This window comes from Gasterosteus aculeatus, chromosome 16 (assembly GCF_964276395.1).
Source record: "Gasterosteus aculeatus chromosome 16, fGasAcu3.hap1.1, whole genome shotgun sequence".
NCBI lineage: Eukaryota > Metazoa > Chordata > Actinopteri > Perciformes > Gasterosteidae > Gasterosteus > Gasterosteus aculeatus.
Window position 1 is genome coordinate 9091287 of NC_135704.1, and position 64049 is coordinate 9155335.

Genomic DNA, 64049 nt, shown 5'->3' on the forward strand with positions numbered 1-64049 from the left:
ATTGTACATTTTTCCTGTGTTTAAAACTGGTTGAATGTGTAGCCGGTTTCCCTGATACGAACCTAAATATTATTGGCTTTCCGTAACACATAAATTCCACTCTCCATTTAAAAATGTTGTCCAGACTCAGTAAAAGATTTGTTGGGAAATAAATGAGAGCTCAGAGAAACGCCAGGTGGTTGGTTGATGACCTTGATTGGTGATTGACAGCATGTGTTGAGTCTTGTGGTGTATAAAAGAGCATATTGACTGTTGGTCCACACTGATCTGCTCTCCCCTTCAACACACCAACTATCTGTGAAGCTCAGCAGCAAACAGTGGGATTCAGAATGGGTGAGTTATGAATTATGTTTGTGTAGGTATTTATTGTGTTTGTCATTTACTGAGCAATACTAGGCATTGTGTAGTGCATTTTACATGTTACATTATTAGGTTTTAGTGTGTTCATTCCATTCTCTACGTTTTGGTTTCGCAGCAAAGAAGGTGTTGATCGTGTATGCCCACCAGAGCTCTGCATCCTTCAACTCTGCTGCCAAAGACGCTGCTAAGGAAGTTTTAGCAGCTCAGGGCTGCACGGTGGAAGTATCCGACCTGTACGCCATGAAGTTTAAAGCCACTGCTACTGCTGAGGACATCACTGGTACATCAGTTACTCCATGGCATCAAAAGGTTTGGCATTTTCATTGCATCTCAGAATTGAATGAAATGCTTTGTCTGTGCAGGAGACGTGAAGAATGCTGCTCACTTCCGTTATGCTGAGGAGACCAAGCTGGCATGGGAGGAAGGAAAGCTGTGTGCAGACATCACTGAGGAACAACGCAAACTCACTGAGGCTGACCTCATCATCTTTCAGGTATATTGGTGACTAGTGTGCTCGTGAAGCCGCTCCATACTAACACCCAGCCTACTCCTCAGTTCCCCATGTACTGGTTCACTGTTCCTGCAATCATGAAGGGCTGGATGGACCGGGTGCTCACACTGGGCTACGCCTACTCTGAAGAGCGGAGATACAGCCAGGGGATCTTCAAGGTGACTGCTCCACTCAAAGGACCTGCCTTGCTAGGTTTAAGCCAATATAGTTCTTCTGATTTTGTTTCTTTCTGTGCAGGACAAGAAAGCCATGCTGTCCTTCACCACTGGGTCTCATGAGTCAATGTTTAGTGCAGATGGTGTTAATGGAGACATGAATGTGACACTGTGGCCACTACAGGTACTGCATCAGAATATTCCTTCAACTGAGCCTACATGATTAAGGGTTAAGCTGTTTAACTTGACTCTTCTCCCCTTCCAGAATGGCATCCTGCACTACTGTGGCTTCCAGGTTCTGGCCCCTCAGATCTTCTGGGCTCCCTCTAGTCTTCCCTCTGAGGCACGCGGCACCTTGTTGGAGGGATGGCGTACACGACTGCAGGGCGTCCTGTCAGAGAAGCCGCTTTCCTTCACTCCCTTGGACTGCTTTGATGGGGAGAAGGGTTTCCAGCTGAAGCAGGAGTTCCAGGAGAAAAATGCCAGCAAGGAGTACGGTCTGACTGTTGGGATCCACCTGGGAAAAGCTCTGCCACCCAACAGCCAGATGAAAGCTGGAGTGTGATGACATGAGGCTGCTGTATTTTATTGTGACTTAAAAATAAAGGCTGACCTAAATTCTATTGCATGAGTCTTGTAGGTTAACCAGGTTATGGCCATATATTAAGGGCTGTATTTACTTAAATATTATTTAATTGCATGAGTCTTTCAACATTTAGTTGTCACATGCTCTTGGATAATTCCCTTTTGTCTATGTAAGAGGTTCACAAAAACTTGACTAGTCATGTAAATATTCCATGCTGACTGTCTAGTTTTGGTTTCTACTTCATCTTTATATTACGCTATGGAAGAAAGTTGCTATTATGCCAACTGATCATGCTTTCTGTGGTTTTTGAGGACCTTGATGCAGACTACCTTTGCCTTGACTGAGGCCAGCGTAATTGACTGGCTATGACGAGTGGGACCTTTACAAATGAGATTTCAGTTCAGTGTGCAACATTTTTTTTAATGCTCAAATAGCTACACAAAGGCCAAATTGAAAGTTCATATTCTGCTTCATGGAACCTGCTGTGATTGGAAGTTTAGAATATGACAAGGCTGGTTACTTTCATGAAACAAGGGACTGTATGGTACCCTAAACGTCTGCTGTATGCAACCTAAATGAGTCCTGTTGCAGAACCAAAGAGTCAAATCAGCCTTGAATGGTTTGCTTGAAATGGCACATTAAACACACCAATTAGTCTGCAAATCAAATTAATGCCAAGTGTAGGATCCTGCTGGCTAAAGGAGCTACAGCCTCAAACATTGGCAAAGGAGAAGCTTTGAGGCTTTGCTCCCTGATGCCTATCAGGTTTTGGCAAGTGGGTCGTCGTGGCGCAGGGGTTAGAGAAGGTGTGCTGGGAAGCAGAAGGTTGTTGGTTCGATTCCAGGCTGCCCCATGTTCCACGTCGAAGTGTCCCTTAGCAAGACATCTAACCCCTAATTGCTCCCCAGGCAAAAATGTGAATAATGTAAGTCGCAACTGGGTTGTTAGTTGGCACAGGTTGGATGAAAGTCAAGCCTAGTTTATGCTTCTGCGTTTTCAGAGCGACGCAGAGGCAAGCCCCCCTTGAGTGTCCCTTGGGTCGCACAAAGTTGGAGGAAAATACAGGACAAATGCGTCCGCAATGAAAAGCAACAGTGGTGATGTACGGCGCAATAAAGTCTGAAATTAAAACACGTTACTCCGCCTGTTCTTCTGGCGGTGAATTGCTCTGCAACACACGCAGAACCATGAATTGAAACTAGTGCGTCGACGCAGACAAGTTAAGGCGTTGAGCAATAAACTCATTGTTGTTCTACTATGCAGGAATTCAAGGGGTCAAAAACGGGGGTAAATCTTCAATGCCATTTGTACAGATTATATTTAGGGCACAGGATGGTTTATAAAAATGTATTGTAAAAGTGTCAGACTCATGCAATAGAGAGCAATATAATAGTTTATTTCAGTTAATAAAAATACAGCAGCCTTCACACTCCGGCTTTCATCTGGCTGTTGGGTGGCAGAGCTTTTCCCAGGTGGATCCCAACAGTCAGACCGTACTCCTTGCTGGCATTCTTCTCCTGGAACTCCGGCTTCAGCTGGAAACCCTTCTCCCCGTCAAAGCAGTCCAAGGGAGTGAAGGAAAGCGGCTTCTCTGCCAGGACGCCCTGCAGTCGTGTACGCCATCCCTCCAACAAGGTGCCGCGTGCCTCAGAGGGAAGACGAGAGGGAGCCCAGAAGATCTGAGGGGCCAGAACCTGGAAGCCACAGTAGTGCAGGATGCCATTCTGGAAGGGGAGAAGAGTCAAGTTAAACAGCTTAACCCTTAATCATGTAGGCTCAGTTGAAGGAACATTCTGATGCAGTACCTGTAGTGGCCACAGTGTCACATTCATGTCTCCATTAACACCATCTGCACTAAACATGGACTCATGAGACCCAGTGGTGAAGGACAGCATGGCTTTCTTGTCCTGTGCAGAAAAACAAATTCAGAAGAACAATATTGGCTTAAACCTAGCAAGGCAGGTCCTTTGAGTGGAGCAGTCACCTTGAAGATCCCCTGGCTGTATCTCCTCTCTTCAGAGTAAGCGTAGCCCAGTGTGAGCACCCGGTCCATCCATCCCTTCATGATTGCAGGAACAGTGAACCAGTACATGGGGAACTGAGGAGTAGGCTGGGTGTTAGTATGGAGCATGGAGAGGCTTCGCGAGCACACTAGTCACCAATATACCTGAAAGATGAGGAGGTCAGCCTCAGTGAGTTTGCGTTGTTCCTCAATGATGTCTGCACACAGCTTTCCTTCCTCCCATGCCAGCTTGGTCTCCTCAGCATAACGGAAGTGAGCAGCATTCTTCACGTCTCCTGCACAGACAAAGCATTTCATTCAATTCTGAGATGCAATGAAAATGCCAAACCTTTTGATGCCAGGGAGTAACTGATGTACCAGTGATGTCCTCAGCAGTAGCAGTGGCTTTAAACTTCATGGCGTACAGGTCGGATACTTCCACCGTGCAGCCCTGAGCTGCTAAAACTTCCTTAGCAGCGTCTTTGGCAGCAGAGTTGAAGGATGCAGAGCTCTGGTGGGCATACACGATCAACACCTTCTTTGCTGCTAAACCAAGAAGTAGAGATTGGAATGAACACACTAAAACCTAATAATGTAACATGTAAAATGCACTACACAATGCCTAGTATTACTCAGTAAATGACAAACACAATAAATATCTATACAAACATAATTCATAACTCACCCATTCTGAATCCCACTGTTTGCTGCTGAGCTTCACAGATAGTTGGTGTGTTGAAGGGGAGAGCAGATCAGTGTGGACCAACAGTCAATATGCTCTTTTATACACCACAAGACTCGACACATGCTGTCAATCACCAATCAAGGTCATCAACCAACCACCTGGCGTTTCTCTGAGCTCTCATTTATTTACCAACAAATCTTTTACTGAGTCTGGACAACATTTTTAAATGGAGAGTGGAATTTATGTGTTACGGAAAGCCAATAATATTTAGGTTCATATCAGTGAAACCGGCTGCACATTTAACCAGTTTTAAACACAGAAAAACGTACAATAACACTCGTAGACAGGCACCTTCTACTTTACTGCAATGTGTTTTTATCCCTTTTCAGCCACTGAGGAACATACAAAGTGTATGTTTGTCAATGCCTTTGTATTTGTGTGTTTTTGTGTATTTGTTTGTTTGACACAGTGACAGTGTGGACATTTCAGAGCGTTCCTTTCTCTCTTTATTTGTGTACAAGATGTTTATAAATGATCTGCCATCCTGATGTTTCCAAACTACATGATGCAGATGTGGTTCAGCGATGCTCTCAGTCTACTGTTTGTGGTTCCCTGTTCTGTTATCAATGTTACTGAACCTCTTGAGAAAACCCATTTAGGGAATGAACCGACAAACATCTGTATAATATAACCATGATTAGTTAACACCAAGCTGCATCATTTTGACTTTTATCTTCAGATTAATAACTTGTTTTTTTTGTTTATGGATCACACTTCAAGCAACATATGAAATAGAAATGTATAATTTAATATTTCACATTATAGAGGAAAGAAAAACATTTGGCGTTGAGAGAAAAATCTCCAAAGGAAAGAAAGCTTCCCTTCCTCTTCTCACAATACTAAAAATATATAGCAAAACATAAATCATTTTTGAATTTTTGATCATGGTAAATAAATCAGTTCAAAGAACATACGAGTATTGTAGTCACGTTTGTTTTCACATGACATTAAGTGGTGACAACATGCAATTCTTTTGCCATTTCTGACACCGTACAGGTGGAACATCATCCTCACAGCACTAGGATAATTTATTCAAATAATTTAGTAATGGTTAGCCCTTAAATATGTCCCCAGGAGTTAAGCAGATCAACAAAAATACCCGCCTGAGCCAAAGTACATGTACAAGTATAAACTCAACCACAGTATCAGACTTTTCACATTTGTAGTAAAAAGCACTAGACAGGCGTTAAAATCATTGTCCATTTGTCTTGCCTATGAAACATGAGCTGTTCGAAAGTAAAGTCTTCATACCATCACCCTCCTCTTAACCAGGTTACCCCTTCAGCACTGAAATTATTAAAGTACTGCAAAGGGGAAAAGAAATATGGCATATGTAGTTATTTAGCAAAGCCATCAATCTACAATTGATAAGGGTGAGAAACTCATTGTTTGAACCTTTAGAAGGAAACTACGGTTCAAACAAGGCTAATCTGCGCTTATCAAAATAGGAATGAAAGCTGAAACTGAAGGATCAACATTATAAACCTCAATGTGTAAATGTTAAACACAGCCCTCCACATACGGTCACAACCTGATTAACCCACAAGACTCGTGCAATATAATTTAAGTCAGCCTTTATTTAATAAAATAAAGCAGCCTTCATGTCGTCACACTCCAGCTTTCATCTGGCTGTTGGGTGGCAGAGCTTTTCCCAGGTGGATCCCAACAGTCAGACCGTACTCCTTGCTGGCATTCTTCTCCTGGAACTCCGGCTTCAGCTGGAAACCCTTCTCCCCGTCAAAGCAGTCCAAGGGAGTGAAGGAAAGCGGCTTCTCTGACAGGACGCCCTGCAGTCGTGTACGCCATCCCTCCAACAAGGTGCTGCGTGCCTCAGAGGGAAGACGAGAGGGAGCCCAGAAGATCTGAGGGGCAAGAACCTGGAAGCCACAGTAGTGCAGGATGCCATTCTGGAAGGGGAGAAGAGTCAAGTTAAACAGCTTAACCCTTAATCATGTAGGCTCAGTTGAAGTAATATTCCGATGCAGTACCTGTAGTGGCCACAGTGTCACATTCATGTCTCCATTAACACCATCTGCACTAAACATGGACTCATGAGACCCAGTGGTGAAGGACAGCATGGCTTTCTTGTCCTGTGCAGAAAGAAACAAAATCAGAAGAACGAACTATATTGGCTTAATCCTAGCAAGGCAGGTCCTTTGAGTGGGGCAGTCACCTTGAAGATCCCCTGGCTGTATCTCCTCTCTTCAGAGTAAGCGTAGCCCAGTGTGAGCACCCGGTCCATCCAGCCCTTCATGATTGCAGGAACAGTGAACCAGTACATGGGGAACTGAGGAGTAGGCTGGGTGTTAGTATGGAGCATGGAGAGGCTTCACGAGCACACTAGTCACCAATATACCTGAAAGATGATGAGGTCAGCCTCAGTGAGTTTGCGTTGTTCCTCAGTGATGTCTGCACACAGCTTTCCTTCCTCCCATGCCAGCTTGGTCTCCTCAGCATAACGGAAGTGAGCAGCATTCTTCACGTCTCCTGCACAGACAAAGCAATTAGATGAATTCTGAAATTCTTTGAAAATGCTAAACCTTTTGATGCCAGGGAGTAACTGATGTACCAGTGATGTCCTCAGCAGTAGCAGTGGCTTTAAACTTCATGGCATACAGGTCGGATACTTCCACCGTGCAGCCCTGAGCTGCTAAAACTTCCTTAGCAGCGTCTTTGGCAGCAGAGGTGAAGGATGCAGAGCTCTGGTGGGCATACACGATCAACACCTTCTTTGCTGCTAAACCAAGAAGTAGAGATTGGGAATGAACACACTAAAACCTAACAATATAACATGTAAAATGCACTACACAATGCCTAGTATTACTCAGTAAATGACAAACACAATAAATACCTATACAAACATAATTCATAACTCACCCATTCTGAATCCCACTGTTTGCTGCTGAGCTTCACAGATAGTTGGTGTGTTGAAGGGGAGAGCAGATCAGTGTGGACCAACAGTCAATATGCTCTTTTATACACCACAAGACTCGACATGCTGTCAATCACCAATCAAGGTCATCAACCAACCACCTGGCGTTTCTCTGAGCTCTCATTTATTTACCAACAAATCTCTTACTGAGTCTGGACAACATTTTTAAATGGAGAGTGGAATTTATGTGTTACGGAAAGCCAATAATATTTAGGTTCGTATCAGTGAAACCGGCTGCACATTTAACCAGTTTTAAACACAGGAAAAACGTACAATAACACTCGTAGACAGGCACCTTCTACTTTACTGCAATGTGTTTTTATCCCATTTCAGCCACTGAGGAACAGACAAAGTGTATGTTTGTCAATGCCTTTGTATTTGTGTGTTTTTGTGTACTTGTTTGTTTGACACAGTGACAGTGTGGACATTTCAGAGCGTTCCCGTCTCTTTATTTGTGTACAAGATGTGTAAAAATTATCTGCCATCCTGATGTTTCCAAACCACATGATGCAGATGTAGTTCAGCGATGCTCTCAGTCTACTGTTTGTGGTTCCCAGCTCTGTTATCCTCAATGTTACTGAACCTCTTGAGAAAACGCATTTAGGGAATGAACCGACAAACATCTGTATAATATAACCATGATTTGTTACCAATCTGCAGTATTTTTCTAACTTTTATCTTCAGATTAATAGTTGTGGGTATTTTTTTGTTTAATGACACTTCAAGCAACATATGAAATTGAAATGTAGAATTTTTAATATTTCCCATTAAAGAGGGAAGAAAAACATTTGGCCTCGAGAGAAAAATCTCTACTGAAAAGACAGCTATTTTCCCTTTTCTCACAATACCAAAAATAAAAATATATAGGAAAACATAATTAATCATTTTGGATCATGGTAAATTAATCAGTTCAAAGAACGAGTATTGTAATAACGTTGGTTTTCACATGGCATTAAGTCGGGACAACACGCAATTCTTTTGCCATTTCTGACACCTTACAGGTGGAACATCATTCTCACAGCCCTAGGATAATTTATTCAAATAATTTAGTAATGGTTAGCCCTTAAATGTGTCCCCAGGAGTCAAGCAGATCAACAAAAATACCCCGCTTGAGCCAAAGTACACGTACAAGTAGAAACTCAACCACAGACTTTACACATTTGTAATAAAAAGCACTAGACAGGCTTTAAAATCGTTGTCCATTTGTCTTGCCTATGAAACATGAGCGGTTCTCATGTAAAGTCTTGATACCATCACCCTCTTAACCAGGTTGTTCCATCAGCACTGGAATTATTAAAGTACTGCAAAAGAGGGAGGAAATATGGCATATGTAGTTAAATATTTTGCAGAGCCATCAATTTACAATTGAAGTGAGAAATGTTTGAACCTTTAGAAGGAAACTACGGTTCAAACAAGGCTAATCTGCACAAATAGGAACGAAAGCTGAAACTTAAGGCTCGAGGTTCAACATCATTGGTGTTCTTAAATATGTAATAAAATTTCATTGTCAATACTGGCCAAGAAAACATGTCCATTAACATTTACCGTTCAGGGTAAAAGCGTCAAGATAGAATCCTGCCATCTAATGACTTTGTACTTCTTTAAACCTCAATGTGTAAAGGTTAAATACAGCCCTTCATATATGGTCACAACCTGATTAACCCACAAGACTCATGCAACATAATTTAGGTCAGCATTTATTTTTAGTCACACAATAAAATACAGCAGCCTTAATGTCGTCACACTCCGGCTTTCATCTGGCTGTTGGGTGGCAGAGCTTTTCCCAGGTGGATCCCAACAGTCAGACCGTACTCCTTGCTGGCATTCTTCTCCTGGAACTCCGGCTTCAGCTGGAAACCCTTCTCCCCGTCAAAGCAGTCCAAGGGAGTGAAGGAAAGCGGCTTCTCTGCCAGGACGCCCTGCAGTCGTGTACGCCATCCCTCCAACAAGGTGCTGCGTGCCTCAGAGGGAAGACGAGAGGGAGCCCAGAAGATCTGAGGGGCCAGAACCTGGAAGCCACAGTAGTGCAGGATGCCATTCTGGAAGGGGAGAAGAGTCAAGTTAAACAGCTCAAACCTTAATCATGTAGGCTCAGTTGAAGTAATATTCCGATGCAGTACCTGTAGTGGCCACAGTGTCACATTCATGTCTCCATTAACACCATCTGCACTAAACATGGACTCATGAGACCCAGTGGTGAAGGACAGCATGGCTTTCTTGTCCTGTGCAGAAAGGAACAATCAGAAGAACTATATTGGCTTAAACCTAGCAAGGCAGGTCCTTTGAGTGGGGCAGTCACCTTGAAGATCCCCTGGCTGTATCTCCTCTCTTCAGAGTAGGCGTAGCCCAGTGTGAGCACCCGGTCCATCCATCCCTTCATGATTGCAGGAACAGTGAACCAGTACATGGGGAACTGAGGAGTAGGCTGGGTGTTAGTATGGAGCATGGAGAGGCTTCACGAGCACACTAGTCACCAATATACCTGAAAGATGATGAGGTCAGCCTCAGTGAGTTTGCGTTGTTCCTCAGTGATGTCTGCACACAGCTTTCCTTCCTCCCATGCCAGCTTGGTCTCCTCAGCATAATGGAAGTGAGCAGCATTCGTCACGTCTCCTGCACAGACAAAGCATTTCATTCAATTCTGAGATGCAATGAAAATGCCAAACCTTTTGATGCCAGGGAGTAACTGATGTACCAGTGATGTCCTCAGCAGTAGCAGTGGCTTTAAACTTCATGGCGTACAGGTCGGATACTTCCACCGTGCAGCCCTGAGCTGCTAAAACTTCCTTAGCAGCGTCTTTGGCAGCAGAGTTGAAGGATGCAGAGCTCTGGTGGGCATACACGATCAACACCTTCTTTGCTGCTAAACCAAGAAGTAGATTGGAAAATAACATTAAAAAAGTACTAATGTAACATTGCTCAGTGTATGACAATCACAATGATATCCTTAACAAACATAATTTAAACTCACCCATTCTGAATACAACTGTCCACTGCTGAGCTTCACAGATAGTTGGTGTGTTGAAGGAGAGAGCAGATCAGTGTGAAGCAACAGTCAATATGCTGTTTTATACACCACAGGACTTACTTACACATGCTGTCAATCAGCAATCAAGGACATCATCTAATCACCAGGCGCCTCTCGCAGAAAACCAGACAATAATACTCGTAGACATACATATTCAATAAACAACGTGTTTGTTCCCACTTCATCCTACCCAGGAAGAGACTTTGAGCAGAGCTTCTTCAATGTCTATTTATTTCTGTGTTGCCACCGAAACTATGTGAATCTTTCAGAGCGTCCATGTCTTTGTGTGTGTGCACAAAATGTTTTCACCACATTCTGAAATGTTAAGAGTTCATGTCATTTTGTACCTGGGGCCTCAATTGCTTTTCTTAATGTCACTTCTCTAGTTGTTACTGAGCGTCCAGCTGCTTTCTCTCTGTTTTGACTGAAAGGGATCATGTGTTTGTTTTCATGTTGTCATGCATTGAGCAACATGATTCCTTACTTAGCTGTCACAACATTGAATCAAGTATTTATTCATTTATAGTTTTAAAATCCCTGCTACATGTGTCAGGTTTTTTGTGTTGACTCATGAAGGTTTGACAGAAGAACCGTAGCCTACTTTTAGGAGCTTCTTTGCACAAAACCACAAATATACATCTCTGGGCTCCACAGGGACTAAGACAAAGGTCCATCCACATAGAGGCATTTAGCCTCTTTGTAACTATGATGAATGCTGGAAAATCATTTGAATGTAGCCTCCAGTGCAATAATATAGCCACATACTAGAAAGTACAGTTAGTCTCTTTTATATATATGGCAAAACTTTAACAGCATGCTGATATTTATTCTACATTATTTTACAGTAAATTGCACCTGAGAATACACAAATACAACTAACATGAAAATAAAGATCTGATTGTTTGAAGACTGTGACAATCAATATAGTCTCCATATATTTTAATCTGTAAAGCCTACCTAGAAGACCCCGGCCTCTCTTATAGAGACATAGTGGTTGAATCTGATTGGATAAAAGCTTTTTAAAACAAGCTGATCTGGAAGCAGCTGTGCAGAGCTGAAAAAAGAGGAAGACAGGAGCTGTGCAAAGATAAAAATAAGCTAATGGTAAATACATGTAGCGTATTTATAAAAACCATGAAATGATTAAATAGAAACAGCTTTGTCATTCTGTGTGCCAGCGGAGAAACCTTAGCTGGCGCTGACTGCTCGCAACTGAACTTTCTTTGCCCGATGGAAAATCAAACCAAACAAACCTCTGTTTGACTAAGAAATCAGACAACTCCCGTAACATGAGCAAGGTTTCTAGTTTGTCTTTTCATTGCAAAAGAAATGTGCTTTTCATTTCAACATTAAGGCAGTTGGAATTGGTCATGCTGTGGAATAAATGCAAATGGAGCTGGAAGTGGATCAAAAGTTTTACTGTATAAAGTTTGTAAACTTGTGGCATGTTGCCAGCAGGTCAGTTTGTCCAGTGCTGCATACACACTTTTAGTGGAGCACCATAAGTCTCACCATTTGACAGCTGACCATGGAAAGTGTAGCCTGTAAGAGCACACTAGAGTTGGACATAAGTTACTCCTGTACACTACCACAAGCATGTAAAACAAGCTGCCATTATATTAACAGAAGACCATTGGATAGAGAATGCAACAATACAGTACTTTGCACTAAAATAAGCACAAGCGAAAACGCTGGATATTCAAATATCGAAATTGGGGATTAAATAGTCTACTGCATTTCTCCATGTCACCACGCCAAACCACCCTAACTAATATTTTAGTAAAAGTTGGCGGAGCTGGTTCCCATTTAAAAATAAAAAATAAAGTCCTTGCTCATTTGGCTTTAACTTTTATGAACAATAAACCCAGCCTCTTATTTACTCACTTTAAACCCATAGAATAGAAGACTCAACAATAGAAGTCATTAATAGTTTAGCCTTTATTTCAGTCATTCAATAAAATACAGCAGCCTCATGTCGTCACACTCCAGCTTTCATCTGGCTGTTGGGTGGCAGAGCTTTTCCCAGGTGGATCCCAACAGTCAGACCGTACTCCTTGCTGGCATTCTTCTCCTGGAACTCCGGCTTCAGCTGGAAACCCTTCTCCCCGTCAAAGCAGTCCAAGGGAGTGAAGGAAAGTGGCTTCTCTGACAGGACGCCCTGCAGTCGTGTACGCCATCCCTCCAACAAGGTGCTGCGTGCCTCAGAGGGAAGACGAGAGGGAGCCCAGAAGATCTGAGGGGCCAGAACCTGGAAGCCACAGTAGTGCAGGATGCCATTCTGGAAGGGGAGAAGAGTCAAGTTAAACAGCTTAACCCTTAATCATGTAGGCTCAGTTGAAGGAACATTCTGATGCAGTACCTGTAGTGGCCACAGTGTCACATTCATGTCTCCATTAACACCATCTGCACTAAACATGGACTCATGAGACCCAGTGGTGAAGGACAGCATGGCTTTCTTGTCCTGTGCAGAAGGAAACAAAATCTGAAGAACAAACCATATTGGCCTAAACCTAGCAAGGAAAGTCATTTGAGTGGAGCAGTCACCTTGAAGATCCCCTGGCTGTATCTCCTCTCTTCAGAGTAAGCGTAGCCCAGTGTGAGCACCCGGTCCATCCAGCCCTTCATGATTGCAGGAACAGTGAACCAGTACATGGGGAACTGAGGAGTAGGCTGGGTGTTAGTATGGAGCATGGAGAGGCTTCACGAGCACACTAGTGACCAATATACCTGAAAGATGATGAGGTCAGCCTCAGTGAGTTTGCGTTGTTCCTCAGTGATGTCTGCACACAGCTTTCCTTCCTCCCATGCCAGCTTGGTCTCCTCAGCATAACGGAAGTGAGCAGCATTCTTCACGTCTCCTGCACAGACAAAGCATTTCATTCAATTCTGAGATGCAATGAAAATGCCAAACCTTTTGATGCCAGGGAGTAACTGATGTACCAGTGATGTCCTCAGCAGTAGCAGTGGCTTTAAACTTCATGGCGTACAGGTCGGATACTTCCACCGTGCAGCCCTGAGCTGCTAAAACTTCCTTAGCAGCGTCTTTGGCAGCAGAGTTGAAGGATGCAGAGCTCTGGTGGGCATACACGATCAACACCTTCTTTGCTGCTAAACCAAGAAGTAGATTGGAATGAACAGACAAAAAAATATAATGTTTTAACATGTAAAATGCACTACACAATGCCTAGTATTACTCAGTAAATGACAAACACAATAAATACCTACACAAACATAATTCATAACTCACCCATTCTGAATCCCACTGTTTGCTGCTGGGCTTCACAGATAGTTGGTGTGTTGAAGGGGAGAGCAGATCAGTGTGGACCAACAGTCAATATGCTCTTTTATACACCACAAGACTCGACACATGCTGTCAATCACCAATCAAGGTCATCAACCAACCACCTGGCGTTTCTCTGATCTCTCATTAATTTACCAACAAATCTCTTACTGAGTCTGGACAACATTTTTAAATGGAGAGTGGAATTTATGTGTTACGAAAAGCCAATAATATTTAGGTTCGTATCAGGGAAACTGGCTGCACATTTAACCAGTTTTAAACACAGAAAAACGTACAATAACACTCGTAGACAGGCACCTTCTACTTTACTGCAATGTGTTTTTATCCCATTTCAGCCACTGAGGAACAGACAAAGTGTATGTTTGTCAATGCCTTTGTATTTGTGTGTTTTTGTGTATTTGTTTGTTTGACACAGTGACAGTGTGGACATTTCAGAGCGTTCCTTTCTCTCTTTATTTGTGTACAAGATGTTTATGAATTATCTGCCATCCTGATGTTTCCAAACCACATGATGCAGATGTGGTTCAGCGATGCTCTCAGTCTACTGTTTGTGGTTCCCAGCTCTGTTATCCTCAATGTTACTGAACCTCTTGAGAAAACGCATTTAGGGAATGAACAGACAAACATCTGTATATTATAACCATGATTAGTTAACACCAAGCTGCAGTATTTTCTTAACTTTTGTCTTCAGATTAATAGTTGTGGGTATTTCTTTGTTTAATGACACTTCAAGCAACATATGATGAAATTGAAATGTATGATTTTTAATATTTACCATTAAAGAGGGAAGAAAAACATTTGGCCTCGAGAGAAAAATCTCCAGTGAAAAGACAGCTTCCTTTCCTCTTCTGACAATACTAAAAATATAAAAATAAAAATATATAGAACATAATTGATCATTTTTGATCATGGTAAATTAATCAGTTCAAAGAACGAGTATTGTAGTAACGTTTGTTTTGACATGGCATTAACAGTGGGGATAACGCGCAATTCTGGTGCCATTTCTGACACCTTACAGGTGGAACATCATTCTCACAGCGCTAGGACAATTTATTAAACTAATTTAGTAATGGTTAGCCCTTAAATGTGTCCCCAGGAGTTAAGCAGATCAACAAAAATACCCACCTGAGCCAAAGTACACGTACAAGTAGAAACTCAACCACAATCAGATTTTACACATTTTTAATACAAAGCACTTCAGGCTTTAAAATAGTTGTCCATTTGTCTTTCCTATTAAACATGAGCAGTTCTCATGTAAAGTCTTGATACCATCCCCCTCTTAACCAGGTCATTCCATCACTGGAATTGAGGACTGCAAAGGAGAAATATGGCATATGTAGTTAATATTTTGCAGAGCCATCAATTTACAATTGAAGTGAGAAATGTTGTTTGAACCTTTAGAAACTACGGTTCAAACAAGGCTAATCTGCACAAATCGGAACGAAAGCTGAAACTTAAGGCTCGAGGTTCAACATCATTGGTGTTCTTAAATATGTAATGAAATGTCATTGTCAATACTGGCCAAGAAAATATGTCCATCAACATTTACTGTTCGTAGTAAAAGTCAAGTGAGAATCCTGCCATCTAATGACTTTGTACTTTAAACCTCAATGTGTAAAGGTTAAATACGGCCCTTCATATATGGTCACAACCTGATTAACCCACAAGACTCATGCAACATAATTTAGGTCAGCATTTATTTTTAGTCACACAATAAAATACAGCAGCCTTAATGTCGTCACACTCCGGCTTTCATCTGGCTGTTGGGTGGCAGAGCTTTTCCCAGGTGGATCCCAACAGTCAGACCGTACTCCTTGCTGGCATTCTTCTCCTGGAACTCCGGCTTCAGCTGGAAACCCTTCTCCCCGTCAAAGCAGTCCAAGGGAGTGAAGGAAAGTGGCTTCTCTGCCAGGACGCCCTGCAGTCGTGTACGCCATCCCTCCAACAAGGTGCTGCGTGCCTCAGAGGGAAGACGAGAGGGAGCCCAGAAGATCTGAGGGGCCAGAACCTGGAAGCCACAGTAGTGCAGGATGCCATTCTGGAAGGGGAGAGGAGTCAAGTTAAACAGCTTAATCCTTAATCATGTAGGCTCAGTTGAAGTAATATTCTGATGCAGTACCTGTAGTGGCCACAGTGTCACATTCATGTCTCCATTAACACCATCTGCACTAAACATGGACTCATGAGACCCAGTGGTGAAGGACAGCATGGCTTTCTTGTCCTGTGCAGAAAGGAACAATCAGAAGAACAAACTATATTGGCTTAAACCTAGCAAGGCAGGTCCTTTGAGTGGGGCAGTCACCTTGAAGATCCCCTGGCTGTATCTCCTCTCTTCAGAGTAGGCGTAGCCCAGTGTGAGCACCCGGTCCATCCAGCCCTTCATGATTGCAGGAACAGTGAACCAGTACATAGGGAACTGAGGAGTAGGCTGGGTGTTAGTATGAAGCACGGAGAGGCTTCACGAGCACACTAGTCACCAATATACCTGAAAGATGATGAGGTCAGCCTCAGTGAGTTTGCGTTGTTCCTCAGTGATGTCTGCACACAGCTTTCCTTCCTCCCATGCCAGCTTGGTCTCCTCAGCGTAACAGAAGTGAGCAGCATTCTTCACGTCTCCTGCACAGACAAAGCATTTCATTCAATTCTGAGTGGCAACTAAAATGCCAAACCTTTTGATGCCAGGGAGTAACTGATGTACCAGTGATGTCCTCAGCAGTAGCAGTGGCTTTAAACTTCATGGCGTACAGGTCGGATACTTCCACCGTGCAGCCCTGAGTTGCTAAAACTTCCTTAGCAGCATCTTTTGCAGCAGAGTTGAAGGATGCAGAGCTCTGGTGGGCATACACGATCAACACCTTCTTTGCTACTAAACCAAGAAGTAGATTGGAATGAACAGAAAAAAATAAATAATGTTTTAACATGTAATATGCACTACACATTGCCTAGTATTACTCAGTAAATGACAAACACAATAAATACCTATACAAACATAATTCACAACTCACCCATTTTGAATCTTACTGTTTCCTGCCGAGCTTCACAGATAGTTGGTGTGTTGAAGGAGAGAGAAGATCAGTGTGGACCATTCTTCTTCTTCTTTTTTGTTTACTGGCAGATCGCACCAACTTAAAGGTGCATATACCGCCACCTACTGCACTGGAGTGTGAGGCCGGTCACGGCCTCCCTTCTATATCCTGTTGTACAGCCCCGTGTTCCTGAGAAAAATAAATACTGCCTTCATTACTGCCTCCTTCCCTTTTCCACCCCCAAGCACCCCACCTAAGTCCCAGCCCCGCTTTGTCTCCCTGACACTACCATACAACACCACCCTCTCCTTATCATACCTCCCACAGACAAACAGTACATGCTCAACTGTTTCCACCACCTCACATCTATCACACAAACCTGTGTCATGTTTTGCCACCACTCTCAACGTGCCATTCAACCCTGTGTGCCCATACCTTAACCTACTCCACACTACCTCTTCCCTCCTGCACCCCATCATTCCCCCAACCTCCTTCACTGACCTATTTATACCCCGGAAGTGCCTCCCTTTACCACCTTCACCCCACTGTCTCTCCCACTCCGCAATCCCTGCTTCCCGTATCAACGACTTAACCTCCCTGCGCCCTAACGACACCCTTACATCCACCTCAGTCCTCCTTACAGCACTCTTTGCCACCATGTCAGCCACCTCATTACCCTCCACTCCAGCATGCGCAGGAACCCAGCAGAACCTCACCTCTACTCCCTCTCTCTCCAACCCCAGCAATATCCCCATCAATTCTCCCAGTAGGTCTTCCCTGTCAGACCTACCATCCAGAACACTGCTTAACACTGCTGCTGAGTCTGAACATATCAGCACCCTACATGGTGTCACATCCTCCACCCATCTCAACCCAATGATCATAGCCACCATCTCTGCTGTATACACCGACACATTATCAGTGACTCTTTTACAGATACTCACACTGAACTCAGGCACATGCACTCCTGCACCCGCTCTACCCCCATTCACTACCTTAGCTCCATCAGTGTACACCCTTACAAAACCATAAAACCGTTTACAGACATACTTCTCCACACACACACTCACGTCCCCCTTGCCCCACTCCCTCCTCTCCTCCATCATGCCTACATCCACTTTTGGCATCGGGAACATCCACGGAGGGATGGGCCCCAATGCAATCGCTGGCCCTATCTCTATCCCCTCCAAGCCATACTCTGTCACTTTCTGCCCTATTGTCCACCCATACATCCTCAAACTACTCTTGTCCCTCTCCCAACACTCCCTAGTTGCCACAACCGCCGTGTGACTTTCAGCACACCCCTTCAGCCTGCCCCAATACGACAGCGCCAACTTGTCCCTCCTCAAGCTCAGTGGCAATTCCCCTGTATCCACCTGCAACACCACTACTGGAGTGGTTCAGTGTGGACCAACAGTCAATATGATCTTTTATACACAACAAGACCTAACGCATGGTCTTCTCACAGGTGCTTTCAATCTCCAATCAAGGTTATTAGCCAATCACTTTGCACCTCTCAAAGTTATCAACATGGCAACATATATTTTACTCAGTCTTTAATACAGAATTCAATGTATGTATTACTAAATAATATGTAGGTTTTAATCAGTGCAACAGCGCTCTAGATTTAACTAGTATTAAATACACAAAAAACATACAATAAAACCAGTAAACAGAGCGATTTTCTTTATGATCGTCTTTCTGACAAATGCAGATTATATATATATATATATATATATATATATATATATATATATATATATATATATATATAGACGGAGGATGATCAACATTGGGCTGATGAATAACTTGATTGACTTTTAATTTGTAAACATGTCGCCGCTGTTATTGCGCCAAAAGTAGCAGTATCCTGGTGCTCTGCTGACTTCTCTGCGGCCTTTTGATTGATTACATCAGTGACTTTAATCTGTTAAAGGCTTCAATTTGCATGTTTTACAATGATTCTGTTTTTCCATTTAAACAGCCTGGAGAAACTGGAGAAGGGAAATTGATTCACTTTCAACAGGCTCCTCAGTGCAGATGGAAAGATATCACTCAGTATTCAGCCCATCGCCACCGTGGCTCTTTTTAGTTACATATTGCAGTTCAACCAAGCACTGCACCTCACGTTAAGTATTGTGTTAATGCTGAAGATGAAGAGACAGCTATTTTCACTATGGACACTACATGATATCAAGCCTAAGATCTAAACAAACATTTTTTGCTTGTTACATTTCTGTTCAGTTATATATCTGTTTTTCTGCAAAGAATATTTAATAGAATTTCATAGAGCAGCTGCAGGAAAATTGAAGCAGATGTACATCCTTATTCATCTCACATTTTTAGAATGAAACACTCTCACCACATGAAGAGCAAAAAATAAAAGATTTTTTAGACATCCATACTTTTTACTGAGCGACGTCTTTTAACAACATTTCTTTATAAAGAGTCACAACGGATGCTCTTGACTACGGGCCGCTTGTCCTTGTTAGTGTTGCAATAAACAATGAATTCTTTTACTTCAGTTACATCTGCATATGTCCTAATGTGCAGTAGATATAAGCATTCTGTTTAAGGTTATGCCACATGCAAAGGATCAAATGGCTGTATTTTCTCACACTGGCCAAATGATGGCACTGCAGGCCACATTTTCAAATATTTTTCAGCATTTAACTAAAAGCCTCTATGTGAAAAACTTTTTTTGCGTCCCGATGTACTGAGATATGCATGTTTGTGTAAAGGAGCTTCTAAAGGTGGGCTATAGTTCTAGCACACACTAAATACTGACACGTGTCGCAGAAATGTTACTACATCAGGCTATGTTGTGACAAATACGATCTAAGATCACGTAGCTCAATAAATCACATGAAAACAAACCTTCTGGCCAAACACTTGATCCTTCCCCATCACAACTGCGAGAAAGCCGCCAGATTTAAAATAATTACCACACAAATAGATGGGTGATGGGAGATAAAATATGGCTTCTCTATTTAAACTAGATGACTTCAAAATTGTATAATGGAAAAATGCACATATTGACATTGCGAACACTTAGCAATCCAACAACTTATTTCTCAATATGCCAAGAAAATGAGACATTGGGAAAAAAAAGGTTAGTTGACAGAAGGTGTTTATGTGTGTCACTCATATTGCATGCTCGCACGCATGTACAACTGCTGTCCATTAATCGCTCATCCTCAAAGTGGCTGAATCCCAGAACTGATTTTTGCCCCAGATGTGGGCAGGGCTCAAGTCTCCAATGTATGCTTTTACAGGGACACATTTGTGAGTGGGCTTGACCACAGGCAAATTTTTCTTTAGAGAAAAGTAATGTTGAGGATAACCGAGCTGGGAACCACAAACCGTAGACTGAGAGGATGACTGAGCCGCATCTGCTCCATGTGGTTCTGAGACATCAGCACTGGCACACAATTTAAAAACATGTTGTAGACAGACAAACCGAGAAAGTCATGCGTGCTCTCAAATATCCACACGGTTACTGTGTAAAAGACACACATAAGAAGACTCGTTCTGGAAAGAATGAAACAACTTAACTTGAAATAAAAGATCTAAGGTCTAAGAGTATTCTTGTTTGTTTTTCTTGTTTTTAAAACTAACTAAACATGTAACAGATTTCACTGATACACCTACACCTACATTTTATTGGCCTTTCGTAATACATAAGTTCAACTCCCCAATTAAAAATGTTGTCCACGCAGTAAAAGCTATGTTGGTATATTAATGGAGCTCTGAGAGACGCCAGGTGATTGGTTAATAACCTTGATTGGTGATTGACAGCATGTGTCTTGTTGTGTATAAAACAGCATATTGACTGTTGCTCCACACTGATCTGCTCTCTCCTTCAACACACCAACTATCTGTGAAGCGCAGCAGTTGACGTCTGGTTTCAGAATGGGTGAGTTATGAATGATTTGTTTGCTGTGTCTGTTAGGATTTCATTGTGCCTGTCATACACTAGGCATTGCAGACTGCACTTTACATCTTGCATTAGTTTTAGTGTGTTCATTCCCAATCTCTACTTCTTGGTTTAGCAGCAAAGAAGGTGTTGTTTGTGTAGGTATTTATTGTGTTTGTCATTTACTGAGTAATACTAGGCATTGTGTAGTGCATTTTACATGTTAAAACATTATATTTTTTTGTCTGTTCATTCCAATCTACTTCTTGGTTTAGCAGCAAAGAAGGTGTTGATCGTGTATGCCCACCAGAGCTCTGCATCCTTCAACTCTGCTGCCAAAGACGCTGCTAAGGAAGTTTTAGCAGCTCAGGGCTGCACGGTGGAAGTATCTGACCTGTACGCCATGAAGTTTAAAGCCACTGCTACTGCTGAGGACATCACTGGTACATCAGTTACTCCCTGGCATCAAAAGGTTTGGCATTTTCAAAGAATTTCAGAATTCATTGAATTGCTTTGTCTGTGCAGGAGACGTGAAGAATGCTGCTCACTTCCGTTATGCTGAGGAGACCAAGCTGGCATGGGAGGAAGGAAAGCTGTGTGCAGACATCACTGAGGAACAACGCAAACTCACTGAGGCTGACCTCATCATCTTTCAGGTATATTGGTGACTAGTGTGCTCATGAAGCCTCTCCATGCTCCATACTAACACCCAGCCTACTCCTCAGTTCCCCATGTACTGGTTCACTGTTCCTGCAATCATGAAGGGCTGGATGGACCGGGTGCTCACACTGGGCTACGCCTACTCTGAAGAGAGGAGATACAGCCAGGGGATCTTCAAGGTGACTGCCCCACTCAAAGGACTTGCCTTGCTAGGTTTAAGCCAATATAGTTCGTTCTTCTGATTTTGTTTCTTTCTGCACAGGACAAGAAAGCCATGCTGTCCTTCACCACTGGGTCTCATGAGTCCATGTTTAGTGCAGATGGTGTTAATGGAGACATGAATGTGACACTGTGGCCACTACAGGTACTGCATCAGAATATTCCTTCAACTGAGCCTACATGATTAAGGGTTAAGCTGTTTAACTTGACTCTTCTCCCCTTCCAGAATGGCATCCTGCACTACTGTGGCTTCCAGGTTCTGGCCCCTCAGATCTTCTGGGCTCCCTCTCGTCTTCCCTCTGAGGCACGCGGCACCTTGTTGGAGGGATGGCGTACACGACTGCAGGGCGTCCTGTCAGAGAAGCCACTTTCCTTCACTCCCTTGGACTGCTTTGACGGGGAGAAGGGTTTCCAGCTGAAGCCGGAGTTCCAGGAGAAGAATGCCAGCAAGGAGTACGGTCTGACTGTTGGGATCCATCTGGGAAAAGCTCTGCCACCCAACAGCCAGATGAAAGCTGGAGTGTGACAACCTGGAGGCTGCTGTATTTTATTAAATAACTAAAATAAAGGCTAAACTATTCATGACGTCTATTGTGGAGTCTTCTATTCTATGGGTTTAAAGTGTGACTAAATAAGCGGCTGGGTTTATAGTTCATAAAAGTTAAAGCCAAATGAGCAAGGACTTTTTTTTTTTTTCTTTTTTTTAAATGGGAACCAGCCAGACAACTTTTACTAAGATATATGTTAGGCTGGTTTGACGTGGTGACATAGAGAAATGCAGTAGACTTTTTAATCCCCAATTTTGGTATTTGAATATCCAGGGTTTTCACTTGTGCTTATTTTGGTGCCAAGTACCTTATGGTGGCATTCTATCCAATGGTCTTGTTACTATAATGGCAGCTTGTTTTACGTTCCTTTGCCACCTCTTGGTAGATTGTTACTCATGTCTAATTCTAATGTGCTCTTACAGGCTACACTTTCCATGGTCCGCTGTCAAATGGTGAGACTTGTGGTGTTCCACTAAAAGTGTATATGCAGCACTGGACAAACTGACCTGCTGGCAACATGCCACAAGTTTACAAACTTGGTTCAGTAAAGCCTTTGATCCACTTCCAGCTCCATTTGCATTTATTTCGCAGCATGACCAATTCTAACTACCTTAATGTTGAAATGAAAAGCACATTACTTTTGCAATGAAAAGAAACTAGAAACCTTGCTCATGTTACGAGAGTTGTCTGATTTCTTAGTCAAACACTGGTTTGGTTTGATTTTCCATTGGGCAAAGGCAAGTGGGCCACGGCCATTTCTGCCATGCACAGAAGTTCAGTGGTGAGCAGTCCGCACCAGCTAAGGTTTCTCCGCTGGCATACGGAGAATGACAAAGCTGTTTCTATTTAATCATTTCATTGTTTTTATAAATACGCTACATGTATTTACCATTAGCTTAATTTATCTTTGCACAGCTCCTGTCTTCCTGTTTCAGCTCTGCACAGCGGCTTCCAGATCAGGTTGTTTTAAAAAGCTTTTATCCAATCAGATTCAACCACTGTCTCTATAAGAGAGGTCGAGGTCTTCTAGGTAGGCTTTACAGATTAAAATATATGGAGACTATATTGATTGTCACAGTCTTCAAACAATCAGATCTTTATTTTCATGTTAGTTGTATTTGTGTATTCTCAGGTGCAATTTACTGTAAAATAATGTAGAATAAATATCAGCATGCTGTTAAAGTTTTGCCATATATATAAAAGAGACTAACTGTACTTTCTAGTATGTGGCTATATTATTGCACTGGAGGCTACATTCAAATGATTTTCCAGCATTCATCATAGTTACAAAGAGGCTAAATGCCTCTATGTGGATGGACCTTTGTCTTAGTCCCTGTGGAGCCCAGAGATGTATATTTGTGGTTTTGTGCAAAGAAGCTCCTAAAAGTAGGCTACGGTTCTTCTGTCAAACCTTCATGAGTCAACACAAAAAACCTGACACATGTAGCAGGGATTTTAAAACTATAAATGAATAAATACTTGATTCAATGTTGTGACAGCTAAGTAAGGGATCATGTTGCTCAATGCATGACAACATGAAAACAAACACATGATCCCTTTCAGTCAAAACAGAGAGAAAGCAGCTGGACGCTCAGTAACAACTAGAGAAGTGACATTAAAAAAGTGATTGAGGCCCCAGGTACAAAATGACATGAACTCTTAACATTTCAGAATGTGGTGAAAACATTTTGTGCACACACACAAAGACATGGACGCTCTGAAAGATTCACAAGGTTTCGGTGGCAACACAGAAATAAATAGACATTGAAGAAGCTCTGCTCAAAGTCTCTTCCTGGGTAGGATGAAGTGGGAATAAACACGTTGTTTATTGAATATGTATGTCTACGAGTATTATTGTCTGGTTTTCTGCGAGAGGCGCCTGGTGATTAGATGACGTCCTTGATTGCTGATTGACAGCATGTGTAAGTAAGTCCTGTGGTGTATAAAACAGCATATTGACTGTTGCTTCACACTGATCTGCTCTCTCCTTCAACACACCAACTATCTGTGAAGCTCAGCAGTGGACAGTTGTATTCGGAATGGGTGAGTTTAAATTATGTTTGTTAAGGATTTCATTGTGATTGTCATACACTGAGCAATGTTACATTTGTACTTTTTTAATGTTATTTTCCGATCTACTTCTTGGTTTAGCAGCAAAGAAGGTGTTGATCGTGTATGCCCACCAGAGCTCTGCATCCTTCAACTCTGCTGCCAAAGACGCTGCTAAGGAAGTTTTAGCAGCTCAGGGCTGCACGGTGGAAGTATCCGACCTGTACGCCATGAAGTTTAAAGCCACTGCTACTGCTGAGGACATCACTGGTACATCAGTTACTCCCTGGCATCAAAAGGTTTGGCATTTTCATTGCATCTCAGAATTGAATGAAATGCTTTGTCTGTGCAGGAGACGTGACGAATGCTGCTCACTTCCATTATGCTGAGGAGACCAAGCTGGCATGGGAGGAAGGAAAGCTGTGTGCAGACATCACTGAGGAACAACGCAAACTCACTGAGGCTGACCTCATCATCTTTCAGGTATATTGGTCACTAGTGTGCTCGTGAAGCCTCTCCATGCTCCATACTAACACCCAGCCTACTCCTCAGTTCCCCATGTACTGGTTCACTGTTCCTGCAATCATGAAGGGATGGATGGACCGGGTGCTCACTCTGGGCTACGCCTACTCTGAAGAGAGGAGATACAGCCAGGGGATCTTCAAGGTGACTGCTCCACTCAAAGGACTTTCCTTGCTAGGTTTAAGCCAATATAGTTCTTCTAATTTTGTTTCCTTCTGCACAGGACAAGAAAGCCATGCTGTCCTTCACCACTGGGTCTCATGAGTCCATGTTTAGTGCAGATGGTGTTAATGGAGACATGAATGTGACACTGTGGCCACTACAGGTACTGCATCAGAATATTCCTTCAACTGAGCCTACATGATTAAGTGTTAAGCTGTTTAACTTGACTCTTCTCCCCTTCCAGAATGGCATCCTGCACTACTGTGGCTTCCAGGTTCTGGCTCCTCAGATCTTCTGGGCTCCCTCTTGTCTTCCCTCTGAGGCACGCGGCACCTTGTTGGAGGGATGGCGTACACGACTGCAGGGCGTCCTGTCAGAGAAGCCACTTTCCTTCACTCCCTTGGACTGCTTTGACGGGGAGAAGGGTTTCCAGCTGAAGCCGGAGTTCCAGGAGAAGAATGCCAGCAAGGAGTACGGTCTGACTGTTGGGATCCACCTGGGAAAAGCTCTGCCACCCAACAGCCAGATGAAAGCTGGAGTGTGATGACATGAGGGCTGCTGTATTTTATTGAATAACTGAAATAAAGGCTAAACTATTGTATTACATGAGTTTTTTTATTTGCATGAGCAATACAGACATGGCTTTAAAGTGACTGTGAAGAAATGTGATAGTGCCAGGTTTTCTGTCTTGCACATTGATTTTCCACTCAGGATTTTGGCTCCATTAGTGATGTAGTAGAATTCATTTTTGGCAACCAGTAACGTTTGGGCAATTAATTGGCCATGATCTCTGATCTCTTGCAAGACCACCCTTTACTTTCTAAAAAGCTATTTTTAGCTCTTAACCGTATAACAATTAGTTCCTGTTAAGCACTTTCCAATTTTTTGTTTGAAACTTTATTTTAACCCACATTTGTCTGTAGACTCGTATCGTGGTTCTTACCCCTACAGGACATGCAATTTTGAGGGGTAAGAGACAGTCTCCCTCCCCCCCTTTTACAACAGCGTTGATGGAAGAGTTTCCAGCTGACGTCTGTCTGAAACCTTAAACACGTTTTTCCTGACTGGGGAAACTTCAAACTAGAGGGTAGTGATGAACACTGCTCGACTGGTTCTCCATGTGCATCAAAGCTCAATGTCTTGCTGATTTTTGTGGAAAGTTTGAATTGAATGTTTGGGTGGGCTAAGTTGCGTTTACTTTTGTTCTGTAAGTCTTATTTTGAATAAATCTGTCGTCTCACGTGCCTTCTGGTAGACTCAAGTGTTCTGTCTGCTGTGTACCTTTTATGTACAGACATGCTGACGACAGTCTGCTTGCAAGCAGGTTTGTGCTCTACAGCAACATAAGTGGCTGAGCACTTTTCCCAGAGAAGTAGCTTTTGTTTGGGTATGGAGGAAATGAGCTCGGGGTTGGGTGGGGACGGGACGGGGAGCACACTTAAGGAAATGGCCTTGCACTCTGACGTCCAGGGCACAGACTGTGACATGTAGAAACTCGACCAATGTGCATGTTTTAAAAGGTCACTATGTTTGTGTTCAGTTGGCTCCAGTTTCATAATCACCCGTCCTCGAAAGCTGAAACGTTTGGAGATTTTCCCCTTGTCTGTCAAAAAAAAGAAACCAAAACTGATGTGATCCCGAGTTATCCAGTTTTCAACATTCTGCTCAGCCTTTTGAGCCGAGCACTCCTCCTGTCCATCTGGCTTTTCCATTGTCCATCCCAGTTCTCCCACCCTGCCTGCAGAGAAGCCCATTTTGGTCTGGTTCAATGGGAGGAAGTGGGCACCGTTTTTTTCCCCTTACCAGATAGAGAGCAGACTCACTGGAGAAGCTGCACACAATCAGATATTCAAAACACTGTACAGTTTTATTCATTGACTCATATAACTCTTGGCAAAAAACAGCCAAACGTTTTTTCTCTAAATACTTTCCTTCAATGGACTGTAATGAAGTTCCAATCCAAATCAAAAAATGATACAAAAAAAAAAAAGATCCCTTAGAACTGATATTGACGGTGCTGAAACAGATGTGACTGATTGCTGTCGTTGACTTTTGGGTGTTTTGATACCGGCCATTAAAGGGTCTCTGTGTTAGCACCAGATGTCATGGTGTTAACAGGCTCGCCATTGACCACTATGACCAGGAATAGACAGCTAAGAGAGAGTGAGTGTGTGTGTGTGTGTGTGTGTGTGTGTGTGTGTGTGTGACAGAGAGCGAGAGGCAGAGAGTGACGGCAAAATGAAGGAGAAATCAAGCAAAACTGAGAAATGAGGCAAATTATTCATGTCAACAATCAACTCACTCTTTCAGAGGCTACATTAAAATCCAATCAATTAAAACTCAGCTAAACATACAGCCTGTCAAACTCTGCCTGTGTGAGTGTGCGTGAGAGAGTGAATCCATGTGTGCATGTGCATGAGCAAAGTGAGTTAGGCATGTTAACGTTGCAGCAGGCGTTTTTCTTTTTAATGAAGAACTATACTTGCGTTTCCCCTTGTGCTTCACCTTTACCCTTTTTACTTATCACAGAGTGTCCATTGTATGTTCTCCATCATTACGAAACGGAGGAATTCACTCTGACATCTGAGCACAATCATCCCCCAAACGACACCAATCAGAGTAGGTTTTTAAACAGAGTTATTCTTGCAGTGTATGCTTTGTGAATAAGTTCCTACTGCTTCGTTAAGGAGAAACATTCTAGCCTGATGGACCAATAAAACACTTTTTTACATTACCGTTCGTCAAACATTTATTAAATGGTTTTATTCCAGGTAGTAACTTACCTGAAAGTCCACACAACATAACTTGCTGAAACCTTCTGGCAATAAGTACAATTTATTTTCTCATAAATTTCAGAATGTAAACTACCTGCATCCATATTTCAAAATGTGTGTGTGTGGGTATCAAAGATTAATCTCTCACGGTCCGATGTTTGTGATCTCAGCCTAAACAGCTGGTTAGATAAAAATGATAAAAAACGGTGCACTCAAACAGCTGTGGAGGAACACCACCACAAATAGAGCCGAGGAGCTCTCTGTACAAAAGGATGGAAAAACACTGGGGAAAAAATAATAACAATCACTGCCTCCTTCCTTTTTTTTCATGAACTTCTGCCGGATGTGTCTTTCATGCCTTGGTCTTTTCCTTCACATCTCCATCCTTCTTTTGTGTTGGTCCTCTCCTCTCACCAGAGTTAAAATGCACAGGAAACGTTTATCACAATGGGGCTTCACAGAGCTTTCGCTCATTAGGGATTTGAACATTCAACTTAAGATGTATTGTAAACTGTGATATTATTGATCTTTCAGCAAATCACTGCTCATCATTCCACACGACAAGTTAAAAAACGCAGGTTGTTGAGCATATTTTGTATATTCTAATTCACTCAAAATCTCCTCTTCAAGTGTTTTTTTCTTCTTCTTTTTCTTCTCATTCCAGCGTTTCAATCACAAAGCACTTTGGCCGACGCTTGTTGTTTTTAAATGTTCTGTTGACAAACCCTGACACGCACAGGTCTGTGCAGTGCAACTTTGAAACCCTCACACGGAAGGCCTGCCACCGTGGTTTGATGAATGAACGGACATCAGGCCTCTGGCCTCCGTTCAGCCTCTGATGTATGGAGTGCCTGGTGCCGGCATATGACGTGAGCGAGCAAAGCTGTTTTGTATTTACGAGGCTTCAACGCGGCTGGGAGCTTCGGGGAAGTCTCCTGGTGGTTTGGGGAGAGACAGGGTTAAGCCCGAAGTCAGCCATTATCCTCCTCTCTAAATGCCTCTTTTTTTCTCTATATTTTAATGAGAAGCAGATCTCTGCTATCTCCACAGCCCGGTGAGAGGTGAGAGAAACAGACACGTAGGGATCACAGCACATCCTGTGCCCTCACTCCTGTTTGATCCCCCTGCTCCCATGTCGACTCCTCTCCCGCTTCTATCTCATGATCCAATCTTCTTTTGGGCTTTTGTTTCATGCGTCCGTCCCCCATGGATATTTCACCCAGTGTCGCGCATCGGTATGAACAATGTAAGACTACAAATGGCCTCTTGTGTTTTTGTCTCTGAGAAATAGACGAAGCTGAAGCTCAGGCCTACGGATGAGACTCTGAGGAGAGAATAGATGAATGGGAATGCGATTGCCGCTGACTAGGAGCTCTAGGCACACATGGCTGAAGTCCAGATGCTGCCTGGGTTGCCACATCCCGGCCGTAATATCCCTCAATTGCCACATTCGTGTTTGTGTATGCAATGGGGAGAGCGTGGATGGGGGGCCACCCGGGACCGAGGGTTAGAAAAATGGCCTGAGGTAGTTTTCCATCACATGTTGCCATGATGCTTTTGATACTTTTATGCCATAGGGTCATTTCTAAAAGAATATCTTTACAGTGTATCGCCGTTATCTTTTTCCGTTAATGCGAGACGGGGTTCATTCTGCCTTTTATCGACAATATTTATTCCACCATCCTCGTTGAGTGCTGTGGAGTCGTGTTTATATCCAATAAAGCCTGCGGTGTTTAGTTTCTCTTAAAACTTGGAACGTCACTTTGTCTACGTTCAACCGGCTTGTTTACCATCAACGCAAAGTTTCAAACTCAAGTCAAACCATGAACTCCTTTCCGGGGGCCGTGCAATGGGCCAGCAAGGCGACGCCTGGAGGTAATGAAGCCGGTCGCTGTAGGCTTCTCCAAACACATTCCATATGTGCTGATGGTCCATTTTTTATTCAGCGTGACAGGACAATAGGGGTGAAAGTTAGCCAGCTTATCTGTGAGCTCAGTAGCATGGAAAGGCGCGTGTTATGAAGCATACGTCAGCATTGTCAGGATAGGATTACGGGACGGGAGCCCCCAGGGTGGGCACGGTGAGACGGACACCTCCCTGCGCAACCTGTGGACAGATCCTGTCAGTAATCCATAGCGGACCCTCACTGTCGCCGGGAGCAAGACGTTTTCTTCGAAAAGACTTTATCTTTTGGCCATTCTACATGATCCCAATGAGCCGTCGGCTGGCTCGTGTCAATGCGCAGGGCGTGTGTTTGTGTGCCGCGGTGCACAATGGGTGGGGCCGAGCAGAAACCCGTGAGGCGCGGGGGAAGCGAAACCCGCATGTGTGATCTGCTGCTGCGTGCAGAGATGGTAGACAAGGTTAATGGGCTGTGTGAGTCACAGACGGCCGCGGTCAACAGCTAAACGTACATTTATGCACAGATTCAGTGAAGACAACGAGAAAAGAAAAATGCAAAGAAAGGGAGGGAAAAATATAAAAAGCAAGATTCTTTTCAGTCTTTTTGGGGGACCTGTCGGTTAGTCCCATTCCTTAGGCCCGATGGAAATATTGCCACAAAATATTCAAGATCACCAACAGGTGAATCCTTCCACCTTTTCCTACAGATGGGTTGGACAACCAATGTGTCTTGTTTTATTGCCGGTTCCAACCTTTGCTTCTGCTCTGTTAACATGCGTATTACCATACTGGCAACTTCTGCTCAAACGCTGCAGATGAGTTCACACAATGCAGCCAGTGGATGGACATTTATCACATTTCAAAACCCCCTATATTTTTTATACTTTTTTTGCTTTTACTCTCACATTGAGCTTACATTTTCTTCATTATATTTCACCATATCATTTTAAAAGCTGGCGGTCAATACACTTTCTTCCTGCTGTCCCCAAGTGGCTTAAAATAGCTGCTTTAACACATTGTATATTTAACATTCCCGTTTGACACAACGATCATTGGTACACCCTGACTTTTTTCCATGTTTGATATTTGGGGAGCTCTCAGGTTTCCCTGAGATTGGGGGGGCAGTGTGAGGGATGCTCTTTCAAAGTGAGGAATGCCCGGGTTTCTGCATTTCCCCCGACAGGGACTTGCTCTTTCTGTCAAACGTGCACCTGCACGAACATTTCCCTGAGAGAAACAAAACATCACCTCATCAAAAACCCGCAGAAAATCCCCAGTGACAAAACACTGACTCAAAACTCCCAAGACAAAGCCCGACGGAAGAAATAGCAGCCAATCTTTTGTCCTTTTGAATTGATTTTACTTCCTGGTGTTCACACACTCCATCGCAAGCTCATTCCTCTTCTTGTGATCCCTGCTTTCAGCTTCACTTACACAAGCCCTCATCCGCCTGAAAGATCTTCGTAAATGAATAACCGATCAAGACGAGCGAGGTTGGAAGCAGAGGATGAGGAGGAATGTGCAGGAGTAGAGAAATGCAAGAGGGAGCCTCAGAGTGGGAGGGAGGGCAACAATAAAGATGGTAAAGATGTGGTTTGCGAAGGACCCTCTGAATGGAGATTTGCACCAAAATAGATTGTGTCTATCAGACCCCCCACTGTGACACAGGACTAGACTACAATGGAAACGGCAGTCATTAGGAATAACCCTCAAACTTTCTTTTCCTCAACTTTGCTTTTAGAGCCCCAACACCCTCTCTTAGTTTACGCCATCGCCTCCCTTTTTCCATCTCTTTATCTCTAGATCGTGTGTTCGTCCTGAGTGTGGAAATCTACACGACAAACTTGGCTGTGTCTAAAATCCCTCGGGAATGGTTTGAGAGGGGCCATAGGGTTTGAATGCACTTTCCAGAAAAATGAAGGACCCACCCTTGTGTTTGAATAGCGGACAAATAAAACTGGTTGTTGTTTAGAGCAGGAACACATGTGGAGCAACGCTGTGGGATTCCCATGTATAGCTTGGGTACAAGTAGTAGAAATACAGAAATGAATATATGATTGAACCTACATTCATAGTTTTTTTCTGGGAAACACGCTGTCAAATGTATATTGACCCTTTATATTGAAGCCTTTTTGCATTTTAGCCCTTTTATTTTCTAGCATCTGAGGAAAATATCTATCTTACACTTTAACTTTGTCTGCTGCTTGGATCTGTCTGTTGCTTTTGGAAACCAGAGTGATGATAAACGAACCAGCTGTAACACCAAAGCATCTAACCAATAAGAACGATAAACAAAATGAATTATGTAGCATGCCATTTAATAATGAATTCAAACACATTCAAAGGGTGAAGAGGTTTAGAGTTCAAACAATGTTTGATGTTTCCATTGTTAAATGTTAGCTTTTTATGTGCAACCATGATAAAAACGCTTCTAATGCTAGCAAAGATTATTTGGTGGCTGGATGACCTTTTCTACAACAAAACACACACACACACACACACACACACACACCCCTGCTGTTCCCAGTCCGGCTTCCCTGTGAATGAGGTCTGCAGAACAGAGGTTGGCAGCGGTCTGCAGAGTTACGGATGCTTATCAGAGAGGCTTACAAATCCCCCCCGATGCTCCTGATATGGAGGACAATGGGTCTGCGTGCGTAGTGGGAGCTCTCTTTAAAGCCTCATTGAAACTGACTTTAAACTCTGGTCTTTAATGAGGTCACAGTATAACCTGCTGGCTACATTTCATCCCTGAATACAGGACACGCAGTCATAATAAACTTCCGTGGGCCGATCTGTGCGAGTCAACAATATCTTTTTCCTGAGAAAACATGCGAGGCGTATTGTACCTGGTTAAGTCTGTTCCTCGATCAATGGGCGTTGATATTAAAAAAACAATTACTTTCACTCATGAGCTCCATCAAAGAATGTTGCACCACAAATCCAACATAACACATGTGTGTGTTTTCACAAATTCCACAGTGCCTCCTTTTGTGATTCTGTCTTTGTATTGAACTTGGGGTTAATTGCCCCGCAGCAGCTGTGAGGCCACCAGAGTTGCAGGTGAGCTTTCAGCGGTTCTCAGTAAACACAGGAGCCTCCTCCCACAAGGCTTTGTGCTGCTTCCAGAGGATGTGCCTGAATCCAGACTGAATATGGCCCCAACGACAAAGAAACAAAAAGGCTCCAGCAGATGATGCAGTTGTTGAAGTTTCAAAACAGGCATCATGAAAAGAAGTGAAAAACTGTATCCTTAATTTAGTCAAAGTTATTCTAAATACTAGAGCCTTTTATTAGATTAACATATAGCCTCAATCATGAGTATAGTTGTTGGTGTAACAATAGGAACTATAAGTAGGAACTATTGTTTAGTTCCGTGAGTCACACGGACTGTTATTGTGAAACACTGCCTTGTAACCAGACCGAGCACGATGGACCGTACACGCGACGTGAGAATGTATTAAAGTTTACAACCCAGTGAGGTGAGACCTGAAGAGTGTCCTCGTGTTTGTGATTAAACACCGCATTATAACATGGTGGCAGCGGGAGAGGACTCGGTCTGAGTACGTACTGGTTTACTCCGGTCTGAAGAGTGTCAACTGCTGCTAGGTTGAGCCGCTAGCGCGCGACTGCCGTGTGATTCCATGGAGGGACTTAAGCCGCCACAGACGTTGTGTTTGGGCTCCAGCAACCTCTCTAAAACATGGAAGAATTGGAGGGATGAGTTTGTCCTGTATCTGGATCTAACAATGGCTGAAGCTGATGATAAACAGAAGGTAAAACTGTTCAGCTATCTTGTCGGCGAGAGTGGCAGAGAACTTTTGGATACCCTGATGGGCGACACAGCTAGGGATGCATGGAGGATAGAGGACATCGTCACAAAGTTTGATGATCATTGCAACCCCAGTGTGAACGAGATCGTCGAACGCTATTGTTTCTTCACGAGAAATCAGGGCGCCAGTGAAAATATAGACAGTTATGTCACAGAACTGAGACTGCTGGCCAAAACATGCAACTTTGGGACTTTGAGAGACTCGCTCATTCGTGATAGGATTGTGTGTGGTGGTAACAACACGATCATGAGAGAAAGGCTGCTGCGGGAGAAAAACTTGACACTGGACACATGTTTACAACTGTGCAGAGCAGCAGAGCTCTCCAAGGAGAACGTTAAAACCATCACCGGGCCGATGGTTGAAGAGGTGCATGCTGTGCAAGGGGCACAGTACCAGTGGAAAGGCAACAACACAGTGGAGTGTAAATTCTGCGGAAGAACACACGAAAGGACCAAACAGAAATGTCCGGCGTTCGGAAAGAAGTGTGCAAAGTGTGGCAGAGAGAACCACTTTGCAGCCAAATGTAAAGCGAAACCAGACCAAAGGAGGAAGAAAAATGTGAGTACAATAGCAACAGAATATGTGAGTGATGAATATGTTGATATAACATGTATCACTGTGACAGACACTGAGATAGTGGATGCAGTGGAGACGGACTTGGGCAAAGATGAAGACCCAGAGAGAGAACAGGATGTGAAAGATAAAACTGTTAAAGAGGACAGTCAGCTTCTCTATGCTGGTATGCTACTAGGCAAAGACATGGTCAAATTCCAAATAGACTGTGGTGCTAGTTGCAACATCATCCCCATTAACCTGCTGAATCCAGACACCGAGCTGGAACACACTAAAAGTGTACTAGTTATGTACAACAAAAGCAAGCTGAAGCCAATGGGGAAATGTAAGATTAAAATAAGGAATCCAAGAAATCACAAACTATATCGCTTGGAGTTCCAAGTGGTGAACACAGACGGTGCAGTGCCTCTGCTGGGTCGGAAAGCCAGTGAGGCGATGAAACTGATTAAAGTGCACCATGAGAATATCATGGCAATGGACAGTATAATCACAACAGGAAAACCGACAACAGGGTGGACGATGGAACAAATCAAAACAAGGTATGCTGACGTGTTCACTGGAGATGGCTGCCTTGGAGGAAAATACAAGATGGAGGTGGACAGCACAGTGAAGCCGGTGCAGCTGCCAAAGAGACGGGTTCCAGTGGCCCTGATGAAACCACTGAAGGAAGAGCTTAGAGACCTGCAACACAGAGGGATAATCACTCCTGTAGAATGCAGCACAGACTGGATCAGTGCTATGGTGGTAGTACAGAAACAGAATGGCAAGCCAAGGGTCTGTATTGATCCCAAACCCTTGAACAAAGCACTAAAACGCAGTCACTTCCCACTTCCAACCATCGAGGACATCTTACCAGATTTGTCGAAAGCTAAAGTGTTCACAGTGTGTGATGTCAAGAGTGGATTCTGGCATGTACAGCTGGAGGAGGAGTCCAGCTATTTGACAACGTTTGCCACTCCATTTGGAAGGTACAGATGGCGGAGGATGCCGATGGGGATAAGTCCGGCCCCTGAAATATTCCAGAGAAAGCTGACACAAGCGCTGGATAATGTACCTGGTCTGTACATTATAGCGGATGACATCCTGATCACAGGACAGGGGGAGACACAAGAGGAAGCGGAACGGGATCACGATGAAAAACTGAAACAGTTTCTCGACAGATGCAGGGAAAAGAACATCAAATTGAATGCAGAAAAATTCAGACTGCGACAGAAGGAGACCACATACATTGGACACCGCTTGACGACAGATGGACTCAAAGCGGATCCTGAAAAAGTGCGTGCTATCGGGCAGATGCCAGCACCGACGGATGTAAAAGCAGTGCAGAGGCTGATAGGTATGGTTAATTACCTCACCAAGTTTTGCCCACACCTCTCAGACCAATGCAAGGTATTGAGAGACCTGACACACAAGGACAGTGAGTGGACATGGACAACAGAACATGAGGAGGCATTCCTCAACCTGAAAGAGACAATTGCGAATGCTCCAGTATTGAGATATTACAACCCTGAGGAGGAGCTGACAGTACAGTGTGATGCTTCAGACACAGGTTTGGGCGCAGCACTGATGCAGATGGGGAAGCCAGTCGCTTTCGCAAGCAGGGCACTTACACAAACTGAGGGGCGCTATGCCCAAATAGAAAAGGAGTTTTTAGCAGTGGTTTTCAGCATGGAGAAATTCCACCAATACACATATGGCCGCAAAGTCACTGTACAGAGTGATCATAAGCCGTTAGAAACCATTGTACGCAAACCCCTGCTGAGTGCACCCAAAAGGCTGCAGAGCATGATGCTGCGCATACAAAAATATGACTTGGATGTCATTTATGTGCCTGGAAGAGACATGTTACTGGCCGACACTCTCAGCAGAGCCTATCTTCCTGAGAGTACACCGGTGGAAGCTGAGCTGGAGACTGTCAACATGGTGCAACACTTACCGATCTCCTCAGACAGACTACATGACATAAGGTCTGCCACAGAAAAAGACACCACATTGCAGCTTCTCATTAAAACAATGAGCCAGAGATGGCCCAAGGACAAATCACAAGTACCGAGTGAAATCAGGCCTTACTTCTCATTACAAGGAGAATTAAGCCACCAAGATGGAATAGTCTTCAGGGGTGAGCGTGCCGTAATTCCTGACAAGCTGAGATCAGACATCACTGGTCGATTACACTCATCGCATCTGGGTGTTGAAGGATGCCTACGTAGAGCTAGAGAGTGTGTCTACTGGCTGGGCATGAACGACCAGATTAAGACGTATATAGCCAAGTGTGATATCTGCAGGTCAATGGACAATAAACAGCAAAAAGAAACATTGATGTCACATGAGGTTCCAAGCAGGCCATGGGCGAAGGTGGGCACAGATCTGTTTGTGTTTGACAACAAGAACTATCTCATCACTGTGGATTATTGGTCGAACTTTTGGGAAATAGACTACCTGATAGATACCAAATCCACCACAGTGATAAAGAAACTGAAAGCTCATTTTGCCCGCCAAGGCATTCCGGATTCAGTGATGTCAGACAACGGCCCACAATACGCGTCCCAGGACTTCCAAAAATTCTGCGAACTGTGGGGATTTCAGCATGTGACCTCGTCACCTGGCTACCCACAGAGCAATGGCAAAGCAGAATCAGCTGTCAAGACGGCAAAGAGACTTCTCATGAAAGCCAAAGCAGCTGGACAGGATCCTTATCTTGCAATTCTGGACCACCGCAACACACCGTCACAGGGCCTGGATAGTAGCCCAGCACAGCGACTACTCAGTCGCCGTACCAAAACACTGCTGCCAACGAAAGCAACGCTGCTCAGGCCAGAAGTCGTTCAGGTCAGCCAGAAGCTGAAGAACAGGCAGCAACGTCAGGGTACATATTACAACAGATCAGCTAGAGACTTGGACACACTTGCCACGGGTGACTGTGTGAGGATACAGCCACTCCCACCCAACGCTGTCTGGAGACTAGGCAGGGTGCTGAAGCCAGTTGATGGGAGGTCCTATGAGGTTCAGTTGCAATCTGGAAGTGTCATTAGGAGAAATCGCAGACACCTCAGGCGTGCACCTGGTGTGACCTTTAGTGACCCTCTCGATATGGAGATCAGTATTCCCAGTCAGCCACAGGCTGTGAGACAGGAACCTGCAGAGTCTGTTCCTGTCCCCCACGGTGTCGCAGCAGAACATACACCCAGAGACACTGGTGGCGGAGACACCCCTGTCACGACCAGAGCCGGGCGTACTGTGGTGCAGCCACGTCGATATAAGGACTGTGTGGTATCATGCAGATGAATGCTGATGTTTACATGCACCTGACACGTGAAAAGTGTACAAGCGCAAAAGTTATGGTTTATTTGATATTGTTGTGATCATTTGCACATTTCATGTTTGTAGCGAATGGTTGAGTGTTATCTCGCTGTGAAATTGGTGATGCTGTGTTTTTAGTTAGTTATAAGCTATGTTCAGCAGTTGCTGAGAGAAGGTTTTATAGATGAGCATATTGAATTGTTTATGATTTAGCAATAGTCAGTGTCAGTATTATAATCGTGCTTGTTGGTCACAGTCAAATGTTGAGATAACAGCTCTAACTCTGAAAAGAGAAAGGATGTAACAATAGGAACTATAAGTAGGAACTATTGTTTAGTTCCGTGAGTCACACGGACTGTTATTGTGAAACACTGCCTTGTAACCAGACCGAGCACGATGGACCGTACACGCGACGTGAGAATGTATTAAAGTTTACAACCCAGTGAGGTGAGACCTGAAGAGTGTCCTCGTGTTTGTGATTAAACACCGCATTATAACAGTTGGTGCAGCTCGTTATTTTCAGTTAGGTCGGTAGGGCTTGGTGTTGGGTTTAACCTGTTTGGTGGTTTTGGGTGGAAGCAGATATCAGATGTGGTTTACTGACTCTGGTTTCATATTTAACTGGGGCAGAGCACAAGGAGGTGCCGTTGTAATGTGGTTTGATGTGATTAATGTGTACTGTGCATTGTATGTATTATTTAACCCCATATATTGTTGTTCAAAGGTTTATATAAATGATATGACATATAGTTCTGCATGTAATATAAAAATTGGAATAAGGAAATATGCAGTTAGGTGTTTCATGAATGAATAAAACAATTTTGATGTATCATCATTTATTATGTATTATTAGCCCGTACAGATCAATCACTTCATCTCGACAAAAATAATCACCGTCACAAAGTAACATCCAAACAGGTGGTTTGCACCTGCCATATCACATTATTGCATTGCAGTAAATTATTCTAATTTTCAAAAAGTAAACAAATAATAATATTTTTAGACCTCTGAATTCCAGATTAAATATTGTGGCAAAAAATATATATTCACATATATATTTTATTGTGAATGTATATGTGTTGGTATACGTGTCATGATAAACGTCATACTAATAGACCACTGTTGCTGTTGTCCTACTGCATGCCACATTATAGACATGAATAAAAGAAAAGCACACATAATGTTCAGCAATGCAAAAAAAAAAAGTATTACTTTTCATTCATGCAGAGTTGTAAACAGGAAATTCCACGTTTTTATTTCCTTCTTCGGCCGAAACTACCCGCACTGCTGGCTGCCTGCAGGCCGCCTCGGGTGATGCCGCGTCAATGCGCGCGGCGTTGGGAGCAGCTGGGAGGCGTTTCTCATCGGAGTTTCAGCAAGTGCAGAACAAGGAACAGACTCAGAACCGCTTAAGGACGCGGAGCGTATCGCACGCGAGACACCCGCAGTGGACGTGAAGTTTCCCCCTGAGCGCCACAGCTGCACGCGCACAAACATAAAAAAACAACAACATCTGTTCTTCTGAAGAGAAGATCTCAGCGAGGGATCGGGAATAAAAACAGGTAAGCTGCCTATATGAGCTCATTGGTTCTGGTTTGTAGGACTTAAAAGCAAAACGCGAGATGCTCGATACCTGCGTTCATATAATTCAACTACAACTACAACTGGGATTTAGCGCATGCTCTATTTTTTATTATTGAATTCAAAGCAGGCAACTACTATGGTAAAACACCATCATTTATCCCGTTTAAGTGACTTATCTTTATGGTTCTCCACATCTTCCCAGCGTGCATCCGCGCAGCGAGGCTACTGTATACTGAGCGGACATCCGATAAGACATGTTTGTTTCCAGCCTGATACAAATCAACAATGGCAACAATGACGTATGATTGTGTGTTGAGCCACGCTGCGGCCGTCTGGGATCTCTGGCTGGATGAACCGGCTGTGCACGGCGACGCGCGGGGACACTCACTCTTTTCACTGGCAATCTACGAGAAAAGTGCCGTCGTCGTTAAAAGGCTTTACGATTTTGATCCTGTGCAACTAAAAGCGCGGAGAAACTTCTGACAAACACGCTGCACCTGCGCCATTCATGTCCGCAGCATTAGCACATGAACATCGCCTTGGATGGCTTTTATAACATGTGTATTGGGTAACAAAAGACGTTTTCGGCTCATTTGTAACTGGAGGCGCGCGAGCTGAAAAGAGAAGAGGGAGGTGGGAGAGAGGGAGAGGGGGGGGGGGCTACATGTGCCGTTATCTGACGGTTGTGGGTGTTAAGGGGTTAATTAGGTTGAAGCCTGTGGGGCTACCTGGCACCTCCAGGTATTTTCCATATAATATAACGGAATTAGACAGAGGCCATTGTGAGGGATTATCTCGGGATAGAGAATCCTTCTATTAGAACGAAAGCCACTTGCAAGGGGTCTCAAACTCATTGGAAATAGAACCAAGAGTGGGACAATCCTTGAAACTGCTCTATCAAAAGAGGGATCGGTTACTAATCCGCGCCGAGGAATATACTTATTTAGGTATTGGATTAATTTGCCAATGAAACAGTGGGTAAGTACGACATTTTCCATCACATAGATTTAGATTCCAGCTTGATTTGAATAGATACAAAAACTGATGGGTAAGTCTTTTTGGGGTTGACCCAATGAATTAAATATCTACAGCAACACTATGAAGCAAAAATCACAAATTGTGACGATGACGATGATTTCCTGAAAGCGGTCCAACTCAATTTATAATGTTGATGTTGCAGCACGTGGAGCTAATTTGAACCACTTTGCATGTACAATACTTCAATATGGCCTTTCAGCATATTTGACAACATAATTGGATTTTTGTAACATGGTTAACCTGCAAAACAGCAGGTAAATGTACTTGTCAAATAACACGTTGTGGTTGAAAAACCTTATTTCCCCTGAAAGGCAACGGAGTAGAGGCATAAAGCAGCTTAAGATGAAAAAGCAAAAGTTAATCGATAACAGACAACAAAAGCAGACATAACACACACTTGACAGCTGCACGTCATAATAAGTTCCATGTGTGCTAGTATGCGTTTTCATTGCCTTTCTCTGTCATCATCCTCTGCGCCTTTGTGTCAATTATAGTCTGTACAGCAAAAGACAGATGTGTGAAGCGGTCACATTTCACAGTTTTCCGGCATGCTGCGTGGCCCAGTGGTCGGTGACCCTCCTTTTAACCTCGGACGGACCGTTTTGCAGGCGTCAAGACTCACGCTGATTTCTGCACACATTTCACCGCGTGGGCGTACAAGCCGTACGGGGGCAACAGCGGGGTTAAGCCCCTCGTGTTCTGGTTTTAATCTATTACCTTTCACCTCTGATCTTTCACACTGTGGCAAGCTGCCAGTTAGGGGAGCTAAGAAAGACATCACAGGAAAAGAAGAAGGTTGGGTTTCAGCGGGTCCTTTGGGCTCAGCCTAATCACACCAGGTTATTACCCGACCAATCTGTTCGCGACCACCTCCTCTGGGAACTCGCACATCGCTTCAGTCGCTTTACACATAGATTTAACGTGTCCTGTGTTTTAAATCGCGTGCTCGGCCTTTTAAGTTAAAAGACTCAGGTGTTGTAAAGTGACGTATTCCAGGTCATATGCAGCCTTCTCTTTGATCATCTGGGTGGTGACAGGTCCTCTCTCGCCGTCTCCTTCTAGAGCAGAAAGAGAAGTATCTGATTTTTTTTTTCTTACTATAACAAGCATGTTAAAGGAAAACATGGCATCGGGTTTCTCACCCCGACCGGCGGCTTTATCTCGGAATGCCCGGAACGCTCCGGAAATAAACCCTGTTTGGATTTCTCGAACCCACTTCCTCATGTCTAATCTAGTGGAGCTAAGGCAAACATTTATTGTACTACCCCCCTGACAGCGCATCAATCACGGACAAGTAATATGTTTTTGACACGGCTGCAGAAAGAGAGCATTAACTGATGAACGCCGTGTTTTAACAAGTTAACCGCATTAAGATTGTTCAGGATCCGGTGGCACACCGCAAACGTCCTTCTGTTTTATTAGCTCGTGCTCTCTGAGTCCACGCCGTAAAACAAGCCCTGCTTTATGAACTGAAAATTGCTTCTTAAATATGAAAACAGAAGGTTGCATTTACTTGATATTCAGGTAAATAAATACAGAATGCTGCCAGAAATAATGACTTTGGTGGTGTCTCTGTTTTTTCAGCTTCCATCCCGGTAGGAAGTGGTGTGAACTACCTCCCTGCGGCCGTCGGTCCTCTCCTACTGCTGAAAAATGAGTCTGAGCACCAGTGAGCTGGAGGACCTGTGGGCGTCGCTTGATGACCTCAACCTCTCCGAAGCCTTTAGCAACATATCGAGCGTGGATACGACGGTGTGTGCCACGGCCTTCAACCGCAACGCCCTGCTCTACTCCATGTGTGTCCTCTACAGCTTCATCTTCATCATCGGCCTCGCCGCCAACGCTCTGGTCCTCTGGGTAAACGTTCGCGCCCAAAGGGACTCCGCCCCTCGCCACGAGACGCACGTGTACATTTCCCACCTCGCCGTCGCGGACCTCTGCGTGTGCGCCACCCTGCCCGTTTGGGTGAGCTCGCTGGCCCAGCACGGCCACTGGCCCTTCGGCGAGGTGGCGTGCAAACTCACCCACCTGCTGTTCTCCGTCAACCTCTTCGGCAGCATCTTCTTCCTGGCCTGCATGAGCGTGGACCGCTACGTGAGCGTGACCAAGCACGGCGACCACGAGAGAGGCCCGCGCAGGAAGCTGATCCGCGGCGCCGTGTGCGTAGGCGTGTGGCTGCTGGCTCTGATCGCCTCCCTGCCGGACACCTACTTCCTGCGCACTGTGAAGTCAACACACGGGGAGGCCATGCTGTGCCGGCCCGTGTACCCGGAGGGGAACCCCAGGGAGTGGATGGTGGGCGTGCAGCTGAGCTTCATCCTGCTGGGCTTTGTTCTCCCCTTCCCGGTCATCGCGGTCTTCTACGCCATGCTGGCCAGAGCTTTCACTCGCTCCTCTTCTTCGTCGGCGTCCTCCCCCGTGGACCAAGAGCGTGGCGTGAGCCGCAGGGTGATCCTGGCCTACATCGTGGTGTTCCTGGGCTGCTGGGGGCCCTACCATGGCATCCTCCTGGTTGACTCCCTGTCTCAGTTAGGCCTGGTGCCTCTGACCTGTGGGCTGGAGAACGTGATCTACGTGGCCTTGCACCTCACCCAGTGCTTGTCCTTGCTCCACTGCTGCTTCAACCCCATCCTCTACAACTTCATCAACCGAAACTACCGCTATGACCTCATGAAGGCCTTCATCTTTAAATACTCCACGCGGACGGGTTTGGCTCGCCTCATCGACACTTCCAACATGTCTGAGGCCGAGTACTCCGCGGTAGCTGTAGAGAACCCTCCACAGGTCTGAGGCGGTTGTGGAACCTAAAACATGTGTAATATAGTTGCTGTTACGAAATGATTTGTTCCAATCAGAATCTGTCCAAAGACGGCTCCCTTTGTAGAGAAATGTGCATCTCGCAGGAAGGGCGTGAAGGCTGATGTCAAGGTGGATTGATCGATTTAAAAAGCACTTACAAAGCAGTTTTATTATAACAGCTGATTCCATATATTTCACTCATCGTCACTCATTTGTAAAGCCGATGCAGTGGCTGTATATATATATATGTAAAATCATTGCTTGTACTGTTGATGTAGGATTGTACTGTTTGTGTGTGTGTGTGTGTGTGTGTGTGTCTGCGGTGTGTATAATGTGACTGGCATTGAATATCGATAGTATCAACAATATTGTAATATTGTTAATCTTTTCTTTTTTACATCATTTTGTATTTATATACTGTACATTTTACATGTATTTTCCTTCCTTATGTAAATCATAGACATCACACACTGAGCAGTTCTCAACTTCCTACAATGCTGCTTCACCATTTAATCCAAGAAACTGACTGGCTCAGTGTTCGAGTCCTGCTGTCTCTGTTATTGACCTCGTGTCAGATCAGTTCAATTCTTCAAACACAAAAAGAATAAATCAATTTCACTTCAACTAGTCCCATTGACTAGTTGAGGATCAGTTTGACTTGTAGGACATTTAGGTGTCTGTTCACTAAATATGAAGCTACAGCTCGCTGCTCAGTATTAAGAATTAAAAAATGTGGAATCATCTCGCCTAGTCGACATATTCTTTTGTTTCATTTTTCATCAGAGTGGCAATGCATCAACCCTCTCATCGTTAATCTCTCTGCAAGAATCTAGATTTTCCTATTTTGCGAAGGTGCAAAGCTGAGGTGTTGCGCTTGCATGTGACGCGCACGGCAAATGATCTTCTTTTGGTTCTTAGTATTTACACAGTCTGGATGCTTCAACCGGACTGCTGAGCTCAAAGATCAGATAGATGTAGGTCCTGTGTCAGTATTAGATATAAGTATTTTATGGGAGCTATATTTTATTTCAGTGCTAATGGTCTAAAGGATGTTCATGTGCCCACGTGGGATTAATCCCGCCGTGTCAGCGCGCAGGCTGCCGATGGCTAAAATATTTATGACCAAACAACATTAAAGAAAATCCAAACTACTTTTTTTTTTACAAGCAGCAGCTGTGATGTATAACAACCAAGTGTTTATTAGGGACCAAACAACCAAAAAAATATATTTTTATTTTAGAGTTTGTATATGTGTGTTGGCGTGCCTCCGCTTGACTCCCAGAATAACTATTTATGTGTCATAAATATTGAGTTGTACAGCTGGCTCACTGTCTGTTGTAGGAAGCAACACATCCTTTTGATGCGCTGACATAGAGCTCATTGTGTCACGTTAATGGTTGCACATGTTTGCTTTGATTTCATGTTGCAGTAAGAAAAGAGTGGGGACACAAACATGTGTCGACAAGAACGGAGGCATTCCTTTGGTATTGTAATGTGTAACATGTGTTTTGTTAAATATTAAATACTCAGAAAATGTTTTGCCTCCGTGTCTCAGTTTCTTTGGCTCTTGTATAATTAAGCTTACTTAATGACCCTGCCTTGATATTCCCCAAAACAACGTGTTTTAACTGAAACGCTCCATTGACATTGGTTGTGAAAACTTAACTGACTGGTTTTCATTACATCTACCATACATGGCACTAAAATTATACAAATCAAACAAACAACCTCATCCGGCTGAAACCTGCACCACTGTGTGTGATTTATTCCAGCTGCCGTGTGATGTATCATCTGTACTCCATTTAAGTTAAGGTTCAGTTCAGTTTGACAGAATATTTTATGTTTTTCAGTTATCGTCTTACCAACTTTCACACTGCAAAAGCAGATTGTTACGCCGACCAACTTAAAGCCACAGTATGGGCCTTTCTTTTTACCAACTTAATTGAGTTTGGCATCTTTCATTTTGACCATAATTTAGTATATTTTGTGAGAAAATAAATGCCAAGGTGCCAATATGCCCCCATGCAGAGGGATACGGGTGCAATACATCAACTCATCAGTGTTTTCCCTCGAACGCCAGCTCTTGACCCGATATCCCGTCTGATCCGCACCACTGTCATCCTCAGGACAAGTGACGGCGCTCCACATCCATCTCTGCAGCCATCTTCAATTGGTTAGTCCTTCAGCGTCTTCCCCTTCCTTCTATGGTGCTCAAGGACCACACCACCATATCTCCCTAGGAGATCTCCCTGATACTGTCATTATCATTTCCGCCTGAGAAGTGCAGATGCGGCTCATTCCAGCGTTCCTCCCTATCCTGAGGAAATAGATGTAACCCTTTCCCACTGAAGAACAACTGTGTGTGTCCTCCTCCTAATGAAAATGTCAACAATTACACAGGTTGTGACATTTATCCATGTTTCCTTGTTTATTTGCCTCATCACACAAACTTCTTGGTCTTTAACCTCTTACCTACATATTTCCTGCCCTTTCGCCTCCTATTTCGGTATCTGCGCACGTCACCATCTGTGGTGCTGTTGAGGAAGTCTTGCTAATAGGATGTGTTGAAGGTTAGCATTGTTGAGACAGGGCAGCTCTGCTGAACCGCTGGTGCGGCCTGGCCAGGGGTGTTCCGGGGTACTCTGGTCAAACCAAGTTCACAAAGGGTCAAACCAAGTGATTGATCTGCTGACGATACTTCCCTTCTCCCCTGTGAGAAGGCCTTGATCTCTCAGCACTCCTTGTGTGAGGTGGTCATCTCCTTCACAACCGGTCGCTTCCTCTCCCTTCTCATTTGAATGATTGTCCCCTCACAGGACCTACTCGTCTGACCTGAATGTCTTCCTGATGTTGGAGCCTGTTGACGGCTCGCTCCAGGCCGGTGAACTTCCCACAACTAATTCATTAAACAGTCTGACGTGACAACCCCTTTATAAGACAACAGCAGGAATCGCCTTAACATTCAACTCTTCCTTCGTCAAAACCTGTTGCCTACTCTACGAAAAAACAGATCTGAACAACTGCCGACGTTAATGTCAGAGATTCAGAGGTCTGGAAAACTCCCTCCTCAGCTCACAGCCACCAGTCATTTTAGAGCAGCACCTTCAGGCCACAAAATGCTTTGTTCAAATGTTCACAAATGAGCAGGAGCTCTTCTAGGATGTTTCGACAGACTTGTAAAATCAATAGAGTTCCCCCTTTAAAACCCACCACATTCCAGTTGGTATCAATCAATAGATCAAGGTGCCACTAAATAATTGCTAACCTGAGGCTTCTGGGGCCCTTGAGAGCGTCCCTGGAATTGGTAATCCAGCCTCATCCAACTCCCACACACGGAAGATGAAGATTAAGAAGGAAGCCAATAGCACTTTTAATTCAAACGTATCAGATATCAGACCATTATTTCACACTATTCCACCTACACAGCAGATGCTCAGGTTCTGCAGTCATGTCCGACTAAACTGTGTAACACACACTCCTGCCGCTCCGCTATTGAACGCCTGTGTTTCATCTGGCAGCCACATACGCTGTAAAGAGCCTCACTTCCTTATACAGTTTGCCACTTATGATTCTCCAAACAATCCATGTATGATCGGAAACTAGCTACACGGGTGTGAACTCTGAACGGTTCCCAGTCTCACTGTTTTTTTGCAGTTTTCTGTTATCACTACCTATGAAGGCATCCAGAAATATACATTTGTTTTAGTTTGATGACAGGGAGGGTTGTTTTCACAGCACGATAGTATCTAACTTGTGCTGAGTAGAGATAATACTCATTAATGATGAAACAGGGAGGGGTAGGTGAATACTCATTTAGAGGAACTTGTTTTATCTACTTGAGGAGCACGCTTCAAAAATGTGCCAAGCGCACTGACAATGCAGGTCATATTTACACGTACCCTGCGTGCGTGTGTCGCTGTAAAAGTAATGCACGTTTTTTTCTGGCCCATTTCCAAGCATTTAGAATAAGTTATATTTCCAATCAAGGACTCCTGCGCGGTGCATAAAGGGTCTTGAATTATAATGGAAGCAAGAAGTGGAAGGCAGCAGCTGCTTGAGCTCACAGGGAGTTTTCGGTGTGAATATAAAAAAGAATCAGCAGATAGGGTTTGTTTAGCACTCCATGAATCCACTTCTGTCAGAAGATGACTACAAGTGCGATGGCCAGATGTCGGACAGATGTTCATTGAAATAGGGAAAGGAATACATATGAGTTTCCTAAAGACCATCCTGATCAAACAACCACCGATAGCACGAGTCCATTTACAAAGCACTGCTTATTTAACATTCAAAGCTGAGCCTGATGGCATTAAATTGATGGCAGAACTTCTGTGTGCGCTGGATTTCCTCAAGAGAATCCCAGATGTTGCTGTATTCAGGACTAATGATACTTTGAGGGTGCAAATGAACCATGCACACTGGGTTCTCTGTTTAAGACTTGGACAAAGAGAGCAAAGCTACAGCCGAAAGACTAAGAGGGAGATTTTAAATGATCTTTTATTGGTAAATTGCATTGTGCAAAGTATTATTAATACAGGTTTTGAGATATGTGGCATGGGTTGCTGCTTACACCAAACGGAAAATTCCCATTTGTTTGTTCTGGTGTGGCGGAAAAAGAAGAGGATCTCATTAAGGGCAAAGAAACTCAAAAATTAAAAAACACAATAAAAGGAAATGAGAAAATATTAGATTAAGATTTTGACATTTTATTTCCGGATAAATTTACGATGAGAATCATCTAGAAGAGTTCATTATGTAGCACAGATAATCACAATTTTCTTAAACATGCAGTCATTCATTTTCATTTTTTAAAGATGTAAACAAACACTGATGTAGTAGCACTTTACGAGGTGAACATGAGGAACATCAGCATTCATTTGAAGAATTGGTTAAACATTCATGCTGTGCTTTTGCTTTGCACCCACTCCAGAAGGAAACGTCTGCCTCTCTGGCTGCTAACTTCACCTGCTTACTTTGACTGTTTGGTTCTGAACAGGAAGTGTACAGTAGGATTTTAGAGAACATATTTATTTACATTTGCCTTTTTCTTCTCCTCCCAACAGCTTTATAATAGCACTGAGATAAAAAGAGGGAAGCTGTTTCTCTGAAGTCACGGGGTGGCCGACTTGTACAATTATTTACCGTCAGTAAATCACTTGCGAACAAAACAGTAATTTATTTCCATGGATATTGCATATTGATTGGAGCTTCAAAGAAAGCTTATGAAAGATGAAACCCCGACTTTGGTAAAGCAAAAACAATGGTTCTCACAGACGGAGGTGGGCATCTATGAGCACAAACGTCGCATGTGGAATGAAGAAGGGGTCGTGATGTTCCCTCCCCTCACCCACCACCACATGCCTGATAAAGCCCAGCGCATCATAAACCACCCTGCGGCCTCGGTAGTGCGAGAGCTCTAATCTTTTCCAGATCCACCAGTGTAACTGTATAGGCATGGACACACATGGCTGTGAAGGCTTGATATTTAGGGGCCTGATTTATACCGCATTCCTTTCCCGAGCCGAGGACCCGGTGTTTAGACATCACCTAATTCATCCTCCATCCCGTCGACTTTAAGAGCACCGCCCGACGGGCAACTTTGGTTTCACCCTCCGCTTCAGCTCGGCAGCACGCTGGTGTCTGAATGGAACTTCACAGACGTGTCACAGAATTAAAGGCTGCTGCTTTCGGGTTCATGGAGGCCCACAAATCCAAATAGACCATTTGCCTGACTTATTATTCAAGAACCCGTCATAGATTTTATAAGCGAACAGTAATGTGTTTGGAGTAAGGAGGAGGTGGGTTACAAATCATAAAGGGGCTTCGCTTTATTTGCCGTTCTTATCTTTTTTTTAGTAAGTTTTTCATGTTTCTCATGCGTGGATAATGACAATTGATCCAAAGACTTCACATCAATACACAAAGAACCTAAGCTACACCCAAAGAGTGAGAATGTGCTGAGCTCACAGGTCTGTCTTTAGGAGCAGCAGTCTGGTCGTATGGATCAAAGTGACCTCACTTTGTCAAATCACTCCTTTTCCCAGAAGGATAATGAGTGACTTTACCCACAGCCCTTTGAGACTGGCTGGAGGTAATGATAGCTTACTTGGGTTCCTGGGAGAGAATGAATAAAGAATTAAGCTGTTGACACACTTTTATCTCCGCAGACTGTTTCAACAGCGACAGCTGACGTCCAAAGTACGATTTATGTGCTCTTTAAAAAAAAAAGAAAGAAAAGAGCTTTTGGCTGTGTGTGATGTTTTGTCTGTGATGGTGTTCGAGCAGAAGAATGTCCTCTTTTGGTTCCTGTCTGGGGTCAGACTCTGGCATTCAACTGGAAAAACAAGCTTGTTTATTCAAACCGAATTAGGGCGTCCACGTAAAGCCAACGTGACATCACTGCACCAGTTTAATAAGCTCCATAAACCTACTCTTTCCTCCTCGTTCTTTGTAATATTTGCCATATTTGCCAGAGGAATCCTGGTAAGTAGGTTTCAAAAGATCAAAATATGGAAAATCCCTGAAACTAGAGTTAACAGCCTTTAACACTGAAATAAATACAGCACACACAATAGCAAATGTGTTTTTCTGCATTCTAATATGTCATTACCATCACTGAATTTTTGTAGTAACATTCTGAACATATGCCAACACCCTCTTATTCATCCGAGCAGTCAACATTACACACAGCATACTGCCAGTTGCCAAAGATGTAGTTCATCTTATTTGGGTTTTTCCTGGAAATAAGTATTTTTTTCCATGTAAAGCAATATGTAAAGCAATATCCCAAAGTCACCAAAATCACGAGGGAAACAAATAAAAAGAGATTGCATGAATTGATGTTCGTAATTTGACACATGCTCATTATCTACACCTGCTGACTCCACAGAATCACAGGGGTCAGCACAGATTACTTGTGTACAATACGTGTGACCTGAATGAAACCCTGGTCTCTCCTGACAACCATCACCTAGAAATAACAACATTTTTATTTGTATTTCCTACACTTCATTTCTTTTCTAAATGTAGTTGACTAGATAATTTTTCTATCGTGGGAAGCATTCATATCTAAAATGACCAACCTCCTTGTGTTCACACATCCTTGCTGGAGTTGTTGCATTGCATTTATCCATTGTTACACATTGGCCATTCACCTTGTCCGTCGCAGACACTAACAATATTGCATTCTAAATATTGAGTCATTTTAACTACCGTCACCAGAGGTGTGTCAGTGCCATTGTCTATTTATCATTGAAAAGAAAGCTTCTGTGTTTCTCTCCTTCTCTGCTTCATTTCTTTGTTTTTTCCCCGGCTGACAGGACGGATAGAATTCTGCTCGGTATCAGCTTTCAGGGAGTTTCTCTCACCATCACACACACGATTCACACCCCGAGGTGAAAATGAATGTCTGCATGTCATTCAGCATAGCGCCTATAGCGGGCCGACTTTAACAAGAGGAACTTGTCATCCTCCATAACACCCCACTTACTCCCCCCGCAGGCGTGAAACTTCTAATGCTCCCATGGAACTCACTCAACTCTTCCTCCATCATGCCGTCTCGGTTGTAGGTTCCCTGACGTAGTCATACATCCTCCTGCGATAAGGAGGAATTCGTAGTGAGCGTGCACAAACACACCCACACAAAGCCGATTAATTACATTTCAAGGTTTACAATTCAAACCAACTTTAGACCTGAAACTTAAGCGTCTGTATCTGATTGTGGATTAGGTTTGTTGCAGTTGGCATCGATGCTTTAACCTCAAAGCCTTGCTGATTTGAGGTTTCTGAAGCTTTTCTCTGTGTGTGTACACAAAGGAGAGTTTCCTCGCCACTGCTTTCCCAAGCTTGGTTTCAGAGTGCTCAGTGAACTTTTGTGTCGCTTGACGCACGAGGGTGTAAAACAGCTCCTGAGATATAAAAGAAAATGGCAGCAGGACGAACGGGGTAGGAAGCTGTAGTTTCCGGGTGGGGGTGGGGTGGTTCGGATGGGGAAGCTGGGAACTGACGCGCCCAATGTCTGTGTGTGTGTGTGACACCAAATCTCAACATCCAGCCCCACAATTGACAAAACGAAAACATGTCACGGATTGTATTTCCACCCCGGCGGTTATGAAAAGACGATTTTCCGAGGCTGAGCTCATGGTTTGTCCTCTTCTGTCCTCTTTGCATCCATTCAGTTGTTTTGAGTCGCTCTCACGTCTCAATTACAACCCGTTTTATTATCTAGTCTTCTTATTCTAGTCTTCTAGTGAAATACCAAATGTAGCAATTAGCTTCACCTAGTACTGCCTTAGGCAATCATCTAGTTGTCAACAAATTCAAGATATGTTTTTGTCAAAAAATAGGAAGTAAAATCATCAGCAGAAGAGATTCACTGATGAAGACTTGGTAAAACAACTCTAGAGGAGATTCTCCTGCAGTGTCTTGTCTCATGATAAATGATCATACTGATCATTTGCAGCACCGTCCAATTAACTTACCATAGTTACCTCGGACATCAAAGGAGAGGAGAGATGGAGGGAGTGAGCAAAAGATGGAATGTAAATATGTAAACAGAAATTCTGCCAGATTTTCTAAATGTAGTTGGAACCCCTCAATTAAAATTCCCTCAATTTGAAAAAGGGCAAAAATCAGGAAAGGGTGGAATGTATTGAAGAACATTATTTACTGTCTGTACTGGTTTTAACGTTATTACAGACGCATGCACGCCAATGTTACCCACTGGATGAAAATCAAACTAAGATTCAAACTTAAAAGCACACAGGCGCAAAATAAGACAATTAACAATGTTCATCATTTATCTAATGCTAACATAGATAAAGAAAGAGAATAGCAATTGTTGTTAGTTGTTATGGTGATTCAAATCAGTGGCGCCATAAAGCGCCTCACACATTGTTGCGCCGCCGCTGAGGTCATGGTGGCAGAACGTGCGTGGATCGTATACTGATCTCGGGGTGCTGAGCCGAACTGTAGGAAGTCGTTGCCATGCACGAGCCGAATTGGCTCTCATTGTGTGCATGTTAGCAGGTTGATGTTGATTTAGCTCAACGGATTGCAGTAGTACAACCGCACCGAGCCAGTAGCACGGCTGTACACAGGATGTGTTTATACCACAACACTTCTTGAATAGTACCAAATGTTTTTGAATTCCTCGAGTGTGGGCTGTTCAAAAGAAGAGTTGCCAAATCAATAAAATAACAGACAAGATGTGTGCTGCAGCACGTACCTTTAGAAAAGAGAGGCTATTTGTTAAGCATTATGCAAAAGTGTCCTCGATAAACCTCCATGCATAATGCATTTCAAAAGATGAAAAGTGTTTTTTATGTGGTCTGTAAACTCTTGACAGGGTTGTAGATTGATGGATGAACATTTTCATTGAGGTCAATACGTCACGAGTAAAGGCTGCAACCCACACTGGGTTCTCCAGCCTGGCCTTGCACTTGGTATATGGGTTGTAATTCTATAGGAGAAGGAGGGGGGGGATTGAACAAACACAAGTTTTAGGGAGGAGGCGTGCGTAGGTGTGTGTTTCACCGCTCTCTGCTACAGTATTAAATAGCTTCCCTTCCCATACCTGTCACCATGGAATCAATAATGCTAGAATAACAGCCGGAACACAACAGCCATCCGTAACCTGTCACTCATTCACACCCAAACTTATCCACACAAACTCAAAAGCATCTATCATCCATAAATGTCTGGTAGCTGCTCAGGCAGGCACTCATAGGAACACTCAGAGCCCACAGAGCTTCCAGGCATCGTCCATCACCTCAGCCCACCAGAGGGGTCCATGGCAGGGACACACACACACACACACACACGCACACACACGCAGCGAACCTGATCCACAACAGGCCGCACAGCGGTCACACACAGAGACTTCCTCTGGACAAACACAAACAATCATAAAACACAGGTCACCAACCAGCACACACAGGTGCCCTTTTCACATTGCTCCAAGCTCCACAAACGCGTCGCCTCCCTTTCTGTCGTTATTTCAGGTCCTTAATCTACATTCCTAATTAAATCCTTTTTTTTCCTACTTTCCACCAATCGTCAGCAGGCTCTTGCCCTCCTCCGGCTTCTCCTGCTGTGCGGATTATGTTTGCAGCACAGTGGGTGAATAGCGCTGAGTTGGTGGCCTTGTAATGGAAACACGGATATACCGATATCAAAGGTTCAGTCCCCCTTCTTTCAAATTCCAACACATCAAAACTTGTGTGCAACAGATGCTTCAAAGCACATGTGTTATATTTTCTGCGGACGTGAAAACTGCCAACGTGCAGTCCACACCGGTGCACGCCTGTCTGGAAATGTTTGAGTCCATACCATGCCAGCGCGTGAGAACACATAGCAGCACAGTAAACCCACAAGGGCAGACCCAGTGAAATAGCTCAAAGGTCTAGCAGATGTGTGCTTCCATGCACCATCTTTAGCCTGTTTTATTCACAAGCCGAGGTGTAGTGCAGGCGATAAAACAAGAATGAAACTACATGGTCTTATAATGCTCAGACATTTAACATTTTTGTTTTTTTCATTGGCTGGAAAATTTTAGATCGTTTATCATCTGTTCTTGTGGTTCACCATGTTCTTTGTTCTGCTGTAAAATATAATAGAGCATTCTAGGGGTTCATAGCACCCATCAAGCCCACAGAAAAGAGAAAGTAGTCACTAAAATGCAGCAAAGTTCACTTACCAAACCAGCTCTCTCATTTCAACCATGTCTTTTTTACACTAGTGAATCAGGGTCCTGTCTCTTGTCCCACCTCCAGGGCTGTTGCAGCCTCTAATGTTTGGTGTAGGGTGCTAGAAAGGCTTCAATCAATTGTCAAACCTCAGATCCAAGACGAGCACTGCCGGTTCTTTTCACCATGGCCATTGAATGGTGGACCACCTATTAACCCCGGGTTCTCTGCCAAAGGAGTTATAGGCGTTTGCATGGATTTGAAGAGGGATTACGACAGGGAGGCCTGAAAGGGGTACTTAGGGAATACAGGGTATTAGGGTTGTTGATAATAGCCACCTGGACTATAACCAAAGGGGGAGTTTTCCACCAGGGTTGTCTATTGTTTCTGATCCTATTTGTGATTTTCATGGACGGGATTTTGCAGAGAAGGAGGTGGGAAGAGTGTGCATACAGTTCTGGGACCTCTGCGGTGCATCTTGTCTCTTTGTAGAGGATGTGGTTATGTTGGCCTCCTCATACCGTGACCTTTATCACCTATGCGGCGGTTTGCGAGCGAGTGTGAAGGGGCCGAGCTGAGAGTCGATACCTCCAAGTCTTCTTCAGTCTTCTCTACAGGAAAACGGCGGATAACCCTTTACAAGGCGGTGAGGGTATCGCTCCTCAAAGCAAGGAATTTCAAGTATCCAGGGGTCTTGTTTCAAGCGGGTGAGGGTAAAATACAACATGAAATGCAAGGGGGCGAGCAGATGGCCCGGTGGATGCAGCGTCAGCTGTGAAGGCCGTTGTTGTACTGGACTGATGGGGTGAAGAGAGAGAGAGAGAGAGAGAGAGAGAGGGAGGAGGCAGAAAGCACAACTCTGGTATTCAGCAAAAGAATGAGATTGTGGATCCACGCAGGGGTTCTGAGCTTCATTCGCTGTGTGGCCGCGTTCAGTCACAGAGGTGGGCGAGGAGCTGAGTGGAGGAGAGCTGCTGCTCCATCGTGTCGAAAGGGGCCAGTGGAGGGGGTTTGGATATCTGATCCGGATCCACACTGAAAGCCTCCCAGTAGATTTTTTTCTAGGGAACGTCAAACTGGTGAGAGGTCTCGGGGTAAACCAAAACCTCGTACCAGTCGAACGCTGGAAGAGGCCAAATATCTCGTTCTGGCCTCAGATTGCCTCTGAAACAGCCTGAAGAGCAACATCTACAATATATATAGATATGACCTGACACAATAATCACAAAGAAAATTAATGATTTGCCGGTATATGATATTGTACCCAGGTGTGTCTGTTTCTGTGTCGGCATGGCAAAGATGAGATAAAGGGTTTGACAGTTTGGGGTCAGGAACAATGCACCATTGTGGTGATTATGGTCTTCAGGGAATCGGCTCCTATCATCTACTGTTTGATGAAAAGTTTTTTTATGAGAAGCAATACACAAGTATCAGGTTTTTATAAATAAGAAGTTATCACATAAACGTCACTGTTGAGGATGTGTATATTTTTGCCTGGTTACATCGTGCTTTGTGATTGAGATACTGTTTAGTTTGCCTGCATGAGTCAGAGTCGAGTCAGAGCGTGAGAGTTGCAGCTGTGAATGTCTTCACTTGAATGTTGTGTTGATGGAATTGGCGTCAGAGAACTGCAGTACTCTTGTTGGTTCTTCTGCTAGGACATAAAACTGAAAAAATAGAAGTAAAATAGAAACAGAATTGTGGAATTTGCTTCTGGCGCAGGATAAAGTAAAAAGATAGAGGTAAAAAGACACCAATACATTCAGAGGAGAGCTCACGCAGATGCAGGCCGCAACAAGGATTTCAAAATGTGAAATTTATATTCCTTGATTTGTGACATTGGACAACAATCCTTCAATCATCTGTGATTCAAAAAATATTCTTGAGGTCAGTTTTAAAGAAGAAATATTTTATCAAATGAACCAATTGTCTGCATAAATAGCAGAAAGGTTGTTGTGCAAATAAGGGAGATATCACAGTGTCCTCTATAACCTGCAAAAACATCTGGACATGATATCTCGCCACTGCTCAGGAATGACGCAGAAGGAAAACCAGCGTTCCGCCCTTTCAACTCATGTCTCCTTTCTGCTGATCTCTGCCATCACTGAGTCAAACCCTCGTGTCAAACATGTACACAGGCCTATGCAGTGACTGTAATATTGATTAAAGTCTATGTTTACCCATAAATCACTTGGGGAACACGGCTTGGAGACATTTCTGGACAAATTATGAAAATTGGACCCTCGTGGCATCAACCAGCGTGGTGGAAAAAAACATCCTCCTCAAAACATTGGGATGTTGCCAAGGTGATATGAATCACTTCTTGTTTTTTTCTGGTATTATTTTGAGCTGCTATTCATGGCTGTCTCTTATCCTTTGTGTGCGAGTGATGTGATCCTTGCTCCGGTCACTGGAATAATCATCCTATTCCTGTATGAACTCCTGGTTATAGGTTATTCTGCCTGCATATGAGTTATATGTATTTTATTCATAAGAATGTCTCAGAATTATCTGAGTGCTGTAGCCTGTAGCCACGCATAAAAACCCAGACATATTCAAACGTCCATTGTGAAATCAGGAACCTGCCAACATTTCTTTAAAGAGTTAAAGTCTTAGATTCTCATAGTGAGGTGGAATTTCTGCTTGAAATAGTTTAGAGAAACACTCAAAATAAAAACAAAGATGCTCTTTCAGATTCCTGATTTGGTGTGGTTGAACTCTGCCTCACCTCCAGAAGCAGGGCAGGGACACAGCAGAGAAAACAGAGAGCGGGCCAGGGGAAATTCCTGCCCGCGATGCACTAGTGTCTTAACACCACAGGAATGCACGTGAAAGCTACATGACTGTCATGGAAGCTACAGTTATGCAGTGGGATGAACCCTTGGTCAGGTTGTTATTCCTGCTGTTGGAATTGGTTGTTTTTTGTTAGTGAAAAGCTGCAGACACGTGAGCTCATTGTGTGGCTTTTCAGCTGTAACTTAAATGTTTTGTTTACAGCGGTCAAGCTTCGAAGGAGTCATAAAAGAAGAGGGACGCTCCTGTAACAAGACTTACATTACTTAGAAACATCAAAACCACATACACATGATATTGATGTTATCGTCCAATATCATCTCCCCCAAACATGTGTCGTCGATAACAAACCACATTACAAAAGGAATATTCCAGTCATTTGCATTCAAACTAATTAAATCTCAAATTTGTGCTGCAAATTATATTGCAAATTTGACACACCTACGTTTAATTTACATAAAATAATAGTTTGACATTCTTGCCAAGAGTGAAAGCATTAGAAACCAAAAATGTGATCAAATTATTGAGCTATTGACATGCTTGATGGCAGTTTTTCAGGGATGTTACACAACCCAGCGAGGGAACACCGTGTCACAGCCTGAAAAACAACACCGATTTGTTACATTGCTGGGTGGATCGCTCCAATACTGCCAGCATTTCTATGTATCTGTCAAATAGTTTCTAAGTCAGTGCGAGAAGGATTTGTCAAGGCTGTTTGTGGATTTGTGTTGGCAGAGGCCCCTAATCGTGATCAATATTTTCTTCAGTCTCTTCTTCTCTCTCAAGGCCACAGGAGTGTTTTCCGGGCAGAGGCGATTAAACATAAGTACATTCCTCTTTGGAGCTGCTCTGGCTTTGGACGGCATCAAGTGTTCTGGGTTAAATGCTCTATTCTTTTCAGCACTCTGTTAAACTCTTCTCTTTGGGGTTGATGTGCATCACCATGGAGCACACCGTGACGTTGTCACATTTGACAGCACACCAAACCCAAACGGCCGTGGCCTGTTCCAACGCAGCCTTTTCTTTCCACTCAGTCTTCTCTCATCTGATGAGCGGGGCAGTACTGTATAGCAGAGTCCATTATTAGCTGCTTTTCGTGCTGGCTACGTGCCAGGACCCGCTAGTAAAGCCACGGAAAGAGGCCAGCACCATCCAAAGCCCGAAAGCGTTCCCATGCCAAACAAAGAAAACATCCCCAAGGTCAACATCAGCCTTTAATGTAGCCAAGCAGCAAGAACATCTGAATAGTAGAAGCAGACAAACTCCACAAAGGATCTCCAAAAGTTGAATGAAAGCTCTCCGATAGTTTGTGAGAAGCGCTCTCGTAGGTCTGTGTGTCTCCAGAGGGCCATAAGCCGTCACCCTTCAGTCCATTCTGTGTGATGTTAATTCGATGGGACGGGACACTTAGTCAGGACGTATGTGTAAGTCTTTACAGTCATTCAAAGATGCTTTATATCGTTTTTTAGCTGAGCTATCTCCCCTGATAAAGGCGCTGACATGCTTGACTGCCAAGATTTAAGACTCAGATGTAGTATAAAGTTAACACAACTCACACGCTATGATTCTTGTGCAGTGACAGGCACATTTTATTCTTGTTTTGTGCATTTGCACAGTTATTTTCCAACACTTACAATAACTGTCCATCTGTGTTGAAAGTACCGAAAGTGCACAGTGGTATGGATTTTATTTTTTACTTCATAAACAGAGAACGTGCACAATTCTCCACATGCAAGCTGTGATTTCATTGCATTACAAAACATTGAGTATTTATGAAAGGACGGGGATTTTCTTCGCTGAATGTCATCCAGTTATTATATCATGGCTTCTTTGGCAAACTTGATCTTAAAGAGATTACCTGAGATGAATCTGGAGAGAAAAGCCACTGCCCTTTTTATTTTGAAAGCCTGACATTTAGTGTCAATGACTGAAGTCCCTGAGCAGTAGACTCATCAGAAAGAATCCATTATCCTCTTATGTGACTTATTTTCCATCCCAGATGATGGAGCACCAAACAACAGGATTGCAAAGAGTAATGTTTATTATCAACTACGTTACAGCAGATTTCTGGGTGACCTGCATGGTTGTTTTTTCATGGATGTGATGTCATACAACCACCTTTTAGCTGCACTACACCAATACATCTGCACTCAATCAACTGTCTCACGGTTGCAGACGCTAATCCAACATTCAAACAATTGTGATAAATTATTACACACAGACATTAATTGCTATTGTTGAAACATGATTGATCAATCCCAGTCAAATGCAGAAGACAGTTGTAGCTAACAGGGAGGGTGACTGTCACAGAGAGTCAGTTTGTGTGTAAGTATCCACATCTGTGTGCCTCCCAGATGCCGGTGTCCTACGGTCAAAATCCCCAAACGCTCCTCACTGACAAGGAAGATTTCGGAGAATTTCTTGATACCGTAAGCACTCTTCAACAGCTGAAACACCAGATGGGGTCAGTACTCTATTTACACTATTTACACTTGGAACATAGCAATAGGGATATTTTTTTAAGAACAGGGATTTTCTCCAAACCAAAGAGTTTCCTACATGTTGTTTTTTTCCACAGCTGAGTAGTGCGTTGCTTTCTCAGCCCTGACAGCACGCTAACTCTTCCCAGCGGAGGAGGGAATTCTCATGACGCACCGCTCAGCCCGACCGTGGATATCAACCAGGCTGCACTCTCAAGAGTTTGGACAAACACGGTCCATTGTTTTTTAGTTATACTTTAGCTTTCCAAAAATGTAGGAGTGCACATATGTCTCCATTTGTGTTTGAAGGTATTACTGCAAAAACAGCCCCAGAGGTATTTCAGATACAGGTTGTCCGATGCTAGATATCGTGAAACACAGTTCGAAGCAATTCAGGATTACAAATAATGAATTGAAAATGAGTCCCTGTGTAATAAGTCATATCATTAGAACTGGATTTTCCGTTTTCATAAACCGAGTTCCTGTGTAAGAGTTCATGTGGTGAGAAAATAATAAACCCTGCTGTGTTTCCCCAGCAGCTCCCTTACATCCATAATCTTCAAATATCGAAGATCAAATGAAGTGGCTTACATGTTTTATTGAATTGAGAGCAACAATTTGTTCACATGAAACAACTTTTGAACTGTTGCTATTAAATAACAAAAAAATATTCCGAATGAATGTTATTTTAATCTTCACTAGCTCATGTTGCGTTTGGAAATGTCCTCAGCGCCCTTCTTTGTGATAAGTGACACTTAAAAATTTAATAATGCAATTACTGTCTTATGCCGACCACTTTTGTGTTCTGTGGTCAGGGTCCATACAGTTAAGGTCATGTCAGAGAATACTACGACACAAAATTGATTAAATTCTGTTTAGATAATGGACAAAGGTAAATAGTGTAGCAAGACAGTGACGTGTGATGACGTGTGACATACGGTAAAATACGTCCCGGAATCACAGGCCAGGCACAAATAGAGATTATTGTTTTCCCGTTTCCAAAGTCTGAGTTCCATGTGGTTAATGATTACAGGCCCACAGTGAGTCTTTGCAACTACTGCGTTCCCCCTTTGAGTGCATCATAACAATGAAAAGCCCTTCTACAACATCCAAGGACCATCCTTTTTCCGGCAGGAAAACAAACTTGATTGGGAGCAATAACCCAACATATGGAGGACGCGCCCGCCCCACCCTTCTCTTCAAAGTTATGGACCCCGACTTAGCAGCATAAAGCCCAGGAAAGGAGGGGCTGCAAGGACACATGTTCCACACGTTCCTCCCGACCATCACAACAAACTAGTTTACCGCTATCTGTTTGCTCAGGAGTCTAGAGTCAACTGCTGGGAGGAAGCCTGAGGAAGGTTTCAATCAAGATAGTACATGAAAGTTTGGAGTTGGACCAAGTCCTTGATAATCAACCGCTGCAGAGGAAAAAGAAGAAAACAAATCTGGGCAACAGTGTTTCATTTCCTTTTCCTGCCTTCTATAACAAAGTTTAAAGGTCACACAAACCCATTTTTATTAGAGGTTACGGGTCACATATTCTTTGAAGCAAAGTTACACAAAACACATTCTCTCCTTTATGAAATCAACATGCAGTTTCCCCCGCAGATAAGCAACTGTGGTATAGCAGGCTGATTTCCGATATGTTGTTCATTAGAACTGAGCTTGTGTACCAGATAATGAATTCGTATTCGGTAACTGATGCATAGCTAACCAGGTTTAAGCATGTTAGAAACACGCTGGTGTGTGGCTGTTAATTAGCAACCCGCAGCGGCAAACTCTTAACCAACAGGGACACATTTGAATGTGCCCAGAAGCCATATGCCGACTCGTGAAAAAGTGATACCACATTTAAAGAATACTCTTACTGACAAAAAAACACACACTAATTAGTAATTTCACAGCCAGAAACCGGCTTTGGCTCACACATGGGAAAATGAACACACACCAACTTAGACGCTTAGTATGGAATTGATTTGTCTCTTCTTTTCAACTAAAGACATTTTTTACTGTCTTCACAGATGACTGAGAGGCAGGAATGCATGTAACGAGGAGACCATGCATGTGACTAAGAAGTAGAATATGTTAAGAGCGTTTTGATCATCCAAATAAATTCTATAAATTATCTCCATTAAATATGAAAGCGCCCTCTGTAAGCCGGTGAGAAGCGACGATATTAAAGAAAAGCTGGACTTTAAGCTCAATCAACAACATAAGGCTGTCAATCATCTTGGAGTACAGTACTGGTGGTACTGGTTACTCTGGAGTGTTATTAAGATGAGAATATGTCAACAATGAGCAACAGGTCACATTCCTGAGTAGCACTTAACCCAAAAAGGTGTCTTTAATGGGGACCTCCAGTAAGCAGAGGCCAAGGGGAGACTGAAATTATGTGCTTGGTGCTAGATTTGTTTACACTAAAGGTGAAGAATGTTCCTTTGTGTCAGCTGCCAGAGAAAGAACGAACCCTCTTAAGGACGAAATAGAATTGCATTCCCCAGGTAAGTGCCATAAATCAACCTTGTGTGTGACTTCTGTCAAAAAGACCCTTTAACAACTTGAGAAATGTTGCTCAAAATATTTGGTTAAAAGACAATTGTACCTTAACTACTTTCGTTGGACATTCACATCTACTCTGGTCTCAAGACACCATGACTTTGGCATGGACAGACAGATCTATTGCAGACATGGCACTTCACAAAATGACTTTCAGAGCCAGAAGCTATTTTTATTACCTTCGTTGTAGACTCTGGGGGCCCCATCTCTGTTCTGGCCAACTTACTCTACATCAGCACGACATCAGCCCAGATCACACATATCATCTTCCTGTCTGCCAGAGTGCAGCGTGCCGCTCGCGTTTCCATCATTCCTACAGTAAATGCACGCCGTGGGTAATACTCGTAAATGTCACATTCTGTTTGGCCAATCTCGGTGTGTGAGTGTGGCTGAGCAGAGTGCTGAAGAGGCTTTTGAAAACCACAGCCGTCTGCTTCTTATAAATCCCAACAGCGTACACATCTCATCCGAAAATAATCATACCACTTCAGTGGCGAGATGAAGAAGATGACAAACAAATCAAATAAAGAAGAATATATATCAATATATTTATGTGCCTGGGCCTTCTGCGGGGGGATTGCATGTTCTCTCTGTGGCAGCACGGTGTCTCTACAGGTTCTTTCCACAGTCCAAATGCAAGCTAGGTTAATTGATGACAGCAAATTGGCTGTGTATGTGAGTGTAGATGGTTATCTCTTTCTATTCATCAGCCCTGCAGTTATCTGCAGTAGTCTGGCGACCTCTCCAGGGTGTAACCTGTCTTTGGCCAATGACAGCTGGGATAAGCTCTAGACGCCCTGCACCCTGAAAAGGATAAAACGGATCAGTTGATAATGGAGTTGTGCTTTTTTCCCCTCAAAGGCTTGAATCAATACATCATTTTTTTCCAAAGACATATAAAAAAGAAATAAAATACATACAATAAAAAAGTGGATTCTATCTGGTCATGGGACTGCAGAGAACAGAGACAAATTGAAGTAAGGAGAGCCGGAGCCGGAGAGCCTGTCATACCAATTTAGTGTTCCCAGGCCTACTTAATGTGTCCTAAACAATACGACACAATGGTGATCACAAAAGTTACCCATATCTCCCAACACATACAGTTGGGATTTGAGGTTACGTTCACTTATGACAGCTTGTTCCCCATGTGAGCTTTGCACCATCTAGAGTCAAGATGAGGGAAACCTCTATTTTGAAGGCGGAGGTTTGAGCCCATCAAGTTAACATGTGAGACTAGGAAAGAACAGAAGTGAGGCTATTGTGTTTTTTTTAAATAATTTGAAACTAGTAAATACTATTTGAATTAAACAATTAAAGAAGCATCATTTCTTTGAACTCAATACACGCCAAGACAAAATTGATTCCCTCTCTTTTTTTCTACTTAGCCTTCTCACTCCGTTTTTTATTTTGAAGGTCACTACCGGAAGTTGTGCTTCCTGTGACGTTTAACTGTCTTGTTGCTGGCTGCGCTGCATGCGGACTGTACCAGCAGCAACCAGCATGGCGTACAGTGCGAAGATCGGTCCGTCCATCCTGAGCAGCGACCTGTCCCGCCTGGGCAGCGAGTGCGTGCGGATGATGGGTTGCGGCGCGGATTACCTGCACCTCGACGTGATGGACGGGTCAGTGTGCCAGTTGGTTGACGCCAGTGGAGACGAGCTAGCATGCTAACTAGCTAGCCGGGTGGAAGTTCAGTGAGGGGGAGCTAACGTCGGCTAACGTCACCGACGAGCCAAACTGGGAGAGTTTAAGACGGGAGAAGCCGGTGTTCGCGTAGCTGGAATTAACTTAAGTCTGTCCATACTGAGGCTTTCAACGTCTAGGCGTCAAACAGTATCATGTCTTAAAACAGACTTCCTCCTCCCGCATTGTTTACCTTCCTCTTACACCGTTGCAATGTGTTTGTTGTGCAACTGTTTCCGCAGTAAGTGAGGATTTCCTCACAACAGGAAGTTAAGTTAAAAGTTATTTCTTTGTTTCCCCTTTTAAGGCACTTTGTTCCCAACCTGACCTTTGGCCACCCCATGGTAGAGTGCCTAAGGAAGTCGGTAGGCCAAGACCCTTTCTTTGGTGAGGGAGAGGAACCCCCACACATGTCAAAAGACTTCCCCAGTTACTCCATTGAAATGAATCGTGGATGCATCTGATCATTTTGGCAGACATGCACATGATGGTGTCTCGGCCGGAGCAGTGGGTGAAGCCCATGGCTGCAGCAGGAGCCAACCAATATACGTTCCACATAGAGTCCACCACCAACCCTGGTAACCTCATCAAGGAGATTAAAGAGAGTGGCATGAAGGTGACAAAATAATAATGCAAACCGAGGCAAAAGCAGCGGTGCTTTTTCCAGTGGAAAAGGTGCCGATGTGAGTTTGATTTCCGTGTCCTCGTGCTAACGTTGTGTGAGTTTTGTAGGTGGGTTTGGCCATAAAGCCTGGTACTACTGTTGAAGAGCTCGCCCCTTGGGCCAATCAGATCGACATGGCTCTGGTCATGACCGTGGAACCCGGCTTTGGAGGCCAGAAGTTCATGGACGACATGATGCCGAAGGTAAGGTCAAACCCCGGCAATCATACACAAACAAAATAAAAGTCTATCTCAGTTGATCAATATCTTTTTCTTTTATGCTTTTCCCTACAATGCTTTATTTCACAAAATATTATCAATGGTAAAACACGTGCCAGATGTGCTTTTAATTTACGCCGCATTTGTATTTACCGTGTTAATTGGTAACTGCACAAGGGTGTCATCACATTATGGAGAGAAGTTGACCTTTGTGAAAAAACAAAATTAACTAATTGTCACTGAGCCGTATCCGTAACTGTTGTTATAATGGCAGAACCGTCCCATTAGTAATTTTATGAGTGGAATCACAGAAGTACTCAAATTATCTTACACGAGTGCCAATTAAAGACAGTTTTGTCGTCAGTGCTCTTTTCATTCTGTCTCTTTGAGCACAAGGGGGGAAGTCGGTCAGATGCCTTTTTTGAAGCTTGATAACGGTTTA

The 64049-nt window shown here is 43.6% G+C and overlaps 10 protein-coding genes across 18 annotated transcripts in view; 5 read left to right on the plus strand and 5 right to left on the minus strand.

The window, feature by feature from the left end:
- Positions 1-228: 228 nt before the first annotated feature.
- LOC144388751 (NAD(P)H dehydrogenase [quinone] 1-like) lies at positions 229-1649 on the plus strand. Its single transcript, XM_078090354.1, has 6 exons — positions 229-333; positions 476-640; positions 723-853; positions 916-1029; positions 1109-1210; positions 1292-1649. The coding sequence occupies exons 1-6, from the start codon at positions 330-332 to the stop codon at positions 1589-1591; spliced, it is 816 nt and encodes a 271-aa protein (XP_077946480.1). The 5' UTR covers positions 229-329; the 3' UTR covers positions 1592-1649.
- A 1338-nt stretch (positions 1650-2987) lies between these two features.
- Positions 2988-4479, minus strand: LOC120833512 (ribosyldihydronicotinamide dehydrogenase [quinone]). 2 transcript variants are annotated; one of them, XM_078090355.1, is made up of 6 exons: positions 4300-4479; positions 3993-4157; positions 3780-3910; positions 3597-3710; positions 3418-3519; positions 2988-3336 (listed from the first exon to the last, which is right to left on the minus strand). In XM_078090355.1, exons 1-6 carry the CDS (start codon positions 4301-4303, stop codon positions 3037-3039), a joined length of 816 nt encoding a protein of 271 aa, XP_077946481.1. In that variant the 5' UTR covers positions 4304-4479; the 3' UTR covers positions 2988-3036. The 2 variants fall into 2 exon arrangements, with proteins under 2 accessions (XP_077946481.1, XP_040056580.2); XM_040200646.2 differs by having other exon boundaries at positions 3993-4160; positions 4300-4373.
- A 1439-nt stretch (positions 4480-5918) lies between these two features.
- On the minus strand, positions 5919-7310 carry LOC144388752 (ribosyldihydronicotinamide dehydrogenase [quinone]-like). 2 transcript variants are annotated; one of them, XM_078090356.1, is made up of 6 exons: positions 7237-7310; positions 6929-7096; positions 6716-6846; positions 6533-6646; positions 6348-6449; positions 5919-6266 (listed from the first exon to the last, which is right to left on the minus strand). In XM_078090356.1, the coding sequence occupies exons 1-6, from the start codon at positions 7238-7240 to the stop codon at positions 5967-5969; spliced, it is 819 nt and encodes a 272-aa protein (XP_077946482.1). In that variant the 5' UTR covers positions 7241-7310; the 3' UTR covers positions 5919-5966. The 2 variants fall into 2 exon arrangements, with proteins under 2 accessions (XP_077946482.1, XP_077946483.1); XM_078090357.1 differs by having other exon boundaries at positions 6929-7093; positions 7237-7302.
- Positions 7311-8972: 1662 nt separating this feature from the next.
- On the minus strand, positions 8973-10443 carry LOC144388753 (ribosyldihydronicotinamide dehydrogenase [quinone]-like). Of its 2 annotated transcripts, none has more exons than XM_078090359.1 (6): positions 10263-10443; positions 9987-10151; positions 9774-9904; positions 9591-9704; positions 9412-9513; positions 8973-9330 (listed from the first exon to the last, which is right to left on the minus strand). In XM_078090359.1, exons 1-6 carry the CDS (start codon positions 10264-10266, stop codon positions 9031-9033), a joined length of 816 nt encoding a protein of 271 aa, XP_077946485.1. In that variant the 5' UTR covers positions 10267-10443; the 3' UTR covers positions 8973-9030. The 2 variants fall into 2 exon arrangements, with proteins under 2 accessions (XP_077946485.1, XP_077946484.1); XM_078090358.1 differs by having other exon boundaries at positions 9987-10154; positions 10263-10344.
- A 1799-nt stretch (positions 10444-12242) lies between these two features.
- Positions 12243-13640, minus strand: LOC144388754 (ribosyldihydronicotinamide dehydrogenase [quinone]-like). 2 transcript variants are annotated; one of them, XM_078090360.1, is made up of 6 exons: positions 13567-13640; positions 13260-13427; positions 13047-13177; positions 12864-12977; positions 12679-12780; positions 12243-12597 (listed from the first exon to the last, which is right to left on the minus strand). In XM_078090360.1, exons 1-6 carry the CDS (start codon positions 13568-13570, stop codon positions 12298-12300), a joined length of 819 nt encoding a protein of 272 aa, XP_077946486.1. In that variant the 5' UTR covers positions 13571-13640; the 3' UTR covers positions 12243-12297. The 2 variants fall into 2 exon arrangements, with proteins under 2 accessions (XP_077946486.1, XP_077946487.1); XM_078090361.1 differs by having other exon boundaries at positions 13260-13424; positions 13567-13633.
- A 1660-nt stretch (positions 13641-15300) lies between these two features.
- On the minus strand, positions 15301-16730 carry LOC120834434 (ribosyldihydronicotinamide dehydrogenase [quinone]). Of its 2 annotated transcripts, none has more exons than XM_078090362.1 (6): positions 16626-16730; positions 16319-16486; positions 16106-16236; positions 15923-16036; positions 15740-15841; positions 15301-15658 (listed from the first exon to the last, which is right to left on the minus strand). In XM_078090362.1, exons 1-6 carry the CDS (start codon positions 16627-16629, stop codon positions 15359-15361), a joined length of 819 nt encoding a protein of 272 aa, XP_077946488.1. In that variant the 5' UTR covers positions 16630-16730; the 3' UTR covers positions 15301-15358. The 2 variants fall into 2 exon arrangements, with proteins under 2 accessions (XP_077946488.1, XP_077946489.1); XM_078090363.1 differs by having other exon boundaries at positions 16319-16483; positions 16626-16713.
- Positions 16731-20444: 3714 nt separating this feature from the next.
- Positions 20445-22023, plus strand: LOC144388755 (ribosyldihydronicotinamide dehydrogenase [quinone]-like). 2 transcript variants are annotated; one of them, XM_078090364.1, is made up of 6 exons: positions 20445-20562; positions 20838-21005; positions 21088-21218; positions 21288-21401; positions 21485-21586; positions 21668-22023. In XM_078090364.1, the coding sequence occupies exons 1-6, from the start codon at positions 20559-20561 to the stop codon at positions 21965-21967; spliced, it is 819 nt and encodes a 272-aa protein (XP_077946490.1). In that variant the 5' UTR covers positions 20445-20558; the 3' UTR covers positions 21968-22023. The 2 variants fall into 2 exon arrangements, with proteins under 2 accessions (XP_077946490.1, XP_077946491.1); XM_078090365.1 differs by having other exon boundaries at positions 20486-20562; positions 20841-21005.
- Positions 22024-23851: 1828 nt separating this feature from the next.
- Positions 23852-25323, plus strand: LOC120833493 (ribosyldihydronicotinamide dehydrogenase [quinone]). Of its 2 annotated transcripts, none has more exons than XM_078090367.1 (6): positions 23852-24032; positions 24144-24308; positions 24391-24521; positions 24591-24704; positions 24784-24885; positions 24967-25323. In XM_078090367.1, exons 1-6 carry the CDS (start codon positions 24029-24031, stop codon positions 25264-25266), a joined length of 816 nt encoding a protein of 271 aa, XP_077946493.1. In that variant the 5' UTR covers positions 23852-24028; the 3' UTR covers positions 25267-25323. The 2 variants fall into 2 exon arrangements, with proteins under 2 accessions (XP_077946493.1, XP_077946492.1); XM_078090366.1 differs by having other exon boundaries at positions 23856-24032; positions 24141-24308.
- Positions 25324-38246: 12923 nt separating this feature from the next.
- LOC120834054 (atypical chemokine receptor 3-like) lies at positions 38247-44061 on the plus strand. Of its 2 annotated transcripts, none has more exons than XM_040201799.2 (2): positions 38247-38666; positions 41311-44061. In XM_040201799.2, the coding sequence occupies exon 2, from the start codon at positions 41380-41382 to the stop codon at positions 42514-42516; it is 1137 nt and encodes a 378-aa protein (XP_040057733.2). In that variant the 5' UTR covers positions 38247-38666; positions 41311-41379; the 3' UTR covers positions 42517-44061. The 2 variants fall into 2 exon arrangements, with proteins under 2 accessions (XP_040057733.2, XP_077946494.1); XM_078090368.1 differs by lacking the exon at positions 38247-38666 and adding an exon at positions 39391-39666.
- An 18394-nt stretch (positions 44062-62455) lies between these two features.
- The window catches only part of rpe (ribulose-5-phosphate-3-epimerase), a 2923-nt gene continuing 1329 nt past the window's right edge, over positions 62456-64049 (plus strand). Inside the window, exons 1-4 of the mRNA XM_040202439.2 lie at positions 62456-62664; positions 63033-63112; positions 63202-63341; positions 63458-63592. Coding sequence (XP_040058373.1) covers positions 62516-62664; positions 63033-63112; positions 63202-63341; positions 63458-63592 — 504 coding nt within the window. The 5' untranslated portion in view covers positions 62456-62515. The remainder of the gene's footprint in view (positions 62665-63032; positions 63113-63201; positions 63342-63457; positions 63593-64049) is intronic.

What these genes read in the sequence shown, in the direction of transcription:
- LOC144388751 (XM_078090354.1), top strand. An exon ending in TACTGCTGAGGACATCACTG is followed by an intron (nt 641 to 722) that starts GTACATCAGTTA and finishes TTGTCTGTGCAG; the next exon opens with GAGACGTGAAGAATGCTGCT. An exon ending in TGACACTGTGGCCACTACAG is followed by an intron (nt 1,211 to 1,291) that starts GTACTGCATCAG and finishes CTCCCCTTCCAG; the next exon opens with AATGGCATCCTGCACTACTG.
- LOC120833512 (XM_040200646.2), bottom strand. An exon ending in CTGACCTCCTCATCTTTCAG is followed by an intron (nt 3,711 to 3,779) that starts GTATATTGGTGA and finishes CCTACTCCTCAG; the next exon opens with TTCCCCATGTACTGGTTCAC. An exon ending in ACAGCCAGGGGATCTTCAAG is followed by an intron (nt 3,520 to 3,596) that starts GTGACTGCTCCA and finishes TTTTCTGCACAG; the next exon opens with GACAAGAAAGCCATGCTGTC.
- LOC144388752 (XM_078090356.1), bottom strand. An exon ending in TACTGCTGAGGACATCACTG is followed by an intron (nt 6,847 to 6,928) that starts GTACATCAGTTA and finishes TTGTCTGTGCAG; the next exon opens with GAGACGTGAAGAATGCTGCT. An exon ending in ACAGCCAGGGGATCTTCAAG is followed by an intron (nt 6,450 to 6,532) that starts GTGACTGCCCCA and finishes CTTTCTGCACAG; the next exon opens with GACAAGAAAGCCATGCTGTC.
- LOC144388753 (XM_078090358.1), bottom strand. An exon ending in TACTGCTGAGGACATCACTG is followed by an intron (nt 9,905 to 9,986) that starts GTACATCAGTTA and finishes TTGTCTGTGCAG; the next exon opens with GAGACGTGACGAATGCTGCT. An exon ending in CTGACCTCATCATCTTTCAG is followed by an intron (nt 9,705 to 9,773) that starts GTATATTGGTGA and finishes CCTACTCCTCAG; the next exon opens with TTCCCCATGTACTGGTTCAC.
- LOC144388754 (XM_078090360.1), bottom strand. An exon ending in CTGACCTCATCATCTTTCAG is followed by an intron (nt 12,978 to 13,046) that starts GTATATTGGTCA and finishes CCTACTCCTCAG; the next exon opens with TTCCCCATGTACTGGTTCAC. An exon ending in TGACACTGTGGCCACTACAG is followed by an intron (nt 12,598 to 12,678) that starts GTACTGCATCAG and finishes CTCCCCTTCCAG; the next exon opens with AATGGCATCCTGCACTACTG.
- LOC120834434 (XM_078090362.1), bottom strand. An exon ending in TACTGCTGAGGACATCACTG is followed by an intron (nt 16,237 to 16,318) that starts GTACATCAGTTA and finishes TTGTCTGTGCAG; the next exon opens with GAGACGTGAAGAATGCTGCT. An exon ending in CTGACCTCATCATCTTTCAG is followed by an intron (nt 16,037 to 16,105) that starts GTATATTGGTGA and finishes CCTACTCCTCAG; the next exon opens with TTCCCTATGTACTGGTTCAC.
- LOC144388755 (XM_078090364.1), top strand. An exon ending in TACTGCTGAGGACATCACTG is followed by an intron (nt 21,006 to 21,087) that starts GTACATCAGTTA and finishes TTGTCTGTGCAG; the next exon opens with GAGACGTGAAGAATGCTGCT. An exon ending in TGACACTGTGGCCACTACAG is followed by an intron (nt 21,587 to 21,667) that starts GTACTGCATCAG and finishes CTCCCCTTCCAG; the next exon opens with AATGGCATCCTGCACTACTG.
- LOC120833493 (XM_078090366.1), top strand. An exon ending in TACTGCTGAGGACATCACTG is followed by an intron (nt 24,309 to 24,390) that starts GTACATCAGTTA and finishes TTGTCTGTGCAG; the next exon opens with GAGACGTGACGAATGCTGCT. An exon ending in CTGACCTCATCATCTTTCAG is followed by an intron (nt 24,522 to 24,590) that starts GTATATTGGTCA and finishes CCTACTCCTCAG; the next exon opens with TTCCCCATGTACTGGTTCAC.
- LOC120834054 (XM_040201799.2), top strand. Translation starts at nt 41,380, where the DNA reads ATGAGTCTGAGCACCAGTGAGCTGGAGGACCTGTGGGCGTCGCTTGAT.